Source organism: Capra hircus, assembly GCF_001704415.2.
Source record: "Capra hircus breed San Clemente chromosome X unlocalized genomic scaffold, ASM170441v1, whole genome shotgun sequence".
NCBI classification, from domain to species: Eukaryota; Metazoa; Chordata; class Mammalia; order Artiodactyla; family Bovidae; genus Capra; species Capra hircus.
In genome coordinates this window covers 13,761,695-13,833,783 of record NW_017189517.1, presented here as the reverse complement: position 1 = coordinate 13,833,783, position 72,089 = coordinate 13,761,695, and the positions used below count along the sequence as shown (strand labels likewise).

At 39.1% G+C, this 72,089-nt stretch overlaps 2 protein-coding genes and 2 pseudogenes across 5 annotated transcripts in view; 1 reads left to right on the top strand and 3 right to left on the bottom strand.

Annotated features, from left to right (window-relative positions):
* Window positions 1-198, bottom strand: part of MCTS1 (MCTS1, re-initiation and release factor) — a 9,725-nt gene extending 9,527 nt beyond the window's left edge. Inside the window, exon 1 of one of the 2 annotated variants that reach the window (XM_005700345.3) lies at window positions 1-198. This exon is cut by the window's left edge and continues 171 nt beyond it. The gene's annotated coding sequence lies outside the window, so the exon portion shown is untranslated. The other variant, XM_005700346.3, reaches the window with a different exon arrangement.
* A 12,470-nt stretch (window positions 199-12,668) lies between these two features.
* On the bottom strand, window positions 12,669-12,989 carry LOC102183944 (annotated as a pseudogene).
* Window positions 12,990-15,339: 2,350 nt separating this feature from the next.
* Window positions 15,340-23,629, bottom strand: LOC102183673 (annotated as a pseudogene). Its single transcript, XR_001917593.1, has 2 exons — window positions 23,606-23,629; window positions 15,340-16,230 (listed from the first exon to the last, which is right to left on the bottom strand). The product of XR_001917593.1 is annotated as an insulin-like growth factor-binding protein 3 receptor pseudogene (transcript).
* Window positions 23,630-35,741: 12,112 nt separating this feature from the next.
* On the top strand, window positions 35,742-68,198 carry CUL4B (cullin 4B). 2 transcript variants are annotated; one of them, XM_018044199.1, is made up of 21 exons: window positions 35,742-35,888; window positions 36,641-37,186; window positions 39,173-39,288; window positions 48,826-48,929; window positions 49,569-49,638; window positions 50,372-50,445; window positions 51,248-51,410; window positions 51,692-51,781; window positions 52,022-52,104; window positions 52,722-52,789; window positions 53,969-54,087; window positions 54,692-54,884; window positions 55,861-55,965; window positions 56,438-56,548; window positions 57,009-57,100; window positions 58,204-58,311; window positions 59,246-59,359; window positions 60,077-60,182; window positions 61,132-61,304; window positions 63,618-63,770; window positions 65,817-68,198. In XM_018044199.1, the coding sequence occupies exons 1-21, from the start codon at window positions 35,861-35,863 to the stop codon at window positions 65,910-65,912; spliced, it is 2,712 nt and encodes a 903-aa protein (XP_017899688.1). In that variant the 5' UTR covers window positions 35,742-35,860; the 3' UTR covers window positions 65,913-68,198. The 2 variants fall into 2 exon arrangements, with proteins under 2 accessions (XP_017899688.1, XP_005700401.1); XM_005700344.3 differs by lacking the exon at window positions 35,742-35,888 and having other exon boundaries at window positions 36,465-37,186; window positions 57,009-57,094.
* The last annotated feature ends 3,891 nt before the right edge of the window (window positions 68,199-72,089 follow it).

Sequence of the window (72,089 nt, the reverse complement as noted above, 5' to 3'; positions counted from 1 at the left end):
GGTGTTCAGAGACATTTGACTACTTCCGCTCCTCTAAACACTACGGCGCTTTTGCTGGCCCTTTCTGGGTTACCGATCCCCATCCAGAGCCGGTAGCTGAAAGGGCGGGACTAGAGAAGGAAGACGAGATAGAGCCATCATTCCAGAAGCAGAAAGAGAAGAACGGAGCACACGGGGCAATCAATCAAAGCCGTGGTTAAGGCCGGTGTGTCACTACGGGTTCCTCAAAGGGTCAAGATTCTTCCGAGTTTCATTGCTACCTGCTGTTTACTTTTTAATGGGAAGGGGTTTTGTTCCCTGAGACAACCGAATGGATTGGTGCTTACCGACCAGCTTGAAGCCGGGCAAACCTCTTGACATTATGTTAATGTACTCGTGGCCTTGTCAAATTTAGCAAATAAAAATACAGGATGCCCTGTACAGGACATTTGGATTTCAGATTAACGATGAATACTTTTTTGGGTTGGTGTTTTTTTTGTTTGTTTGGTTTATTTTTGAGGTATAACTATACCTCATCCATACTTAACACACACACACACATACAAATACTTGCTATCTGAATTTAATTTGGCGTCCTGTATTTTAATCTGGCAACCGTGTTCACTGACCACAGTGAGGTGCCCCCAAAGAATTATTCATGAGGTTACTGTCCCCTGCCTCACCTTCATATGAGTTGAGCTATAAACCTAAAGAGGTACCTCCCTTGAATGGTAGAATGGCCTCTAGGCGATCAATACTAGACTAATCTGATTGAAGAGATAACAGATAAACACGTTTTACTTGTAATTTTAAAAAGGAGAGCAAATCAAGGGTTTTGATCAGCAGAAAGCATGCGTGCGTTAGCCGCTCAGCTGTGTCGACTCCGCGACCCCATGGACTGTAGCCCTCCGGGCTTCTCTTCCATGGAATTCTTCAAGCAAGAATACCGGAGTGGGTTGCCATTTTCTTCTCCAAGAGAAAGCATAGAAAAATACAAAACCTGAATAAGCACTACCCAGGCGGTGGGGTAGGGTGCATTGATCTGTAAAATAAATATAGCAGTCTCTTCCAGGAGCAAATACTCTGCTGGGGAGATGGACGCTTGGAGCAATCACAGCAAATGGCATTATGTGTTTGAACTGTACAACTAACAACTCACCTTGCCTTGATTCTATGGTAGCAACAATCTTCTAATTATAGTTTAGCTTCCCATGAAGCTCTGCCCAGAAGGAACTCTGTTTTCAAATCATATCCGCATGGACAACTGTAAATTAATAAATTGTCATTTGGTTTTTACCTCAGTTTCTTGTAAATGTCTTTAGCATTAATCTGCTTTCCCAGCATTAGTCGACTCTCTAACATTGAAAATATTGTTTAGGAACATGCAAAACTGAAGCCCAGACCCCAGCTGTGGTTAGGGCTATACTGCTAAGACTTCTTACAAAGCAGGAGAATATTACTGGCAACTCTCACATCATCCTAGAAGCCTGCCATGGAACAGCTAATACATCATAACAGCCATAAACAGTTATTATTAAGCAGTTTGAGGTGGGAGAAGACAGATATTTTGTATCCAATCTAAACATGGTAACACCATAGTAGTAATAATGCATTCCACTAGTAAATAAATTTTAAGTTGATGAACTCCCAAACTAAAAACTTCCCAGGTGGTGTCAGTGGTAAAGAACCCGCCTGCTAATGCAGATTAGACATAAGAGACACCAGTTACAACCATGGGTAGGGAAGATCCCCTGGAGGAGGGCATGGCAAACCACTCCAGTATACTTGCCTGGAGAATCCCATGGACAGAGAAGCCTGGCGGGCTACAGTCCATGGGGTCACACAGAGTCGGACAGGACTGAAGCGACTTAGCACACAGCACAAACTAGTAACACCTTGATGAATTCCTAATTTCTTGAACTTCTTAATTTCTTTTTTTAATTTTACTTTTTGGCTCCTGCACAGCTGTTCCTGAACCATTGGTGGAACCAACTCTTGAAGTTCAGAGTCTTAACCACTGGACAGCCAGGAACTAATTTTAGACTTATTAAAAAGTATTATGCTGAGTATTTGCAGTGCTAGAAATAATAGCCTATGTTTAATTCTATAAAAATTATACATACTCTAGGGGACTTCCCCTGGTGGTCCAGCTGTTAAGATTCAGCATTTCCACTGCAGGGGGTTGCGGGTCCGATTTCTGGTTAGGGAACTAAGATCCTGCTTGCCGCCAGCAGCAGCCAGAAAGTAAAAAAAGAAAAAGAAATTATACATACTCTAAATTATAACAAATCCCACATGCATGGAATAGACATATAGCTAAATGTGCATACATATTTTAATCCACTTTCATATACTCTGGTAATCACAGAGACCGAATCTGAAGTATTAATGTAACAAATGCCAAGTTAGGTCATTAGTATTAATGAAGGAGGTATTTAGTTCTGTATGCATCCATGAACACCTTTATTCATAACCCACCTACACAGATACATAAGCAGGGTCCACTTTTCACTGCAGTGTGTTTCTGGTTTTGCGTTGTTCAGAGGATCATTGTAAAGTGGCTTCTGTTTTTTCCAAGACTACAATTGGGGGTTTACTCCTGACAGAACTCATCTTCAAAATAAATCACTGCTACTACAAACAGCGTGTCATAAAAGAAGAAATATCTCAAAATAAACCTCTTCAAAAACCGAAACAATGAACTTCATTTATTCACACAATAGTTGTAAAGGACCTTGATGTTTTAGACATATATGCTGTCTCTACTGTATTGATGCAGAAATGTTCTGTGCAGTTTATTTTACAAGAGACCTCAATGTATATGCAGCAAAGGACACAGAAAACCCAACTCTAGCATACATTTTACTAAAACAAGTAACCTAGCTATAATAAGCTTTAAACATTGCATGATTGTATTTGCCGTCTTAGAATTTTGAAAGAATTTTGTAGGGTCATCTTGACATGAGGCTCAAAAATGCTGCCCAAGGAAGCTTACAGCAAGGCCTCCTTTTCTTCTTCATCAACTTCCTCAAGCAACAAGCAAGGCACCAAAACCCTTCAGTGAGTGCAAATTGCTCAGTCGTGTCCGACTCTTTGCGACCTCATGGTCTATACAGTCCATGAAATTTTCCAGGCCAGAATACTGGAGTGAGTGGCCTATCCCTTCTCCATGGGATCTTCCCAACCCAGGGATCAAACCAGGTCTCCAGCATTGCAGGCGGATTCTTTACCAGCTGAGCCACCAGGAAACCCTTCACAGTGTCCAGTAAAAAACGATTTCTTTAGGAGGTGGGCCATAGCTTTGAACACTGGGGGAGGTGCTTTCAATGCAAGAAAGAATTGGGCCACTTCCAGACCCCTACTGGATCTCTCATCTCAGAATCTGGAGCCTGTGAAGTCTTCCCTTAAGGTCACTTTTCCCACAAACTGCCCCTCAGCCTTATACTTTAGAGCCCCCTGCAGCCTGGCTTTATATCCTCCACAAGATCAAGACATACCTAAGAATCACACCACTACCCCCACCTATCAATCACTCTGCAGACCACAAGTGAGAAAATACACTGGCCCAGCCACTGCCTGGATCTTTCCATATGGAACAATATAAGGAGCACCAACAAAACAGCCTCTCCTACCTCCAGTCCCAAATACAGTTAAATCTGGGGAGAGCTGAAAGACCTCTGTTTATCAGAACTGTCAGAACTAATCATCTTGCCAAATTTATGGTAAGCCAAATCCACTGTGCCTCACTCACATCCCTTATCTCTTTTGTCATTGTCCAAGGGGCTTCCCTGATAGCTCAGTTGGTAAAGAATCCACCTGCACTGCAGGAGATTCCAGTTTGATTCCTGGGTTGGGAAGATCCGCTGGAGAAGGGAAAGGCTACCCACTCCAGTATTCTAGCCTGGAAAATTCCATGGACTGTGTATAATCCATGGGTTTGCAAAGAGGCGGACACGACTGAGCAACTTTCACTTTCACTTTCACTTTCAATATGTAAGCACCCAGTTCAGTCTATTTGCTATGTGATCTTGGGTAAGTCACTGAAACTCTTGTGCCTCTCTTCTCAGCTGCAAAATAAAGGCTCTACTTTCTGAGGCTGTTATGAGGATTAAATGAGAGAATCCATGCAAAGCGTTGTAAAATTATTTGCGTTGTTGTTATTCTGCTTCTCTAACTTCATTCCTACATTCCTGTGATTCTCCTCCTGCCACCTGAACTCTCATTTCTACCTTAACTTCCAGGTGCTTCTGACGCCTCCCTGGAACACCATCCCAAGATTAACAAACTCTCCTACCCATCCTCCAACTCATCCCTAAGTGTCCACTGATATTCCTGGCTTTCCCCTGAGGTTGGAAATTCCTTTTCAGCCCTTTCCAGTTAAAGTGATTCACATCAAGACACTACATGTATTGGGGAGTCAGGAGGTGACCTGGCATCCTCTTCCAGCCACATTACAACTTCCAGACACCCTCAGGCAAAACACACAACACAACCCTGATTCTCCTTCCTCTAAGCTTCAGACCATCTGGTTACACCTCGACTTCCTTTGTGTTGTCCTCTACTCATGGTTTGTTGAGGGCTTCTCCTGTGCCTCAGCCGTAAAAAATCCGCTTGCAATGCAGGAGATGAAGGTTCAATCCCTGGGTCAGAAGTTCCCCTGGAGGAGGGTGTGGCAGCCCACTCCAATATTTTTACCTGGAGAATCCCCATGGACAGGGTAGCCTGGCAGGCTAGAGTCCATAGGGTCGTAAAAAGTCAGACAGGACTGAAGCAACTGAGCACACACACATGCTCATTCGTTCATTGAAGATCCTGGTTCATTTCATTTTCTACTACTCTTCGTCTCCTTCTCTTAATCTACCCCAATTACACTGACCACCATGCTACTTTCCAACACACCACATCCTAGGGTTTTTGCACTGTTTGCTCACATTAGGTCTTCTCACTGGTTGGTCCTTCTACCTGGAAGCTGTCTGTGTCTGCATTCTTGCTCTGTCGTGTCTGACTCTATGCAACCCTATGAACTGTAGCCCACCCAGTTCCTCATTTCCTCCTCCAGGGGATTATCCCAACCCAGGGATCAAACTTGCATCTCCTGTGTCCCCTGCATGGCAGGCGGATTCTTTACCGCTGAGCCATCTGGTCTACCTGGAAAATTCTGCCTCAGATCGCCATATAATCCTCACTTCCTTCAGACCTTGGCTCAAATGTTAACTTCTCAGTAAATATTTCCCTAATATTTCCATTTAAAAATGTCATCTAATCACCCCCCATCCCTTTCCTTAGTTCAATTTTTCTATAGCATGTCTCACTTTCTAACATACTATAAAATTTATTACATTATTATTTATTATACTTCTCTGCTAAATTGTAAGCTCCATGAAGACAAGGATTTGTCTATTTTTTTGTTCACTGTTATATCCAAGTTCTTGGCACATGGTAGACATTCAATAAATACTCATTGAATGAGCAAATGAAATAACACTCTGGCTACCATGAAATTTCACTCTTCCTCATTATAGCAACAATCTTTGATTCAGTTGCCTCTACTTACCATCTCTAATTCATCTCCTTCTATTCTTTTCTGAGCCTGCTCCAGTCAGGCTTTTGTCACCACTATGCCACTGAAATAGCTCTCATTGATCAAGGTTACCAATGACCTCTATCTTGCCAAAACCACAAATCATTTCCAGTTCTGATTTTGCCCAAACTCTCAGTAGTATTTGAGTTGACTATGATCCGTATTTTGAAACAGTTTGATAACTTAACTTCCTTAACACAACCCTCTACTGATTCTATTTATCCCACAATGGCTCAGTTCAGTCACTCAGTCCTGTCTGACTCTTTGCGACCCAATGAACTGCAGCACACCAGGCCTCCCTGTCCATCACCAACTCCCGGAGTTCACACAAACTCATCTCCATTGAGTTGATGATGCCATCCAGCCATCATCCTCTGTTGTCCCCTTCTCCTCCTGCCTTCAATTTTTCCCAGCATCAGGGTCTTTTCAAATGAGTCAGCTCTTCGAATCAGGTGGCCAAAGTATTGGAGTTTCAGCTTCAGCATCAGTCCTTACAATGAACATTCAGGACTGATTTCCTTTAGGATGGGCTGGTTGGATCTCCTTGCAGTCCAAGGGACTCTCAAGAGTCATCTCCAACACCACAGTTCAAAAGCATCAATTCTTCAGCGCTCAGCTTTCTTTATAGTCCAAATCTCACATCCATACATGACTACTGAAAAAACCATAGCCTTGACAAATGGACCTTTGTTGGCAAAGTAATGTCTCTGCTTTTCAGTATGCTGTCTAGGTTGGTCATAACTTTTCTTCCAAGGTGTAAGCGTCTTTTAATTTCATGGCTGCAATCACCATCTGCAGTGATTTTGGAGCCCAAAAAATAAAGTCTGTCACTGTTTCCACTGTTTCTCTATCTATTTACCATGAAATGATGGGACCAGATACCATGATCTTTGTTTTCTGAATGTTGAGCTTTAAGCCAACTTTTTCACTCTCCTCTTTCACTTTCATCAAGAGGATCACTTTCTGCCTTAAAGGTGGTGTCATCTGCATATCTGAGGTTATTGATATTTCTCCCAGCAATCTTGATTCCAGCTGGTGCTTCTTCCAGCCCAGCGTTTCCCATGATGTACTTGCATAGAAGTTAAATAAACAGGGTGACAGTATGCAGCCTTGACACACTCCTTTTCCTATTTGGAACCAGTCTGTTGTTCCATGTCCAGTTCTAACTGTTGCTTCCTGAGCTGCATATAGGTTTCTCAAGAGGCAGGTCAGGTGGTCTGGTATTCCCATCTCTTGAAGAATTTTCCATAGTTTATTGTGATCCACACAGTCAAAGGCTTTGCCATAGTCAATAAAGCAGAAGTAGATGTTTTTCTGAAACCCTCTTGCTTTTTTGATGATCCAGCAGATGTAGGCAATTTGATCTCTGGTTCCTCTGCCTTTTCTAAAACCAGCTTGAACATCTGGAAGTACATGGTACACGTATTGTTGAAACCTGGCTTGGAGAATTTTGAGCATTACTTTACTAGCGTGTGAGATGGGTGCAGTTGTGCAGTAGTTTGAGCATTCTTTGGCATTGCCTTTTTTAGGGACTGGAATGAAAACTGTCCTTTTCCAGTCCTGTGGCCACTGCTGAGTTTTCCAAATTTGCTGGCATACTGAGTGCAGCACTTCCACAGCATCATCCTTCAGGATTTGAAATAACTCAACTAAAATTTCATCACCTCCACTAGCTTTGTTCATAATGATGCTTCCTAAGGCCCACCTGACTTCACATTCCAGGATGTCTGGCTCTAGGTGAGTGATCACACCATCATGATTATCTGGGTCGTGAAGATCTTTTTTGTATAGTTCTTCTGTGTATTCTTGCCACCTCTTTTTAATATCTTCTGCTTCTGTTAGGTCCAGACCATTTCTGTCCTTTATTTTTCCCATCTTTGCATGAAATGTTCCCTTGGTATCTCTAATTTTCTTGAAGAGATCTCTAGTCTTTCCCATTCTATTATTTTCCTCTATTTCTTTGCACTGATCGCTGAGGAAGGCTTTCTTATCTCTTCTTGCTATTCTTTGGAACTCTGCATTCAAATGGGTAGATCTTTCCTTTTCTCCTTTGCTTTTGCTTCTCTTCTTTTCACAGCTACTTGTAAGGCCTCCCCAGACAGCCATTTTGCTTTTTTGCACATCTTTTTCTTGGGGATGGTCTTGCTCTCTGTCTCCTGTACGATGTCATGAACCTCATTCCATAGTTCATCGGGCACTCTTTCTATCAGATCTAATCCCTTAAATCTATTTCTCACTTCCACTGTATAATCATAAGGGATTTGATTTAGGTCATACCTGAATGGTCTAGCAGTTTTCCCTACTTTCTTCAATTTAAATCTGAATTTGGCAATAAGGAGTTCATGATCTGAGCCACAGTCAGCGCCTGGTCTTGTTTTTGCTGACTGTATAGAGTGTCTCCATCTTTGGCTGCAAAGAATATAATCAGTCTAATTTCGGTGTTGACCATCTGGTGATGTCCATGTGTGGAGTCTTCTCTTGTGTTGTTGGAAGAGGGTGTTTGCTATGACCAGTGTGTTCTCTTGGCAAAACTCGATTAGCCTTTGCCCTGCTTCATTCCATATTCCAAGGCCAAATTTGCCTGTTACTCCAGGTGTTTCTTGACTTCCTACTTTTGCATTCCAGTCCCTTCTAATGAAATGGACATCTTTTGGGGTGTTAATTCTCCTCCTCTCTTCAGCATTTTCTTGTTGGATTGCTCCAGGACTCAGTCCGTGACTCTCTTGTCCATGTTTTTTCCCTTGGTTACACTAAAAGCCAGTTTCATACCTATAAATACCATCTGTATACATTTTATGTCCAATTTTAAATCTCCAATCTGGAAATCTCCTCTAAACTTCAGACTATCCGAAGTTAATATCTCCACTTGAATAACAGACATTGGAAAACAATTCATATCCAAAATAAAATTCTTAATTTCAGCCCCTTCCCCAACATGCAGTCATCCTCATCTCAATAAATGGGAGTTCTATCCGCATATTTTCTTGTGTCAAATATCCATGAAGCCCTCTCTTTCTCACACATCCTTCACTTAGTCCATCACAAAATACTATCTCTATCAAATATTTTTACTTTCAAAATATATCCAAAATCTGATCACTTCTCACGTACCTCCAACAGTATGACTTTAGTCAAAATCACTATCGTCTGTCACCTTGATTATCAAACTTGTCTCTTACTTGTTTTGCCTTTTTGCTTTCATTTCTTATGCCTTCCCCCTTACAATCTATTTTTTACACAGTAAGTAGGATGAACCTTTTAAAACATAAGTCAGATCCTCTGACTCCCTTGCTCAAAACCTCCCATGGCTTCCCATCTCAGGTATAACAAGATCCAAGGTCCTCTTGCCCTGAAGGCCCTACACGGTTCAGTCCCCTCCACCCATCCATCTACTATTACTCTCCGTTTCCCTCCCTCTGCGCCAGCCACAGTGGCTTTTTTGCTACTTCACAAGTATGCCAAGTATGGTTTCTTGCTTCTCAGAGTCTTATTTTTTTTTCATTGGGCCTTGGATGAATATAATTAAATTAATCATAATCTTTGATTGATGTCACATTCTCTTATTAATCCAAGCATATTTACTTTAAGTTAGTTGTTTTTAATAATGTAACAAGCATCCATGAACTTAATAACTAAATCTGACTATATGGCCCCCAATCTCATTCGTCTGCCTCCCCTCAGCCCCTGACAAAGGATCATCATCTTGAATCTTGTGTTCATCATTTTATGGTGCTTTATTTAATACAGTTTTACTTTATACATACATGTTGTTGTTGTTTAGTCGCTGAGTGCTGTCTGACTCTTTGCAACCCCATGGACTGTTGTCTGCAAGGCTCCCCTGTCCATGGGATTCTCCAGACAAGAATACTGGAGTGGGTTGCCATTCCCTTCTTCAGGAGATCTTCCCTGCCCAGGGATCGAACCTGCATCTTCTGCATTTCAGGCGTATTCTTTACCACTGAGCCAGGGAAGCCCACACATATATTCACAGACATATATGAGATATACATATATATATATATATAAAACATACATATATGTTATATATGTGTGTATATGCATACATATGTGGATGAGTCTTTCTTAAAGTATATATATATATACTTTATATATATAAGTATTTATATTTATTTTTATATTATATATATTTATATATATATGTAAACTTTTTGGTGGCATGGTACAGCATGTGGAATCTTAGTTCCCCCACCAGGGACTGAACCCGTGTCCTCTGTGTTGAAAGTGTACAAACTAAACCATTGGACCTCCAGGGAAGCCCCTCTTAAAGTATATTATTTATTATAATTTATTTTAACTTTATAGAAAGGTTATTAGGTTGTATGCTGTAGTACTCTTTCAGAACCTAATTTTTCCTTGTTATTATTTACTTTTCTAAGATTCATCTGTGTATCTTTGCATATTACTATAGTTCATTCATTTTGATTGATGTATAATATTTCATTGTGTGAATAACACTTCAGGGTCTTGTCGCTTTTGCCCTCTGCCTAGAATGACTTTTCTTAGATATCTACTTGTCTCTCTCCCTCCCTTCACTCATGCCATTATTCAAAGGCCACCTCACCCTAACACTATCTAAGAGTGCCCCATTTTACACTCTCTCTTTTACTCTTCTTTACTTTTCCCCATAGTACTATCACCCCTTCCCTGAATATTCTTGCTTTGCCTATCTGTATCCACTTTCCCCCTTTCCACCCTGCTCTGTGCCCTGCAGTAGATTTTAATGATTAAATCTTTATCAATCCTTCATTTTAAATGTACCTCTCTTTTCTGCTGGTACCCTGACTTATAGGACTGCTTGATATTACTCATCTATCTTTTTGTTGATTGTTTCCCCCACTAAATGGTAAACGCCAAGAATCCCTGCTATATTATCAAGGTCTAGATTGGTGCTGAACTCATAATCAGCATGCAATAAATATTTAAGTGAATTGCTCATACACAGAATATCACATTTGAAATGCTTACACACAAAAATTGCCTGCATATATCCCTTTCAAACAAATGCCAATATTTCTTTGAGATACGTACCTAGTAGAATAGTAAAGTTGAGGCTTAAGTGGATATTTAATTTAGTAGATAGCACCAAATTTTCTCTGTTCTCTAATAAAAGGAGCCAGGGCTCCATGGAGAAATGGCTGACTCTAAGACTGGGGCAGGGAAAATATAAAATGAGCTAGGAGCAGGAGCACCATAAATTTTTTTTAATTATATAAAACTGAACAAGCAGATAAACAAAAAAAAAAACCCTGCAATTATAGACGTATGTCAAAGGGATACAGGAACCAACTGAAAGAGCTTTCAATGGCCAAATTTGAAACAATTTGAGTAACAAATTAAATATCATTAGATTATAATTCAAAGTATAGAATAAATATTAACAAATCCATACTGATATTAACAAATGATCAAATAAATAAATAAAAGGAGAGTAGATAAATCTCCTGTACAGAAGAATTCTAAATAATTTATGTAGATACTTTCTCAAGCCAGGGGAGCATAACTGCCCACTCCTTAAGTGTAGGATGTGCATAATAACTTCCTTATAAAGAGTGGAGTTTGGAAAAAGAGAAAAAGAGGAATGTTGCAATAGAAAAACAAGCCAAACACTGCCTCAGCCAGGCACTCAAGGTTCACTTGTCAACGATAAGTCATGTTGAGAACATGTACCCTTGCTGTGATGTATAATTATGGAGAATGCACTAGATAAACAAAAACTGAAGGATATTCTACAAAATATCTGACCAGACTCCTTAGAACTGTCAAGGTCATCAAAAACAAGGAAGGTCTAAGAAATGGTCACAGCCAAGAATAGCCGTAAGTGATATGATCACTGAAGCTAATGTGGATTTCGGTGGGGGTCCTGAAAGAGAAAAGGGGGCATTTTAGTAGAAACTAAGGAAATCTGAAAAAAATATGGACATATAGTTAATAATAGTGTATCAATATTGGCTCATTATTGGATGGCATCACCGACTCAATGGACATGAGTTTGAGCAAACTCCAGGAGATGGTGAAGGACAGGGAAGCCTGGTGTGCTGCAGTCCATGGGGTCGCAAAGTGTCAGACACGACTGAGCAAGTGAACAACAACATTAGTTAATTAGTTGTGATAAATGTACCACAGTAATATTAACAATAGAAAAAACTGGATACAAGGTATATATGAGCTCTCTGTAATATTCTTATGTCTTTTTTGTCAATCTGAAACTGTACCAAAAGAGTTTGTTAAATATTTAGAAAATACCCTATCAGGATGGCTATAATTAAAAATACAAAAAATATCATGTGTTGGCAAGGATATGGAGACACTGGCACCCTCACACATCACTGTGGAAAGACAAAATAGTACCACTTTGGAAAACAATTTAGCTGTTCCACGTAATGTTAATTAGTTAAAGTGTTAGTTCCTTAGTCGTGTCCAACTCTTAATGACCCCATGGACCATAGCCTGCCAGGCTCCTCTGTCCATGGCATTCTCCAAGGAAGAACACTGAAGTGGGTTGCCATTCCCTTCTGCAGGGGATCTTCCCCACCCAGGGATCAAACCTGGGTCTCCTGCACTTAAGGCAAATTCTTTATCATCTGAGCCACCATGGAAGCCCAATGTTAACTATGGAGTTACCAAATGGTCCAGCAATTCCACTCCTAGGCATCTACCCAAGAAATGAAAACATAGCCCGACACAAAAGCTTGTACATGAATGTTCATAGCAACATTATTCATAATAGTTTAAAAGTAGAAACAACCCAAATATCCTTCAGCTGGTGAAATAAACAAATCTGACTTACCCATACAATGGAATATGGTTCAGCCATAGAAAGGAAGAATTCTGAGACATGCTACTACATGGATAAGCTTTGAAAATATTAGGCTAAGTAAGAGAAGCCAATCACAAAAGCCACATATTACATAGCTCCATTATATGAAATGTCCAGAATAGGCAAGTACATAGAGACAGAAAGTAGATCAGTGGTTGCCAGGGTATGGGGAAAGGTGGGAATAGGATGTGTCAGCTAATACATACAGGAGTCTCTTTTTTTCCTGCAGCAAAGAGCTCAGTTTTTTATTAAACATGTTACCAAATAGATTTAGTCAAAAAAGCCAAAGCTCGTGTCATCAACAGACTCTTCAGATTCTTCTTTCTTTGCTTCTACTTTTTTCTCCTCAGCTGGGGCAACAGTGGGGGAGGGGACAAGGCCTCCTGCCACGGCAGGTCCACCAGCCCCCACATTGCAGATGAGGCTTCAGATGTTGACATTGGCCAAAGCCTTTGCAAACAAGCCTGGGCAGAAAGGCTCAACATTTACACCGGCTGCTTTAATGAGGGCATTGATCTTATCCTCCGGGACTGTCACTTCACTGTTGTGCAGGACAAAGGCCAAGCAGATGCAGGTGAGCTCAGAGGCCATGCTGCAGGTGAATGCTAAGCAGGGGCTGCCTGAAATGGTCCTAGTGGCTGGATGAAGTCAGGGCCTCACCTCAACACTGCCTTAGCTTCCTCAGAAGGACCAGTCACTTTAGAGGCAGCTGAGGAAAGGGACAGGATCTCTTTATGGGGTGGTGACCGTGTTCTAAAATTAGAATGTGACAATGGTTGCACAACTCTGTAAATACACTAAAACCATTGAATTGTCTGCTTTAAAAGGGTGAATTTTATGGCCTATAAATTCTATCTGGAGAAAGCTGTTATCTAAGGGACTTGAACCAGAAAAGAATTCTAAAGTGTGTTATTTCAGGGGGCCCTTTTTCTGTTTTTAATTTCTAATGTTGTTGTATTGTGATCAGAGAATGTCATTCCTATGATTTCTGAATTTTTGCAGACTGATAAATGAGTTATTTCTGAAAATATTCTAATGGGTATCTGCAAAAATAAATGCATTCTATATTTGTACAAGGTAATCTCATATATTGTAGAAAATTCTGAAAGAGATGGGAATATCATACCACCTGACCTGCCTCTTGAGAAATCTGTATTCAGGTCAGGAAGCAACAGTTAGAACTGGACATGGAACAACAAACAGACTGGTTCCAAATAGGGAAAGGAGCACGTCAAGGCTGTATACTGTCATCCTGCCTATTTAACTTATATGCAGAGTACATCATGAGAAATGTTGGGCTGGATGAAGCACAGGCTGGAATCAAGATTGCCGGGAGAAATATCAATAACCTCAGATATGCAGATAACACCAGCCTTATGGCAGAAAGTGAAGAAGAACTAAAGAGCCTCTTGATGAAAGTGAAAGAGGAAAGTGAAAAAGTTGGCTTAAAGCTCAACATTCAGAAAATGAAGGTCATGACATCTGATCCCATCACTTCATGGGAAATAGATGGAGAAACAGTGGAAACAGTGTCAGACTTTATTTTTCTGAGCTCCAAAATCACTGCAGATGGTGTTTGCAGCCATGAAATTAAAAGACGCTTGCTCCTTGGAAGGAAAGTTATGACCAACCTAGACAGCATACTGAAAAGCAGAGACATTACTTTGCCAACAAAGGTCCATTTGTCAAGGCTGTGGTTTTTCCAGTGGTCATGTATGGATGTGAGAGTTGGACAGTGAAGAAAGCTGAGCGCCGAAGAATTGATGCTTTTGAACTGTGGTGTTGGAGAAGACTCTTGAGAGTCCCTTGGACTGCAAGGAGATCCAACCAGTCCACCCTAAAGGAAACCAGTCCTGAATATTCATTGGAAGGACTGATGTTGAAGCTGAAACTCCAATACTTTGGCCACCTGATTCGAAGAGCTGACTCATTTGAAAAGACCCTGATGCTGGGAAAGATTGAGAGCAGGAGGAGAAGGGAACGACAGAGGATAAGATGGTTAGATGGCATCACTGACTCAATGGACATAGGCTTGGGTGAACTCCGGGAGTTGGTGATGGACAGGGAGGCCTGGTGTGCTGCAGTTCATGGGGTCGCAAAGAGTCCAACACGACTGAGCGACTGAACTGAACTGAACTAAATCTCATATATATGTATATACATACACTCAACCTTGTTAAGTAGTGGTATGAGCTTCTCTATATCCTTACTTATTCACATGATCTGATGATTTCTTAGAGAAATACCTCACTTCAAATATGTCTGAAAGTCTGCCCAGCTACCCCAGTACTTATGTCTTGTTAAGTTATTCTGAACTATTTCAAACCTTCTCCATGTTTCTCAAACTTTTGCCACCCTTCCCCTAACCATCACATCCTACTTTATATATAAGATACAAAGGAAGATTGGATTGCCTGGTACCAAACATACAACTTACAACTGTCTACCCTCATCCCATTCCATTTAACTTTTTTTTGTTTTCTTACTGTTTCTTTGCTCACCGCTATTTCTATTTCACATCATCCTCTTCTTCAGATTCATTTATTTCATTTTGCTGTAACTGGGCTTCCGTGTTGGCTCAGACAGTAAAGAATCTGCCTTCAGGGCAGGAGACCCAAGTTCAATCCCTGGGTAGGGAAGAGTCCCTGGAGAAGGGAATGGCAACCCACTCCAGTATTCTTGCCAGGAGAATCCCATGGACAGAGGGGCCTGGTGGGCTACAGTCCATGGGGTTGCAAAGTGTCAGACACGACTCAGTAACTAACACTTTCACTTGCTATAATACTTACCTGAGTAATTCATAAAGGTTCTGAATATGCCTACAATGTGTTCTGAATATATCAGAAAATTAGAATCTGCAAATTGGAGCTTTGTTCCTTGTATTACTTCACTCCTCATCCTTCCCCACTCAGGGCCAGTCGTTCTATTTATTTATTTATTTATTGAGCAAAAAAGCCTTTTATTTCCTCCCACATTCCAGCTCTCCACTTTTGGTAACATCTCTTCCAACTCAGAATCAAAGCCCAAGAAGTTGATCCACACCTGAGAGCGAGACAGGAACTAAGCCAGAGCCCTCAGAGCCGGGTTCTAGACCAGTGAGACTCCCGGCATGGATGGAAGCATGCTGCAGTGAGACAGCAGAGGCCACAGAACAGAATCAGGAAGAAGCCCAAAACCAGTAGCCGAGAGCCACGCAGAACCAGCTTCTCCGAGGTGAGCAACTTGATGAACACAAGACCTTCGTGGCTCCAGACACTGACACACTCCTCAGCCATTCTAGGACTCAGGGTGGCATTTCCTGCTCCCTCCTCTGAGCAGGGTATCAGTGGCTGGCTGGAGGGCAGGATTTCTGGAGTAGCACTAAAATACAGGCAGGTTCCTGGGGTCCTTTTTGTGATCACCCTGGCCGTAACAAGGACCAGCTTTCCTGCAAAAGATCCTTTCAATCCCATCTGACTACCCTGGACCTGGGCTTGGAATGTCTGGCTCTTGTTCCTGTCTGGACCATCTCCGAAGTTCAAGGTGGCCAGTAAGCCCATGACATGAGACCCACGCCCCTTCCCTGTGACTGTCCCATTCACGGGGCACAGGGTCAGCTGGCCAAAAGATCTTAATAAGGAGACCCAGTCCTGGGAGATGTCAGGGCTATGCAGTCAGCTCTGTGGGTGAGGAGGAAGCCACCAAGACCCAGGCCAGAAAGGCCAAGGAGCAGCAGGATCAAAGTGGCACAGACCAGAGGTAGGTGGTAGGTCAGGCAGAGATGCAGGTAGTGCCCTGCCTGGCCAATGCCCGTGGAGAACAGAGGGATCTGAGCTTCCGGGAAGAGCCTGCGCTAGCAGCCGGGCCGAGGCCGGCGCCCCTGAGATGTCACACGTGGAGTCTCGAAGGGACAGGGTCTGTGCTCCCACCCGGTCGCCCCACCCGGCCTCCCAGTCATTCTATTTACAGTCATCCCACGGGATCCACAGAGGATTGGTTCCAGGACCGCAGTGGATGCCAATCCTCAGATGCTCAACTCTCACATAAAATGGCATGATATTTGCATATAACCTATGCACATCCTTCCCTGTACTTTATTATTATATTTTGGAGTGTATTTATTTATTTTTATTGAGGTAATGTTGATTTATAATATTAAATAAGCTTCATATGTATATTATATTTCTACTTCTGTATATCCTACAACATGCTCACCACCAAAAATTTAGTTTCCATCCATAACCTTACAGTTGATCCCCATTTCATCCTCCCCACCTTCCTCTGGTAACCACTAGTCTATTTTCTGTGTCTATGTCTTTGTTTTGGTTTGATTTGTTCATTTATATTGTTGCAATGGAATATGCTGCTGCTGCTGCTGCTAAGTTGCTTCAGTTGTGTCTGACTCTGTGCGACCCCAGAGATGGCAGCGTACCAGGCTCTTCTGTCCCTGGGATTCTCCAGGCAAGAACACTGGAGTGGGTTGCCATTTCCTTCTCCAATGCATGAGAGTGAAAAGTGAAAGTGAAGTTGCTCAGTCGTGTCCAACTTCGCGATCCCAAGGACTGCAGCCCACCAGGCTCCTCTGTCCATGGGATTTTCCAGGCAAGAGTACTGGAGTGGGGTGTCATTGCCTTCTCCGTGCAATGGAATATACTCAGCCATAAAAGAGAAATCTTGCCATTTTGCAACAACATGAATGAACCTTGAGGTTTTTATGCTAAGTGGAACAAGTTAAATGAGAGAAAGACAAATACTGTATGATTTGTACTCATGTGCAGAATATATAAAACAAATAAAAGTCAAAACAAAATCAATAAACTTAAAAAACTGAAGGATGGTTGATTTACAGTATTATCTGTTACAGGTATACGATACAGTGATTCATTTTTTTAAAGGTTATATACCATTTAGAGTTATTATTAAAATTCCCATGATACTTTAAATCATCTCTGGGTATACCTAATACATATCAATGCTATGTAAATAGTTGTAAATACAATGTAAATGCTATGTGTATAGTTGCCCTCTCTGCAAATTCATGTTTTGCTTTTTAGAACTTTCTGGATTTTTTTCTATCGAAAGCCTTGGTTCTTCTTTTTATGTTGTAGGCTTTCTGCAACTATTTCTGGTAATCTTTTGTTGTCTGTGCATATTAGTGAATAAGAGACAAATTGATTAGCAAAAATAGGTTGCCTGAGTTCCCTCTGCAGTTGTGTGTCTCTGTCCCCTCTCCTTAGCAGAAGGTCTTTGTATAAGTGGGTTGTGTGTGTTGAACTGTCAGGCTCCCCCTTAAGGTAAGTGCTTCTGCCGGAGTCAGAAAGGGCCATTCTCCTTACTCCCTGCAAATTGCCAAAACAGTTTTACTCTGGCAGTGGAGAACTTTAGTGTATTTCTCTCCTGTCCAAAGTTGCTTCTCTCTTTTTGTTTTTCCATATATTTTGTGGAAGTCCAGATTACATCAAGGTCTGCTGTTTCGTTTCGTTTTGTTTTTTTTTCCTAGGATGCTGTATTCACACTAGCAAATTTTTGGAAGCAAATAGCTCACTTTCTTTAGTGTGAAATTTTAGGCTTTAACCTTGGAATGGGTTGGGGAAGGGGGTGTAGGACTGATCACAAGGGGGCCCAACTGATCCTTCTTTCCTGAATTCAATTCTTTAATTGACAGGAGAGCCTCTCCTCCTCTTTGCATTTATTCATTCTAAAATTTTATTTTCTCTGGATTTAATCCAGTAATTTTCCCTTGCAGGTTTTGAACTGGACTCCTCCTTCTCTTTTATCATTATGATCATATTCAATTTCTACCCTCAAGGGATCTTCACAGTTTCTGAACTGCTGATGGTACAGTTTGCTTTAATTATACCAGTCTTGGTCCTTTTGCTATTCTGATGTTTTAAGAGATTTGGAGAAGAGAGGATGGAGACAAAGCTACAAGCACTTAGGCCACCATCTTGATCTAATTTGAACAAAGTCATTTTCTTCTGTCAATTTGACTGCGGCAATGATAGTGGCTCACTCTGAGAGACAAGGGGAGAAGGACTCTTCCAGTTCTGGCTTCTGATTAGTCAAGATTTCTAATAAGGGTGCATTAAGATTGAGAAATCCAGTTATCTGCATGTCAGTGCTTCTGAGAACACCAAGGTGACAAATAGCAGGCATGATCTCAGAGCAGAAAAACTGTACACAAAAAAAGTGCCCCCGTTCAGTGAGCTGATTAGAAAACGGCACTCCTTTGGGTTGTTGTTGTTTAGTCTATAAGTCATGGCTGACTCTTTGTGACACCATGGACTATAGACTGCCAGGCTCCTCATTTGATTTTCCAGGCAAGGACACTAGATTGGGTTGCCATTTCCTTCTTCAGGGAATCTTCCCACCCACAGGATGCAGAGCAAGAGGGGACAATACCTTAAGGGTATGAGGTGTCTTTCACAGGTTTCAGAAATGTTCTGAAACTGACTAGTGATGGTTACATGTATCTGGAATTCGCTAAAATCATTGAATTTTATACCTTGAAGGTGTAAATTGTATGGTATGTGCATGTGTGCTCAGCTGCATCTGACTCTTTTGTGACCTCATAGGCTGTAGCCCACGAAGCTCCTCTGTCCATGGAATTCTCCAGGCAAGAATACTGAAGTGGGTTGCCATTTCCTCCTCCAGGGGATCTTCCCACCCCAAGGATAGAAATCAAGTCTTTTATGTTTCCTGCATTAGCAGGAGGGTTCTTTACCATTAGCATCACCTGGGAAACCCTTTAAACACATAGAAAAGTGTAAAGAATTTCACAATGAACACCAATATACTCCCCAGGTAGATTGTACAATTAACATTCTATTATTATATTCCAATAGCTTTATTTTATTCTAACAGTACTGGAATAGAAATAGGAAAAAGAAGTATCCCATTCACAATAGTGGAAAAGGTATGTGTGAAACATCAACCAGCAAGACAAATAGTCAGTTCAGTTCAGTTCAGTTCAGTCGCTCAGTCGTGTCCAACTCTTTGCGACCCCATGAATCGCAGCACGCCAGGCCTCCCTCTCCATCACCAACTCCCAGAGTTCACTCAGACTCGCGTCCATCGAGTCAGCGATGCCATCCAGCCATCTCATCCTCTGTCGTCCCCTTCTCCTCCTGCCCCCAATCTCTCCCAGCATCAGAGTCTTTTCCATTGAGTCAACTCTTCGCATGAGGTGGCCAAAGTACTGGAGTTTCAGCTTTACCATCATTCCTTCCAAAGAAATCCCAGGGCTGATCTCCTTCAGAATGGACTGGTTGTATCTCCTTGCAGTCCAAGGGACTCTCAAGAGTCTTCTCCAACACCACAGTTCAAACACATCAATTCTTCAGTACTCAGCTTTCTTCACAGTCCAACTCTCACATCCATACATGACCACAGGAAAAAACCATAGCCTTGACTAGACAGACCTTTGTTGGCAAAGTAATGTCTCTGCTTTTGAATATGCGATCTAGGTTGGTCATAACATTTCTTCCAAGGAGTAAGTGTCTTTTAATTTCATGGCTGAAGTCACGATCTCCAGTGATTTTGGAGCCCCCCAAAATTAAGTCTGACACTGTTTCCCCATCTATTTCCCATGAAGTGATGGGACCAAATACCATGATCTTCGTTTTCTGAATGTTGAGCTTTAAGCCAACTTTTTCACTCTCCTCTTTCACTTCATCAAGAAGCTTTTTAGTTCCTCTTCACTTTCTGCCATAAGGGTGATGTCATCTGCATATCTGAGGTTATTGATGTTTCTCCCGGCAATCTTGATTCCAACTTGTGCTTCTTCCAGCCCAGCATTTCTCATGATGTACTCTGCATATAAGTTAAATAAGCAGGGTGACAATATACAGCATTGAGTACTCCTTTTTCCTATTTGGAACCAGTCTGTTGTTCCATGTCCAGTTCTAACTGTTGCTTCCTCCCCAAATTTAGCTGTCCCTAGACAAAGGATCAGGAAAGGAGCAACCTAGCAAGACAGAACATTTTAGAAATCTGATGTACTCTAGCCAAACGCCACAGAAAACCTGCGCCCACCCCTCAGCCATGCCACCCTGGGCAGGCTATCTCGAGGCTGCCATCTCATTTTTTCCACCCCAGCGCTCAGTGGAGACCACGTGAGGAGCCCCTCCCTCTCCACTGGGATGGTGTGCAAGGAGACCCTGAGGGGAGTCAGAACTTTCCCACTCATTAGTGTTAGTTCAGGAAGTGCACTGGTCTTGAAACGGAACAACTTTGGTTGACCTGCTGATGTCCCATAGGTATTATTATAGGAGTGAATAACTCAGACTTTGGGAAACAAACATATCCATCGACAGTAGATCTTTTGAGTTGTTCCTTTTTTGGCGCTCACTAGGCTGCAAGAGGGGTTTCCTCTGAAGGGATAGGTCAGATTTGTTGTCAATTATCCTTGAAACCCAATAAGTCCACGGGAAATCCAACCGTGGTAGGCAGGACTTAACTCGAAGGTTGGGCACTTGCCGCTTAGCGCGACCTTGTGAGCCCTGAGGTTTTTAGATAGAAGTAGATAAAACAACAAATAACAACCAATCCTGTACATCCCCCTAGGACGGTGAGTGAAGTGGCTCCTTTGAGATTGGGTAACGCGGGGAGGGTTTCATGTCTGAGTTTACTGACATGGACCTACTTTTTCGGCCAAGAGACCCTAAGTGGTGCCACATTTTTAGTCAAGTTTTCAATTATTCTATATGTTGTCCTTTCGTTCGTTACTCTCAAACTTTTAGAAGAGGGAGATTATAGAGTTACACCTTTTATTAACGTGCAGGATGGAGAATTAAAGGCAAAGTATGTGAGAGAGTATCTGTTAGAAAACTGCCTCCCATAGGTGGGTAGCCCTGATGAGGTCACAATAGAATCTTTAGAGACCTGGCTCAAATCACAAGTGAGCTCATAATTTGGAGAGCCCCCAAGATAGTTGCGGGACAGTTGGAGGGGAGCCTAGTCCTATGCATTCAAGCCAGCGGGGGCTCAAGCCATAGGGAAAAACAGGTGTTTTTTTTTCTACCTTCCCGCTCTCACGAAGCCATCATAATTTGAGGTAAGATTTGAAGGGCTAGGTCAGACTTCCAGTTGAAGATGTTTGAACAGATGTGTTTTTTCTCCCCCAAACTAGCTCTCAATGAAAGAAGAGAAACAGGAATAGATCCATAGCCATAGGGAATCACAAGGGAAGGGTATGATTAGTGGGTGGAAATTGTGAGGATTTTCTTGAAGATAGGAAACAAATATGGTAAAATTAGTTGGGAAACCAGTCATTGAATCCATAAGGCCATAGAGATATGGGAGAGGGCAGCTGTAAAACCGAATTTTCTGTTCTTTAACCTAGCTCCCAAATATAGATGATGTCACAGTCACCTGGATCACTGGATGGAAATGACGATGGAGCTGTCCCAGAAGGCAGTAAAAGTGAGGCATTTACTGGTGAGTAAATGAACTTGTAACACTTTAAGTCCAAATAATTGTTAAGAATATGTCTAGGAAGTTTGAGTCAATTACCGAGTTATTCCTGAGAAGATCAAATATAATGAAACCTTTAATAAAAAAATTAATAGCAAGGTGGAAGTTAGTTTCCCCTAGAGGGATCAGCTGGAGAAGGCAATGGCAAGCCACTCCAGTACTCTTGCCTAGAAAATCCCATGGATGGAGGAGCCTGGTAGGCTGCAGTCCATGGGGTCGCACAGAGTCCGACACGACTGAAGCGACTTAGCAGCAGCAGCAGAGGGAGCAGGGGATGGTGATCAAGTGGGCATTTCTGCTTTTACTTTGTTGTGGTTGTTTTAGTGAGAATGAACTCATGTAATTTTACAAAAACTTTACAATAAAGTTGGATCATATTTAGGTTGCTAATGGTGTGCACAATCAGTGGTCATTCTGATGGTGGGTGTGTATCTATAACATTCCTTAACACTAATATAGCTGTCTATCAAAATTTAAATATACCTTCTGCCTGACCCAATTCTATTTCTAATATATCCTCAGAAATACTTCTACACAGGCACAAAGGTCTATGTTACAAGATATTCATTGTTGTAGCAACAATTGGAAGTAACCAAATGTTCCAAAATAGGGGAATGGTTACATAAAATGTAGTGTTTTTATTATGAAATAGTATGCAGCCCTTAAAAAGAATTAGGCAGACCTTCATGTACTGTCATGAAAAGATCTCCAATGTATATTAGGCTTAAAAAGCAAATTGTAGACCTATACATATAGTAATGATACCATTTTAAAAAACACTATAGCTTTCTATTTGTATAAATATATATATATATACATAAATACTGAGGAAAGCTATACACAAAACTTAGTGAACAGACACTTCCACTTTTTATCCTGTGTTCTTCTATACTTTGTATTTACAAAATGTTTGTGTGTCATTTGTATAAATAAACAAAACTGAAAGATAAGCATCAATAGAATAGAAATAGTTCATAGAGCTTCCCAACCACTAATAGCTTAAAAAAAAAAAAAAGGAAAAAGGAAACTCAATCAGTCCAGCAAAAGTAAGGAAAGGGGAAAAAGAAACAATGAAGTGTGATGATTAGAATTTTTTTCTTAAATGACAGGAATATGTACATCCATGAACAGTTGTGCCTTGGTATCCACTGGGGATTGGTTCCACGATCCTGTCTCTGCACCCCCCTCCTTCCCCCACCCCCATTCCCCCATCTCCCCCCCATCTGCCACCCACTACCCCTGGAATCCCCAGATGTTCAAGTCTCTTGTTAAAATTGTGTAAGTCTCATGTAAAATGTTGTAGTATAGTCTGAACTCCACATATGCTAATATGAACTGGCAGATACAGAGGGCTGAATGTACTATGCTGCCCGTAAAAATGGTAAGGTGAATTCTATGAGTACTGACACAAAAAATGTCCATGGTATAATATTAAGTGAAATAAATAGTCACAGAACAATTCACACAGTGTGATCTATTTTTTAAAAAGGCAAAAACGCTGTAAATAGCTAAATATATTGAAAAAGATATTTAATTAGAAAACCGTTAAACTGAAGTTACCTTTGGGGATTGGAAGAAGGTGTCACCTTTTTTTGTAGTCAAAGATTGTTGAGACTTGGACATCTCTAAATGTACAACTGATCGTATTACTCTCTTCCCTGCTTGAAGCCCTTCAGTGGGTTACCCATGACCTAATGGATTGAATCCAAATCCTGGAGCATGATGTACAAAGTTCACCATGATCTGAACCCTACCTGCTTGTCCTCATCTCCTACCATCCTATTGCATGCGAGTTGCACAGCATGTCATGCTTGCATTTGCTTAAATGCACCATGCTTTTCCTCAGACTTCCATGTCTTTGTACACATTGTTGCCTTTTTTAGTTAACCTGTAGGTTTCTAGATGGCACCATCCTGATATGACAAACTAAGTGCAGATTTGTAGAATAACAATTCCAAGTCCCCATCTTGTGGACTATGGAAAGTCTATTCTTCCACAAGGTTGGAGGGCGATTCCTCAAGCTCTGGAGTAATTTTGGGGAATCCATAAGTAATGCATAAATATTCAAAAGATCAGTCCTAGTTGTCATTTGTCACCTTTGCCAGGTATTCATTCTCTAAACTGCTATGCTAGCGTTCAACTGATCATCGCTTGCTGTCTTTATACTTTTTAAAACTTTTTATATATAATTTTAATATATACAAAAGAATATGTGTGACATGTAATTTATGGAGTGTAATAAAACAAACATCCAAGAACCTATCATCAGCTTAAGAACTAGAACACTACCACTGCTTTTTTTTTTTTTTAAACAGGACTTTTTTAAAAATAAATATTTATTTTTGGCTGTGCTGGGTCTTTGTTGCTGAGTCTGGGTTTTCTCTAGTTGCGGAGAACTGGGGCTACTCTCTAGTTGAGGGGCATGGGCTTCTCACCGCAGTGGCTTCTCTTGTTGCAGGGCACAGGCTCTAGAGCCCTCGGGTTTCAGTAGTTGTGGCTTGGGGACTCCAGACCATGCTCAGTAATTGTGGAAATCTCAACCACTAGACAGCCTGGGAAGTTCCTACTAGAACATTACCAATGCTTTTGAATCTACCTAGATTCTCCACCCTCTTGCTTCCCCTAAAGCAATCCCCTATCATGAATTTTGTGTTTATTATTTCCTTTCCATATTTTATTTTTATCACATTATATATATATATCCATGAGTTTTCTTATTTTTGAGCTTTTAAAAAAGTATCAAATTGTATGTATGTGATTTGCTTCTTTTCGTGTAACATTCCTGTGATTTATGGATGTAACTACAAGTTGTTTTTTAACAATGTAGTATTTTCTTGTGTGAATATACCACATTTAGTCACTCTGTTGAAGAATATTCCCTTGCCATTCTTTGAAATCTGTGTCACAGGTGATACAGACTAGGAACAGAAAATCCTTAGCATGTTTTAAATCATTTGGTCCTTTGTGCCACCACTAAACATTCTCCATATGCCTCTTTTTTAGCACGTAGCATATTTAGGAGCAAGGGTCAGCATTTTTTTGTTTTCTGTAAAGGACTAGGTAGGAAATATTTCAGGCTCTGCAGGCCATATGGTCTGTTGCAGCTACTGAACTCTGTAGTTTTAGCATAAAAGCAGCCACAGAAAATATGTAGATGAATGAGTATGGCAGTGTTCCAATAAAACGTTCTTTATAAAGACAGGCAGCTGGCTGAGTTTGGTCCACTGGCCATCATTTCCCAAACCCTGCTCAAGTTCATCTGAATTCCTGACCACTATCGTGGTCATAATGTGTATCTGTATCATCTCATTTCTTTTTCATTATCTTATTTCCCATGCCTCATCACACCCTCATCCTGCCCTTTGTGATTCTGAGCTCCTGTAGCTAATGATGAGGCCAACTTTTAAGTCCAATTCCTAAATGAGTGTGACTCAAACCAAGAATTATTATCAATAGCCAAAGTTGCAACAGCAAGGGTACAGTAGGGTACAGAAGTAAGGTCCAGTACTAAGAAGCCTAGGAATTGCTATATCAGATTTGAGGCTGGGATGCTGCCTTGATTTCTCTCCTGAGCATTCTGGGGTTTCCAGTAGGACTAAAGCTATTCCCTGAAAACTAGTTTCCTTGCAATTTCCTGAATATGCCTTATTCTCTCTCACCTTCAGGATTTAAAGTGAAAGTGAAAGTTGCTCAGTTGTGTCTGACTCTTTGCCATCCCATGGACTATATAGTCCATGGAATTCTTGAGGCCAAAATACGAACGTGGGTAGCCTTTCCCTTCTCCAGGGGATCTTCCCAACCCAGCGATCAAACCCAGGTCTCCCGCATTGCAGGCAGATTCTTTACCAGCTGAGCCATGAGGGAAGCCCAATGTGCTCCCTATTTTCCTTCTTTATGCCCCCTGCTCATTCACACTCCCCTTGCCTGGCTAATTCCCACTTCCCTCTGAGATTTACTTTCTCTGAAAGCTATTCTTAACTCCCCAGCCCAACCCTTTCTCCACCCCACAACACCCTACCTTCCTAAGCTGTGCAGAAGTCTCTCCTCTGTGTTCCTATTCCAGTTCAGTCCCTCAGTCATGTCCAACTCTTTGCGACCCCTTGGACTGCAGCACACCAGGCTTCTGTGTCCATCACCAACTCCTGGAGTTTGCTCAAACTCATGTACATCGAGTTGGTGATGCCATCCAACCATCTCATCCTCTATCGTCCCCCTCTCCTCCTGCCTTCAATCTTTCCCAGAATCAGGGTTTCTTCCAATGAGTCAATTCTTCACATCAGGTGGCCAAAGTATTGGAGCTTCAGCTTCTGCAGCAGTCCTTCCAATGAATAATCCAGATTGATTTCCTTTAGAGTGACTACTTTGATCCCCTTGCTGTCCAAGGGACTCTGAAGAGTCTTCTCCAATACCACAGTTCAAAAGCATCAATTCTTCGGTGCTCAGCTTTCTTTATTGTCCAACTCTCACTTCCATATGTGACTACTGGAAAAACCATAGCTTTGACTAGATGGACCTTTCTCAGCAAAGTAATGTCTCTGCTTTTTAATATGCTATCTAGGTTGGTCATCGCTTTTCTTTCAAGGAGCAAGCGTCTTTTCATTTCATGGCTGCAGTCACCATCTGCAGTGGTTTTGGAGCCCAAGAAAATGAAGTATGTCACTGTTTCTATTGTTGCCCCATCTATTTACCATAAAGTGATGGGACCAGATACCATGATCTTCATTTTTAAAATGTTGAATTTCAAGCCAGCTGTTTCACTCTCCTCTTTCACTTTCATCAAGAAGCCCTTTTGTCCCTCTTCACTTTCTGCCATAGGGTGGTATCATCTGCATATCTGAAGTTATTGATATTTCTCCTGGCAGTCTTGATTCCAGTTTGTGCTTCATCCAGCCCAGTATTTCTCATGATGTACTCTGCATACAAGTTAAATAAGCAAGGTGATAATATACAGCCTTGATGTACTCCTTCCCTAATTTGGAACCAGTCCATTGTTCCATGCCCAGTTCTAACTGTTGCTTCTTGACCTCATACAGATTTCTCAGAAGGCAGGTCATGTGGTCTGGTATTCCCCATCTCTTTAAGAATTTTCCACAGTTTATTGTGATCCATGCAACCAAAGGCTTTAACATAGTCAATAAAGGAGAAATAGATATTTTTCTGGAATTCTCTTGCTTTTTCTCTGATCCAATGGATGTTGGCAATTTGATCTCTGGTTTTTCTGCTTTTTCTAAAACCAGCTTGAACATCTGGAAGTTCTTGGTTCATGTACTGCTGAAGCCTAGATTGGAGAATTCTGAGCATTACCCTGCTAGAGTGTTCGATGAATGCAGTTGTGCAGTAGTCTGAACATTCTTTGACATTGCCTTTCTTTGGGATTGAAATGAAAACTGACGTTTTCCAGTCTTGTGGCCACTGCTGAGTTTTCCTAATTTTGCTGGCATATTGAGTGCAGCACTTTAACAACACCATCTTTTGCTCATCTCACTTTTCACTTTCATGCATTGGAGAAGGAAATGACAACCCACTCCAGTGTTCTTGCCTGGAGAATCCCAGGGACGGGGGAGCCTGGTGGGCTGCTGTCTCTGGGGTCACACAGAGTTGGACACGACTGAAGCGACTTAGCAGCAGCAGCTCAGCTGGAATTCCATCATCTCCACTAGCTTTGTTCCTAGTGATGCTTCCCTAAGGCCCACTTGACTTCACATTCCAGGATGTCTGGCTCTAGGTGAGGGATCACACCATCATGGTTATCTGGGTCATGAAGATCTTTATTGTACAGTTCTTCTGTGTATTCTTGCCACCTCTTCTTAATATCTTCTGCTTCTGTTAGGTCCATATCATTTCTGTCCTTTATTGTGCCCATCTTTGTGTGAAATGTTCCCTTGGTATCTCTAATTTTCTTGAAGAGATCTCTAGTCTTTCCCATTCTATTGTTTCTCTCTATTTCTTTGCATTGATCACTTAGGAAGGCTTTCTTATCTCTTCTTGCTATTCTTTGGAACTCTGCATTCAGATGGATATATCTTTCCTTTTCTCCTTTGCCTTTTGCTTCTCTTCTTTTCTCAGCTATTTGTAAGGTCTCCTCAGACAACCATTTTGCCTTTTTGCATTTCTTTTTCTTGGGGATGGTTTTGATCACCGCCTCCTGTACAGTGTCACAAACCTCCGTCCATATTTCTTCATGCACTCTATCAGATCTAATCCCTTGAATCTTTGTCACTTCCACTGTGTAATTGTCAGGGACTGTGCTCCTATTACCAGCCTTTATCCACACTGTCCTATAATCATCTTCCTCACCCACTAGGGCAGTTGAGAACTGTTTGAGGGCAAGGGTTGTCTTTGTATACTCAGTGACTGGATTATAACTGGTCCTGAGACAAAGTTTGTTCAGTGTTTGCCTGGATTTGACTAGGAGAAGGAGCTGGATTCAACCTCCAGTGAAGATCACCACTGGCTGAGGGTCCAGCCAGGGGATGGGCTGACTTTCTATAGCCAAATTGCCACTCTCTCCTTGAATGTGCACTGCTTGCTGCTGTGTCCTGTGTACTTGATGATAGCCTGCACTAAATCCAAGGAGCTTGTTCTCCTTTTGGATTTGGCTCACCTCAATAAAGGCATTGTTTCATTATTCCTCATTTTTTTCTCCTAGTGAGTGGGGCTCTGGACATTTTTTTCCTAACTTGTCTATACTTGAAACAATTTTATGGCATATCTCCTTACTAAATTATAAACTATGGGAAGTACTGTATTTGGAGTTAGAGAAAAGCTGGATTTGGTTAAGTCTGTGCTTTTTTGGGCTTCCCTGGTGGTTCAGATGGTAAAGAATCCACCTGCAGTATGGGAGACCTGGGTTGGATCCCTGGGTTGAGAAGATCCGCTGGAGAAGAGAATGGCTCCCACTCCAGTATTCTTGCCTGGAGAATTCCATGGACAGAGGAACCTGGCAGGCTGTAGTCTATGGGGTCACAAAGAGTCACACGTGACTGAGAGACTTAAATGTCAGTATTCAAATGTTTGTGACTTTGGCAAGTCATTTTAACCTCCTTCCACAAGCCTGTTTCTCATCTGTAAAATTCGGATGGCACTTGACCTATCTCACAGTGTGGTTATGAGGATAAAATAAGATTGTGTGTGAAAGTGCTTTGGAAAACTGTAAAATCAACTGCAAATGGAATTTTGTATTAGTTCTGTATTCCCTTCTGACATCTAGCACCATGCCTTGCCCAGAGTAGTTTGCTCAATACATTTTTGTTGAATGACCAAATGAATTGGCAAGAGAGATGATGCTATCTGTGGGAATAAAGGACATTTAATAGAATCAGGGAAAACAGATCATTTGGCAATAGAAGCATCCATATGGTGAGTGATAATTCAGAAGTTGGGCATTTATGGATAGCTCCAAACCCACATTCCCAATGTCTGCTCTTTGTTTTGCTTTTTTTTAAAAGATGAATTTTCTTTTAACATGACTTTGGCAGCTGAGATAAGCTGTTAAATTTGACTTGAAGCTAAAAACGCAGTCCTTTCAAAGCAAGGTTGGCCCCAGGCAATACTGTGAGGTCAGCAAAATGTACTCTCAGAAATCTTTCCTCCCTTGATGGTGACTTTTCCTCCTACCCACACTGCAGGGCCTGGATAAAGTTCTGTTTACTTCCAAGCACTGAAGACTTTTGTATTATCCTTTGTTTCTAAGAAGCATTCACCTAAAAGGGTCAGGAACTAAGTCTCTCTGGTTAATTTGCATTTGAAAGAAGGATTCCTAGACATGGACTATTTTTATCAAAAGGAATAAATAAATAGTTGTGAAATTTCAGGCATTAAATACAAAGGGTTATCAGCCTCATTCAGATCACTGTGGTACTTATTTCACCTACTGCTGTGGTCTCAATCCTGGAGTTATTTAGAATCACCCAGAGAACTTCTTAAAAATACTGATAATTGAGATTTAATTCCATTGGACTAGATTTAGTCAGTCCAGTTGCTCAGTTGTGTCTGACTCTTTGCGACCCCATGGATTGCAGCACACCAGTTCTCCCTGTCCATCACCAGTTCCCAGAACTTGCTCAAACTCATGTCCATCGAGTCAGCAAAGCCAACCAACCATCTCATTGTCTGTGGTCCCCTTCTCCTCCTGCCTTCAATCTTTCCCAGCATCAGGGTCTTTTCAAATGAGTCAGCTCTTCGCATCAGGTGGCCAAAGTATTGGAGCTTCAGCTTCAACATCGGTCCTTCCAATGAAATTTCAGGATTGATTTCCTTTAGGATTGACTGGTTGGATCTCCTTGCAGTCCAAGGGACTCTGAAGAGTCTTCTCCAACACCACAGTTCAAAAGCATCAATTCTTCCCCACTCAGCTTTCTTTATGGTCCAACTCTCACATCCAAACATGAAAAGTGAAAGTGAAAGTCACTCAGTTGTGTCTGACTTTTTGCAACCCCATGGACTACACAGTCCATGGAATTCTCCAGGCCAGAATACTGGACTGGGTAGCCTTTCCTTTCTCCAGGGGATCTTCCCAACCCAGGGATCGAACCCAGGTCTCCCGCATTGCAGGAAGATTCTTTACCAGCTGAGCCACCACATGACTACTGGAAAAATCATAGCTTTGACTAGACGGACCTTTGTCGGCAAAGGAATGTCTCTGCTTTTTAATATGCTGTCTAGGTTGGTCATCGCTTTTCTTCCAAGGAGCAAGATTCTTTTCATTTCTTGGCTGCAGTCACCATCTGCAGTGATTTTGGAGCCCAAGAAAATAAAGTATGTCACTGTTTCCATTTTTACCTCATCTATTTGCCATGAAGTGATGGGATCGGATGCCATGATCTTCGTTTTTTGAATGTTGAATTTCAAGCCAGCTGTTTCACTCTCCTCTTTCACTTTCATCAAGAGGCCCTTTAGTCCCTCTTTGTTTTCTACCATAAGGGTGGTGTCATCTACATATCTGAGGTTATTGATATTTCTCCTGGCAGTCTTGATTCCAGCTTGTGCTTCATCCAGCCTGGCATTTCGCATGATGTACACTGCATATAATTTAAATAAGCAAGGTGACAATATACAGCCTCGATGTACTCCTTTCCTAATTTGAAACCAGTCTGTTGTTCCATGTCCAGTTCTAACTGTTGCTTCTTGACCTCATACAGATTTGTCAAGAGGCAGGTCAGGTGGTCTGGTATGCCCATCTCTTTTAAGAATTTTCCACAGTTTGTTGTGACCCACACAGTCAAAAGCTTTAACATGGTCAATAAAGCAGATGTTTTTCTGGAATTCTCTTGCTTTTTCAATGATCCAATGGATGTTGGCAATTTGATCTCTGGTTCCTCTGCCTTTTCTAAATCCAGCTTGAACATCTGGAAGTTCTTGGTTCACACACTGTTGAAGCCTGGCTTGGAGAATTTTGAGCATTGCTTTGCTAGCATGTGAGATAAATGTAATTGTGCAGTAGTTTGAACATTCTTTGGCATTGCCTTTCTTGGGGATTTGAATGAAAACTGACCTTTTCCAGTCCTGTGGCCACTGCTGAGTTTTCCAAATTTGCTGGCATATTGAGTACAGCACTTTCACAGCATCATCTTATAGGATTTTCAATAGCTCAGCTGGAGTTCCATCAACTCTACTAACGTTGTTCATAGTGATGCTTCCTAAGGACTAGGTTCAGACCTGGGCATAGGTGTTTTTGGGGAACCTCTTATTTAAACCTAAATTGGCCCTGCTTTTGAGAGAAGGAAAAGCTGAATGCCATTGGAAGATTAAACCTTAAAGTAGGATGGAGGTAGAAAGACTCAACTCCATAATAAGCAAGTGCCTGGTAGCACCAAAGGAAGTAGTCTGTGACTGATTTGTCCCCCACTCCCAAACCCCCAGGGGAAACTGCCTGGCCCTGTTAGTCCTTAAATCTACTTTCCAGATGGTTCACAGGTAGGACAGTGCATACAATTTCTGAAACAAGGGGATAAATAATCTAATGGTTGCTATACCCAAGTCAGTAAATCTTCAGTTGATAACTTTAGAAATGATATAACATAGAAACGATCTCGTTTTTAAAAATGAGATGTGTCATTTATTTACATTTTACTGAACATCATAGATTCAGCATTTGTAATTAAGTTCCTTGCTTTATAAAGCAATTCCAGGATGGGCAAAGGGTGAATACACAGTGTATAGTTGGAGCATCATTGCTTAAGCTTTGGCCTCCTCAGTCATCCCCCAGCAGTCCCTTGTTGCTGATAGCATAACAAAGCCCTTATTATGATAAAATTTTTACTATGTCACCATTGCTTGGTTTGACGCATCTGTATTTCTCTCCTTCAAAGATCGTCCTTCAGAAAAATGGATAAAGAACATGCACCACCTTTTCCCCAGAAGTTGTCTTTTCTGGACACATTCTTAAACAAGGCTTGCTGCAGAAACATGTTTCTGAGCAAGCACTGTCTGCTGTTTTTAAGGAAAATCCCACCCATGAATAACAAGGCTTCAAAGAGTGACTATTCACTGACAAGCCCCTCCTCAGAGATGTCTAGAGAAGAACCCAAACCAAGCACCCTGGGGAATCCCTATGATCAAAAAAGGAAAACTGCTTACACTCTGCCTTTTTAGAGAGATGCCTACAGAAAAAGAGGGATGGACATTAGATAGTTCTGTCTTTATTTGAATCTCTTCCTTTATGCATATATTTACCTTTATAAATAGCTACAGATTTATTTATTTACTTGATTAAAAGAAGGCCGGTAATAATTATACTTCATCTGGCGGTATTAAGTTTAATTAATGTTTCTAAGGTATGAGTTGAACTCACAAGTTGAAAGATTCTGTGTACGGAATATGTGTACAGTGCCCAATTGGGTTTAATCTGATAATGCCATAAATGTATGGTGTCTACATTGCTCAACTTTATTATTGTGGTTTCATTAACCATGAAAAACGTATTTTACTGTTGAGAATGTCTTTAATATTTGTTGACAAACATTTCGGTAGACACCCAGGTGGCGCTAGAGGTAAAGAATCCACCTGCCAATGCAGGCGACACAGGAGACAAGGGTTTGAGCCCTGGGTCGGGAAGATCCCCTGGAGGAGGAAATGGCAACCCACTCCAGTATTCTTGCTTGGGAAGTCCCATGGACAGAGGAGCCTGGTGGGCTACAGTCCATTGGAGTCACAAAGAGTTGGACACGACTGAACATGCACGCATGATTGTATGTTTTGGTTAGCCCCAATTAGTTGATTCTTGACATCAAAGATATTTTACAAAGCAACGTGGGTTTTTCTTCCTTTTAAATTGGTCCAAAGTTCCAAAAAGACACAAAGTTCTAGTCGTCATACATTACATAGTAATATCTAAGTTGGTTTGTGCCACAAAATGTAAATGTTAAATTTTTTAAATCACATAAATTACATATCCATACTAAGATGTGCTAAATATGTAAGAATCGACCTGGACAAAATAAAGGTTGTAAAATGTCAAAAGGAAGATTTTTATTAATCAAAAAGAAAAAATATTTTCCTCTAAATCTCACTTAAGGATATTTCATGGAAAACTTAACTAGTAGGTTAGCTACGGGGTCATTCAAAGTGAGCCTAGAGCTCAAGAGCCAAGTATCTGTGCTTTTAGAGCTAACATGTAACACGGAAGACTGAAGGGCTTAGATAACCACGTCAGATTGGGAGCTATTATTACAACCACATAGTTGAATATTAACAGGACTCGGCTATCCTGTATGCTAGCATAAAAGTTTATCTTTGTATGGCACTAAGATTTGTAATTTTTTAAATAGCTAGCACTTCTATACATCCTTCTAAGGAATATAATTACATGAATTGGAACATGGCCTACTTTTTTTTTTTTTTGGTCTTGAAAGGTCCCTGGTTAAACTGCAAATCCTCCTAGAAACGGTACCACTTTTGAGCTATTATCAGTTGGCCCATCCATATAACCTTCTAAGGAATATAACTACATAAATGAGAATGACCTTTATCATTTAGTCCTGAAAATTGGCCAGTTAATCTTCCCTGATGAAGACATGGTGTTATTTTATTCTCATTCAATGAAATATTCAACTCAATAAGTATTTACTCTGCATTTACAGTTGTTCAGCACCATGTGAAATGTGAGACACAATAAGGGAGGGTTTAATATTTTGGGACACCTTCCCTGGCCTTAAGAGCTTACATGTCTCATATTGGGCAGGAAGAACAACATGGCACATGCAAAACAAATAGGAGCCCAATCTTTCCACTTTGAGGCCTCTTATCTCTCTTCTCTGTGGCCCTGGGCCCTAAGTTCCATTAGAGCCTTGCTTTCAGCCTGTTGTCATCAAACCGCGCACAGCTGGATAGCGGCCCAAGGTGGTACCTTTTCTAGGAGGATTTGCTTTTTAATGAAGGACTTTTTAAGACAATAAAAAGTGGAACTGTGTAAACAAAATTAGAAACTGACTTATTCTTAGGATTCTGATTTGTCTGTCTCAAACTATACAATACAAACTGCTTTTATTCCCTCACAATCCCGTTACTACCCTGCTTTTAAAAGCCCAGTTTGGTCTCCATACTGTCTACTTTGGCCTGCAGGGTAGACTCCAAAATTTTTTACTTCACCTGCCAGGCATCCTTGAGCCTCATCTTTCTTACTTCCAACCAGACATACTATTTTCCAGCCTCACTGCATTTTTCTTATTTCCATAAAGAGGCCAGGTCGTTTCACAGCTCCCTGCTTTGCCCCTGTTTCCACTGCCCAGGGTGCCTTTCAGTCCTCTCCCCTCGTCTTTTTGGCAGCTCCCTCTTTGAGACCCAACATAAACTTCAATTCCTCTGTGAAGCTCAAACTATTCTAGACTTCTCTCAAATGTCTTTCACCTGTTCCCACGGAACTTTGTACGTTGGTTATAGTACTGTTATAGAAACTTAATTTTGAAACTCTTCTCCCACTGCTTCTCAGTGACAGGACCTGGTATTGTGTCTGGCATACGAAGTGTTTTGGTACATGCTCCTTGAATGTTTCTGTGGTTAGGAAGAGCAACAGGTTGGGAAATTTAGTTTTGTTTGCCAGGTTCTCCTACCTCCCCTTCCCCAATACCCTCGGGTTAAAGAAAAACTCCCAACAAGGGATTTACGTGGCTTATTGTTGTTAATATAACCAAATTTAAAGGTTTGTTTTTAGGATTAATGTTTTAAAATTTGGGCTTGTGTACTATATTGGTACAAAACATTGACTTTTACCGATATTGCTCTCTTAAAATGTCTGGAGAAATAACATGAACCAGGATTTCGTAAAAAGAAGTGGCTTTGTTTAGTCTGTAAATTACCGACCGGGTTAACGGCTGATGGGAGTTGGAGCTGGGATTGGCCCTAGGAATTGTGCTAGAGCGACGTGTTAGTTACCTTCCTGTTTCTTGGCCTTAAAATGCACCCTTTTAACTCTAGCCAGCCATCTTAGAGAATGCTTCCGGTAGGGTAGGAAGGTAACAGGATTTGCATGTATATTACTGAGAAAAGTATCAAAACTCAGTATTGAGTCAGCGCTGTCCTTGACATGAAAGAGAAACAATGTATAGCTCAACTGAATGAAACACTTTTATCCTCTTTGTATCTAAGCTCTTTTCCTTTTTCCTGTCCTATCTTAACATCTTGACATCCTCCCTAGCATCAGGCATAATGGCATGACTATGTTTTCCTCCATTTCGAGTTACTCCTCTCGCCTTGCAACCCCTCCTTATTCCTTTATCTCTTTCAAAGTTTCTGTTCTCCGTTCCTTTACTTTTACTCCCTCCCTCCCTCTTATTTTCCCAGCTAGCTCACCCCGCCCCTCACCGTCACCACCTTCCCTCCCCTGCAGACTCCTTCCCGCTCCTGCTCCCGCCACCACCCCTCCCTGCCCGCCTCGCATTCTGGAAGCTCCAATCCGGAGCTCCGAAGGTGTCTCGAAGGCCCGCCCCCTCCTTCCTTTCCCCTTCTCTGCCCCCCCTTCTCCCTCCCCCCCCCAAGTCCTGCAGACCTGGGGGCTTCGGGATCTGGGCGCTATGAAAAGTGTCTGCCCAGTCACTTCCGGTAAGGGCGTTGCGGTGCGAAGCTTCCCGCGGGACCTTTTTAGGAGAGGGTGGGAGTTATCGGTGGGCCGGGGGAGGAGAGTGCTGCCTAGGAAGGGGAACTGGAGAGGGAGGGGTAGGGAGAGCGAGTGCGAGGGCAGAAGCGCGAGCGTCTCCGGCGCCTCAGCGGCCCCTTTCCCACCGCCTCCCCCCACTCCAGCTCCCCCGCCCCCGGGCGCCTGCAGTGTTGCTCTCCACCCCCCCTTTCGCGGACTGACGCCGCTCCTCCCTCGGCGCCGCGTGACCGGAAGTGGCGCCATCTTTAGCCTCCTGTGCTATTGACAATAACAAGCTCCGGTTCTCTCCCCCTCCCCCTTCCCCCCAAGCACTGCATCTCCCCTCCCAGAGAGAGGGAGAAAAGGAGGAGGAGCTGCAGCCTCACAGACTTACTGAGTCGCTCCTGCAGAAAGGGGGGAGAGAGACTGAAAAGCAGGGGAGGGGGACGGCACGGCCGTTTACCTGTCTGCCTCCTCATTCGCTCTCCCCCCTTGTTCTGCTCACTCCTGGTGTCAGCCTATCCTCCTTCCCAAACCCTCCCATTCCCCGGGTGGAGCCCCCCCTTCACTTTCCTTCTCGTCCTCTGTGTTTCTCCTCTCTTTATTCCCTTCCCCCTCTAGCATTGCCACCTTCTCTCCTACACGCACGCAGGCATATAAACGTAGGTTTTTGATGCTCGTCTGCCTGTTGACCCCGCTATTTTCATGTTTCCAACAGGTTTTTCTTCCCCCAATCCCTCAGCTGCTGCTGCTGCTCAAGAGGTCAGATCAGCCACTGATGGTAATACCAGCACCACTCCGCCCACCTCTGCCAAGAAGAGAAAGTTAAACAGCAGCAGCAGCAGTAGCGGCAGTAACAGTAGTAACGAGAGAGAAGACTTTGATTCCACCTCTTCCTCCTCTTCCACTCCTCCTTTACAACCCAGGGATTCGGCATCCCCTTCAACCTCGTCCTTCTCGTGCCTGGGGGTCCCAGTGACTGCTCCCAGCCACGTACCGATACAGAAGAAGCTGCGTTTTGAAGAAAACCTGGAGTTTGTAGGGTTTGATGCGAAGATGGCTGAGGAATCCTCGTCCTCGTCCTCATCTTCACCAACTGCTGCAACATCTCAGCAGCAGCAACTTAAAAATAAGAGTATATTAATCTCTACTGTGGCTTCGGTGCATCATGCAAACGGCCTGGCCAAATCTTCCACCACCGTCTCTAGCTTTGCTAACAGCAAGCCTGGCTCTGCTAAGAAGTTAGTGATCAAGAACTTTAAAGGTAATCAGGGCCAAAATCCATGATCACGTACTCAGGATTTGACACTTGAGTGGTCACGTGCTCTATTTATGCTAATATGTTAAACAGTATAGAGGTGGCCTAATGTTTTATGCATAATCAATGAGGAGGAGGGAGGTCCTTTTTGGGTGGAGGGTTCATTTTCCGGGGGTGGTTAGTATCCTTCTGCTGAAGCGTACACCAGGTATTTCTGTGCAGTATCTTGAGGTCTGTCTCAGCCTGTTGTATCTGATCTGTTATTCTTCATAACATTGACAGTCGGTATGATTGATCCGGATTTTACAGGTGAGAAATTTGTACTCTAAAAATGTTTATTTATTTCAGGTGCATAGTGAATCTTGGCACTGCTGTGATTTTTATTTTTATGCTTCAGTAGGCCATATTATCTAGTCCCTAGAAATTCAGGTAGCAATAGTGATCTTTTGATGTTCCAAGAAGTCTTTTGGTTAGATTTATAATGTTGAATACTACATTCTTGAAACTCATGGAAGCAGTAGTTGGAGAAAAGTATTTATGATCTCTGCATTTCTTTCCAAAGGTAGGGTTTGGAAATGAAAAATATTGTGTATACACAGAAGTAGTAACTCTAGTAGTAAGTCATCTATTTTTTTTAATCACTGAAATGGGTTTTAAAGTAATCTATTGAGTGTGTTTCGGTTTCTCTGCCTGACTTTTTCAACACCTTAACTGGCAACTAATGCTACAATGTTTATTAAGTGGAGAAGTCAAATGAATGAACTAAAGTAATATTGACCAGATCAGTGCCTTGCGACTAAATATTAGTATTGAGAAAATTAGATTCCCCGTGCTTGTATTTTGACCATTAGCGTAGAAATCAGGAATATGCTCTATTTTGTCTCAAGCAAAGGGATGTTGATTTTTTAACCTTTTCTTTTTCCTATCACTCCCAGTCCCACCTCCAGGCTCTCAAGTGTTGTAATCTTGCTGATTTAATAGTAGACCTTTCTGAAGTAAATATGAATTGTAATTGACTAGCTTGTTCACTGTTTTACTTTAAATATATCAATTTAGCAGCCAAGGATTTTTAACGAGATGAGCTATGACCCTAATTGTATTTGTATACTGGTCTCAGAGATTTTGTTTGAGTTTTTGTTTCTCCCCCTCCTAAACTGCAACACATTATTAAGGTATCTAGAAACAATTGCTGGTCAAGGAAGTTTAAATTAAAGCCTGGATTAAGATGTTCCTGTTCATTCTGAAAGTGCTACATAGGTTCTGGAGTTACCAGGATATTTTGATTTTCTTATATTTCATTCTGCTCATAAATGTAGTTTAAATTAAAACATGAATTAAGATGTTTCTCTCCATTTCTGTAGATGGTACATAAATATGGGAGTCAAATAGACCTGAATTAGAATCCCAGTTTTGCCATTGACCATCTGTGGTGACCTTGGGCAAACTTTAGTAAATGAGTCTTCCAGCCTCAGTTTTCCTTAGTTGCAATATAAGGATAATAATACCATCCTTAGGTCTATGGGGTCGCACAGAGTCGGACACGACTGAAGCGACTTAGCAGCAGCAGCAGCAGCAGCAGGACATTTTTAGGAAGATTAAGATGTTTATAAAGTACTTTGTACATAACAGGCACTCAGTATTTTAAATCTCAGGTACAAAATTCATGTTGACTTAGGTTTTACACATGATGGAATAGGATCAGGATTAGTTTTATCTGTCATTTTCAGATTTTTATCTTTTGAAACAATTCAGACAATAGAAAAAACTCTCACCTTCAGTTTTAATAGGTGAGATAAAATGACTTACACAGTGTTCTGGCATTTGAAATTTTATTACTAAGCCTAAATATAATGGTTACTGTAATAATTAGGTATGATAATTATAAACATCACAATTTACACTTGGAGAGCAATAATACTAGTAGTTTATAGATCCTTTTGTTAGTATATCTTGCATGTTATTCTGATTATCAACCTTTTATATATCATCTAGATAAGCCTAAATTACCAGAAAACTACACAGATGAAACATGGCAGAAGCTGAAAGAAGCAGTGGAAGCTATCCAGAATAGTACTTCAATTAAGTACAATTTAGAAGAACTCTATCAGGTATGTCTGGATGTGGATAACCAGATTTGGTTAGTGTAAATTGAGGCGCAGTGCATATGGAGTTTACTTTCCGAAATGGGTGCTTATGTAGATTTTTTGTTCCCTTCTCGTTCCAATTGCTTGATTAATGCATACACTGTTTTATAAACAGACCGTATATTCTGACATCAACTATGGCTACAGTCTGATTGGTATAAATTGGGCTTATCTTGGACCCTTCTAATTAGGATTTACAGTTAGGAGTACCTTGGTATAGTAAGTTTTATCTGTAATAGAAACCTATAGCTTGGATCCCAAAGATAATTTCTGGTGACATTTTCTGTTGTGATACTTCTTGCTAAGTGGTGTTACCTATAGGAAAGGCCTCAAGAAATGCTGTATACTTTATTCTACCTCTTTCCTGTTAGCATGTTTTTGTCATTTATTTTTCTTTTTCTGTTTGTCTTATCTCTTGGCCTACAAGACACACCTTAGCCCCCAAAATGACCAGCAGGTTGTTCATCAACTTGGTCTGAGGTTCAGACTTGTTTCTTTTGTTTAACAAATGGATCTGTCCTTGAAATGTTTAACTTAAAAATACAGTTACTGATTTAGACTTCTGTTACCAAGATACTTTGCCCTACTGTATTTTTGCCACAACCAGTTCAAGAAGTTACTTTCCATTCTGGTGTCAACAGTTTGATATTTTTAAAAACTGCTGCACAGTCCAGTGGCTTGAGTTTTTGTATTGATGAGTATCTTGTAAGAAATTATGTTGGTCCAGTTTATCAAAATTTGTAGTTTTCATCTATTCATTTTAGTTGAAGAAGTAGTATGGTGATGGACAAATAGTGGATCAGGAGTCAAAAGACAAAGGGATCTAGTTTTGGCTGTATTAGCCTGCGATCTTGGGCAAGGTATTAAACCTCTCTCAGCTTCTGTTTCCTCCTCTGTAAACAGGGGGAAGAACTGCTGTATCTATTTCACCAAGTTGCCCATAGGACTCAAATAAGATGTTTGTGAAAAATACCATGAAGCACTATGATAGAAATATAAGTTGATGTTATCACTAGTTATTTCATAAGCCACAGTATGGTTTTTTTACTTACAGTGTGTCAATTGAGATCACCAGTTTCTGTTTATATTTAAATAAAATATATCAGTACATGCCAAACTCAGAATGGTGCCCGCTGCATAGTAATAATGCTGTGTGGTACACAGAAGTGTCAGGTAATAGTAGTAGTACTAAGGTATTACTAAGGATAAGCCCACCTCATTTGGCTGTGTTGGTACATTACACATGTGGATCCTGAGTTGTACAATAATAAATGTAGAATTGCAGTTAGACTTGAAGCGGTTATGTGATCCAGTGTCTTTTCTTCATATAGTGTCTATGATAGCCTACAAAGTAGGGTTATCTCGTTTAAGCATTATAGAAACACTTTGTGAACTAGATAAGGCAGTAGTTATTATCCCCACTCTATGAGGAAATGAAATCTCAAAGGGACTCTATGCACTGGAGAGCATATTGGCAGAGCAGGGGACTTAAACTGAGATGCCCAAATTTTTAGTCCAGTGCACGCACTCCACATGCCTCTGTAGTGCAGTGTTTGAAGCAAATAAATACTCTTACTTTAGGGGGAAAAAACTCTGTCATCAGAGAAGGTAATTTTTGTTCATACATGCATGTATATGGTGTTTCTTTGGATATGCTGGCATACAGCTTTAATTTCAGTAATGTGTTACATATTTCATGTTTATAACATTTAGTTTCTAAGTTTTATTTTTTAATTGGTGGAAAATTGCTTTACAGGGTCAAGTTGGTTTCTGCTGTACAACACAAATCAGTCATAATTATATATCCATATATATATATATATATATATTCTCTCCCTCTTGAGTGTCCCTCCCCTCCCCTCATGCCACCCCCCTGGGTCATCACAGAGGGCCAGACAGGGCTCCCCGTGTTCTGTAGCAGCTTCCCACTATCTGTCTGTTTTACACGTGATAGTGTACATATGTCGGTGCTACTTTCTCAGTTCATCCCTCGCCTTCCCCTGCTGTGTCCACAAGTCCATTCTCTACTAGGTTTCATCGACTACCATTTTTCTAGGTTCTATATAAGTGCCTTAACACACGATGCTTGTTTTTAGCATTGTGATGATTGTAGTTGTTAATGAACTCTATTTACTTTACTTTGAATATTTTTCCGGAGCTTGCGGGTTAAAAACTATTTTTCCTGATAATTTTTTTTTTTTTGGCCATGCAGTGTGGTTTGTGGAATCTTAGTTCCCTGACTAGGGATAAAACCTGCACCCCCTACAGTGGAAGCACGGAGTCTTAACCCCTGGACTGCCAAGGAAGTCCCTTTTCCTGATAAATTGTTTCTGTTAAATCTCTTTATGTTTCAGGAGCTCATAGCTCACATTTTTTGTGTGTTTTTCCTTTCTTATACTTCGGAACTTCTATCTGGTGTTGTTCAGTTGCATTTCTTTAGCCTAAAATCAGTTATAACTTTTCACTGTTAGCATTTTTAATAATACTTTACTACTTCTGCTATAATCAATCTAAAAGCATTTGTTTCTAGCTCTTTTGTTGTTTTCTACCTTAACTTTGTAAATGCTACTTTGGATTGTTTTCAGAAAAGATTATACTGAGATGTTCAAGTTCAAAAAAGAGGATAAAAAAGTTAAACTGTTTCATGCTATCTGGATTTCAGGTGCTTGTTTGATTTTTGAGTGGTTGAAATGTAATTTAAAAGTACTCTCCTAAAATTGAAACAATATAGAAATATGTAACATACCAAACAAAAGTTCTCCAAACTCCTTGTTCCCCACCTCTCTCTCTATCCTTGATGTAAATACTTATTTGGCATATGTCTATGCAGAACTTTTTTCTATGAATGAAAAACCATTTTGCTTTAAAGCATAAGCAGGGAAGTCTTCCCTAGTGTAGATTGCATATACTTCCTCTTAAGTTTTTAATTTCTAGGAAAGACTGAGTATATTTGCAATAAGTAAATGTCATCTTTTAAAAGTGATTCAAAGTGAGACTTATCTTTCCTCCACAACCTTGAAATTCTGTAAGAGTGAGACAGTGGTTCGTGTTGTTTTGGTTTGAATATTTTTGTTTGCTTGTTTATTTTTTAATATTTATTTATTCTTCATTGTGGCATGCAAACTCTTGGCTGTGGCATATAAGGTATAATTCCCTGACCAGGGATTAAATTTGGGCCCTCTGTATTGGAAACACGAAGTCTTAGCCACTGGACCACCAGGGAAGTCTATGCTTCTTTATTTTTGATTGATAGGAGTATGGTTAAATGCACTGACTTTTGAATTGATCAGCCTGCCTTAGATTAGAGATCTGCAACTCATAATAACTTCGGGTCAGTTTCTTCTCTAAGCCTTGGTTTTCTCATTTGCAAAACAGGGAGACTAACACTACCTGTATGGCATGGTTGTAAATAAATACTGCGAAAAAGTACTTAACTACTCAGCCTGCTATATGTCTGTGTCATCGATGATGATAATGATAATAAATAGTATTTGAGTCTTTAAAAAAAAGATATCTTTATTTTGAGATTACATTTTATTATACAGCTCTAAAACCACACATTTTTAAATTCTAAATCCACACTAGGCCAGAACAGCTGGCTGGTAAATAGATTACATTTCAAAGGTGTGTCAGAAAACATCATTAGCCAAACTGAAAAAATAATAGAAAAAGAAAAGAACTGTCTAGGAACAGTGTCCCTCTGCACTTCTCAAGAATGTGTCTTGTTTTTACATGTGGTGTCTTAATAGTTGGAATCTTGGTTTTAGTGTGTGACTTTTTTTACTAAGTAATATTTTAAGTAATGGGATTATTTTCCTCATGTTCTCAGCCTTGTGTGAGTAGCTGTGTAGTGTTTGGGGGTTTTTTGATAATTTTTTAAAATTTACTTTCGGCTGTGCTGGGTCTTCATTGCTGTGCCGGTGTTTCTCTAGTTGGAGCGAGCAGGGGCTTCTCTCTAGTTGCAATGCTCAGGCTTCTCATTAAGGTGGCTTCTCTTGTGGAGGACAGGCTCAATAGTTGTGGCGCATGGGCTTAGTTGCTCCATGGCATGTGGAATATTCCTGAATCAGGGATGGAAGCTGTGTCTCCTGCATTGGCGGGCAAATTCTTTACCACTGAGCCACCAGGGCAGCCCCTGTGTAGTGTTTTTAAATCAGCTGCCTTTTTTGGAGCTGGCTGGTTATTTCTATATGAAAGTGTTACATTTATTCTTAATATAAATGTCTAATTCTTATCTTTGAAAATAAGTTTAGTTCCTACTTCAGATCTGATGAAAATAATTCATTAATAATGGGAACTCTTGTTTGCTTCTTGTGAAATAAATATTAAAAATAGAGCCAATTAGTGATTGTAAATGAATCAGTTAGTGATTTATTAATCAGTGGATGGCCACAATACTAGAAAGAAATAGTGCATCCATCCAAGTATAGTTTATTTCCCATTGTAAAATGGGTTTCTTAAGCAGTCATTGGATATGGGAGACTAGGTAGATTCTTAGCAGAGATGATTATTCTGTGTTGATCACTAGCTATTGTGTTCTGTAAGTTTAACTTGATATTTTTAAGCTTGCTCTGTCACATTACTATTACTCCTGTTTTTACTGAATTGTTAATACTATCCCTGCTATTTATCCCACTACAAATTCTTAGTCCTTGATAATTTGTCTTATTTAAGCTGTTTTTACTGGATGTAAAAAGAAAAATAATTTAGGTTTTATTATTTGGCTTCCTTCCTTCTTGTAATTCTCAGTTTTTGATTTATTTTAATCATTTTAGCCATTTTTACTAAATGTAAAAAGACATAATTTGAGTTTTATTGCTATATCAATTGAAAAGTTTTGTGATGTGTGTTTTCTTTCTCTATTTAAGTATATGGTTTGAAAAATAAGCCCCAGTTCATTAGATCAGTGACCAGAGTTCAGCACCCTGGAGGGAATTGAATCTTTCTTAAGTGTCTCTTGTTGCTGAATCAGAAAATTTTCTAGATTTCCTCCCTTACCATTAATTTTTGCGTTCTTTGTATTTTTTATCCTTGTTTTAATCTTCAGTTTATTATTTCCAGTCGTCTTAACCTCATTTCCCACTCTTCGTCCTAAATGGGAGCTTATGTGCCTTTGCTGTTTCTTAAATCTTGTATTCCATAAAGCATCAAATTTCAGGAACTATAGTTTTGTATTTCATTTACTACACATTTATATTTTCTTTGGAGTTTTGTTTGTTTTTCTTCAGATAAACATGTTTCTGATGCATCCTGAAGGGAAGAGGCTGGGATTTGGAACAATAAAAGTTAAAACCTTATTAAAATGTTCTTATTTTATAGCTGACACCTACAAAAAGGATTTAAGGCAGCATATTTAACCAGTAGTGATTGGGAGCTTAAATAAAAAGATAGTTTTATTTAAGAGTCTTATAGAACTAAATATAAATAGTTACCTGTGCAATGAGGTTATATTAGTAATAATTATACTAGATCAAACTTCCAAGGATTTCCAGAGTGTTTAGTGAAGTGTAAAATAAACCATTTCTAAAATTCCTTTTCAAAGATCTGAAATAAAATAGAGTTTACCTCAAACTCCTAAGTGGTGATTTAACTCTTATTCGTATTTCTACCCCAGCACCTAACAGGATAGAGTTCTTAGTAAACACCCCATTCTTCTTGAGTCAGTGACTGTTTACTATGTGCAAAGCTAGACAAATGCCATGGACATACAGAGATCAGTTAGTCCTTGGCTGCTGAGGTCTTTATATTCTAGTAGGCTCATGAAGTTAGTAGTTCATGACCAGCATTTTTTTTAAAGAAGTAAAATAGAAAATATCAGAGTAGGTCACATATAGTAATGGTAAATGCAGGTTCATGAAGATATTGTTTTGTTTATATAAATTTATTTTATGTGCAATGGATTGTGACAAAAAATGTATTTCTTATTGTGGCTTGTCAAAAACTTTTGGAAGCCACTATTTTAGGCACACATGATTGTTCCAAACAAACCTTGCTTGAAAGTGAGGAAAGTAGAGTATTTAGATCACAGGATGTATGGAAGATTATAAAGCGACATGAGAGTAAATAATGGTAATATTGAACCTTGAATTCCATGCTAGAAAGTATGATGGTGGGAAAGATAGTGTTTTATTGGGGGAGGCAAATACTTAAATTTTTTGAATATTTTATACATTCATCTGGCTCAAAACCCAAAAACTATGAGAGAGCACGTAGTGAAAAGTTTCACTTCCACTCCAACCTCCCTGCCCCAGCAAACAAATGTTATTAGGGGTATCATTCCAGAAATGTTACATGTGTGCAAAAACAGATGTGTGGAGGTTTTCTCAATTTTCTTTTTTATATATACATAATGATAGTAGACCACTATTCAGCACCACACCATGCAGTCCTTTGTATTTTTTATACCTGTTAGGCAATTTCTCCGTAACAGTACCTGAAGAGCTTGATAGAAAAGTTCTCAAAGATGGAAAATTACTGGATCTGGTCTATATGTTAAGCAGTCAAGGCTAAATTAGAGACTGGTAAGGGGTTCTGTTCCATCTTGACCTTCAAAACTCACCTTAGATCCTCCTGCCTTGGCCTTTCCTTCTTTTATTGCTTCTAATAACTTAAGCCTGGTGACAGAGGGATGGTTGAATGGCTTCACCAATGCAATGGACGTGAACTTGGGCAAACTCCAGGAGATGGTGAGGGACAGGGAAGCCTGGTGTGCTGCAGTCCGTGGGGTTGCCAAGAATTGGACACGACTTGGTGAATGAACAACAACAATCTTAAACCGCTTTCTAACTAAGCACGCATGAAGCCATATGCATATAATGAGCGTGCACATGCACTTGGTTGCTCAGTTGTGTCCAAATGGTAACCCACTCCAGTATTCTTGCCTGGAGAATCCCATGGACGGAGAAGCCTGGTGGGCTACAGTCCACAGGGTCGCAGTCAGACATGACTGAGCGACTTCACTTTCACTTTCATTTTTCATGGACTGTAGCCTGCCAGGCTCCTCTGTCCATTGAGTTCTTCAGGCAGGAGTACTGGAGCAGGTTGCCACTTCCTACTCCAGGGCATCTTCCCAACTCAGGGATCGAACCTGCATCTCTTGAATCTCCTGCATTGGCAGGTGGATTCTCTACCATTGCTCCACCTGGGCCCAATTCTCTTTTTCTCACTATTCCCATAAGCTCTTTATCCGCATCCCTCTGGGTCTTTGGAACTCCACCTCTTTACTGCTGCTCAGCAAGCCTTTCCTGACTTTTCCCTGCCATAAAGATTGAGTTAGAGACCTCACCTCTATGTTTATCCCCATCATAGCATCTAATAGTGTGTTGTAATTACATATTTTCTGACCAGTTTTCACTTTACGCTGTAAGCCTCTTCTGTGTGTAGGACACATTGCTAGTTATAAGTACATTAGTTTTTTGAATATTTATTATATTCACCTGGTTTAGAGCCCCAGAAGTATTAAAGAACATACAGGTACATGAGCCCATGGTCTGGTCTCTTTCTGTCATTAAGGAGAGTTGGAGGCCAGGATATACACATTAAAAGATACAGTGTTGATTCAGTGACAGGTCAGTATGGTATGATTGTTGGTAGTGCCATACGAGTCATTGGTAGCTGAGACAGTTAAGGAAAGTTTATTGGAAGAAGTGGAACCTAGCTGAGTAGTAAGGGAATGTGGTATCCTGTATGAGAAGATAAACAGGTGGGATGAGAACTAACGTATGGAAGAAAGTATCACAGCAGAAGGGAATGGTAGAAGTAGGACTTGGAAAAGTACTTGAAGTGGGAAATGTGAAGAAAATGCACTACAAAGACAATTTAAGCAGGGAAACAAGAAATGCTGAGAAAATCAATCATTCAAAAGGAACACCAAGATACAATGAGAAGACTACTAAAGGAGGAAGAGAGTCCATAGGGGATCATTGTGAACCAGTCAGGCACATGAAATAAACACACTCTTAGACATTTGTGGCCTGACCCAAGGCCCCATTGTAAGTGGTGGCCAGCAGGAACTTAGCTTCCTTATTCCTCGTTAGCTGCTGGATCTAAGTGGTCTGCTATTTGCTGGTAAGGTGTAGCACCTTTCCTCCTTTAGTATAAGTGGTTTCATTTAAGCTTTCTTTTCATTTATGAGTTTATTTGCTGGACCTGCATGCTGGGAATATGACTTCCAACTACATATTTATAAAATTCCAATCCAACCAACAGGACTTGGATGGTCCGTTAGAGTCAATTTTAATGGAATTTTTGCCTTCTGTTGTGGTGAGAAATCCTCAAGTGTTACACTTAAGTCATTACTAGTTGGAATTGTAGATTATTTCAGAGTTCTACCATGCCTGTTGTATTAAATTTGAAAGTCTTTTCAGGAAAAAAGACACAGATGTGTATAACGGACTTTTGGACTCAGAGGGAGAGGGAGAGGGTGGGATGATTTGGGAGAATGGGAATTCTAACATGTATGCTGTCATGTAAGAATTGAATCGCCAGTCCATGTCTGACGTAGGGTGCAGCTTGCTTGGGGCAGGTGCATGGGGATGACCCAGAGAGATGTTGTGGGGAGGGAGGTGGGAGGGGGGTTCATGTTTGGGAACGCATGTAAGAATTAAAGATTTTAAAATTTAAAAAAAAATAAAAAATTAAAAAATAAAAATAAAAATAAAATAAATTTGAAGTCTTTTGATACACCTAAGAAGAAACTCAGTGAAATCTCAGTTTTGTCCTTTTGGGATTTGACTATAAAAGACCAATCCAACAATTAGAAGAAATAAAAATTCAGTATTTCTTTAGTAATTAATGTTTATTCCATTGTGCAAAATTTAAAACGTCTTTATTTAAATATTCTTAAGCTGCAGTGTTGGAGATAAATCCTTGTATAATTATTTCATTCTTATAACACTGCTTGCAACAAATTCTGGATTGCTCTGTTCAGGAAAACCAAAGAAAGTATAAATAAATTTAAATTCAGTGGTAGTTGGACTGCCCAGTGAAAGTGAAAGTCACTCAGTTGTGTCCAACTCCTTGCAACCCCATGGACTATACAGTCCATGGAATTCTCTAGGCCAGAATACTGGAGTAGGTAGCCTTTCTCTTCTCCCCAAACTATCTAATAAACAGTTGGTAAAATTATTTTTCAAACTCAAAATGAAATTCTGCTTAGAAAAACAATTAACATTTTTATGAATAACACAGAATTTATATGTAGCAGTTGTTATAAATTCAGTGTCTTTACAAGTGGAGAATTTGGCTTTATTCCCCCCATACTTAAACTGTACTGCCAGAATAAACAGATTTGGGGAGGGGTGGTATACTACACTGGTTATGAAAAAAGTTCACTAATTGCATTGATATTTGGTTGTTTTACCTTGTGTTTTAAATGGATGACATCCTTTTTAATAAGTTAACATGGTAGAAATAAATAATAGGAATTAGATGTAAATAATCAAGAAATATATATACAGAGATACATTCACTCCTTAAGAAAGTATGTGTTTAATTTTGCAGGCTGTGGAAAATCTCTGTTCTTACAAGATTTCTGCAAACTTGTACAAACAGCTGAGACAGATTTGTGAAGATCACATCAAAGCACAGATTCATCAGTTCAGAGAATATCCTTTTAAAAACAAAAAACCTTGTATTTTCATCTTTTCCTCCCTCTGTCCCTCACTTTTTAAACCAGCTTAAAATGGAATGCCTATGTTTTGTAGATTTGTTGGGTTTTGTTCATCTTGCCTCTAGGGAAACGAAGTAAAATTTCACTTTTTACCTCTAATTAGGGTCCAAATCTACATTGTACCACTAACGTAAATAAAATTTCTTTATGTCTTTACCCTTATTGTCCTCACAAATTTCCATTTGAGGAAAGATAATCAGGAAATAATGAACTGAAAACACAATGCTCAATTACATCTAAGACTTGCTTTTTGTTGTTTTGTTTTGACCTTGTGGCATGTGGGTTCTTAGTTCCCAACCATAGATGGATCAAACTCATGGCCCCTGGAGTGAAAGCACAGTCTTAACCACTGGATCACCGGGGGAGTCCCTAAGACTTGTTTTTAAAGGTTTTTTTCTTTCTTAGTGGACTCTAACATGTTTTTACAGTTTAAGAAGTAGCATTTTGTTCTATAAGTACTATTTAGTTTCATTTAATATGTAGGGCTTTCCATATTTAAGACAAATGTGCTCTTAAACATTGCATGTATTACTTGTCCTAAGCATTTTTAAAATATCCTTAACGTGTATCTCACAGACTCTTTGGATAGTGTTCTTTTTCTGAAGAAGATTGATAGATGTTGGCAGAACCATTGTAGGCAGATGGTAAGGTGGCAAAAAGTATTACATTTCAGTTAAATATTGTAGTTAAAATAAGTTTCTTCAAATACAAGAATATTAGTTTTAAAAGTTTTGCAATAGGGGGACTTAAAACTAATTTTGGTTGAGTTTTCTACTTTAAAATGGCAAGTTATGGGTAAACCAGTATTTTAGAATGACTTATACCTTAGAATCATTTTTATTTTTGTAGCACTATAAATGTTACATTTTGTCAATCTTAATGGCTATCCCACCTGTTATTTGGTTACCTAGCAAAGTGCCTACTGGTCCTGCACTTTAGCTTATTCACATCACAACCTTTCCTTTTTCCCAATCTGGTATTATATTAAACCTTATATTCTGCAAGTTAAAAATCTTAAAATCCATCCCACACACCCGAAATCCCACGTGTACAATTTTAAGAGTTTCACCCTGAGAACCGTTGCTGAGGAAAAATTATATGCCCCTTGATTCTGTTTTGATTTTTAGTTAATTTTCAAGTTGCAAAGAGGTCATAGACCATTTTAAGTGTCTTTTTTTTCCTAGAAACTACAGCAAGAGTTAAGATTTATTAATAGTTTAATTTAAAATGGTATGGGCATATTCTCAGATGTGTTAATCTGTATGTTTGATCCTAGTAGTCTAGTATATATACAAGTAAACCGTGCAGTCTTCTTTTATAAAATATATCAGCTTCACAACATATAAAAAATTGTTTGATTCTTTTTTTCATTGACAGATCATGATCAGGAGCATCTTTTTGTTTCTGGATAGGACTTATGTTCTTCAGAATTCAATGCTACCATCCATTTGGTAAGGATGCAAGAAAAAAAATTATGAAAAGATATGTTAACAAATCATAGTTAAATCTTAATTACACTAATAGAAGAGAGTAATACAGGGAATATTCTCCTAAAAACTCACATTTAGCTTCTAGACTTGTATTTATAGCAGTTTTACCTTCTTATTTATGTCTTCTCTGCTAATATTCATAGCTAACATTCCCTGAGTATATAAAAATTTATGAAGAAGTTTTTTTGTTAGCCAAAAGGATTGAAGTTTGCTCTGGACTGTCTGAATATGCATCATTTTGTTGCTGATCAAGAGTTCACTCATTATCTTTTAACATTATTAGGGAAAATTCCATGTATACACAAAAATAGAAGAGTATAATGAGCTCTTGCCCGCACCATGTGCCTAGCATTTACCTACAGCAATTATCAGCGTTCACTGATTTTTGAGTACTGAAGGCAGATGACAAATGAGCAATTAAGCCTTCATTACAAGTACAGTGAAGACCATTTTATAGCTTTGAACTAATTTTGTCTCTTGATTTGACCAAGGAAGAAATCCACCAAAGGAAATAAATCAATAAAACTTAGTTATGGAGGAAGATGGGAATTTAGCTTCAGTTCTCATTAAAGACAATGAGTTTCCTATATGCTTTAATCTAATAATATTATTTAAAATTAAATATGTGGATTTTATACTTCTACAGTTGTTGCTTCAAAGCCTGGAACCCTAATTAACATGTGGCGAGAAGTTAAGCAAGCTTCTCCAGAAGTGGTATCGTTTTAAATTAATTTAGATTTTGTGTATTTTTTTTTTATTTTAGGGACATGGGACTGGAATTATTTAGGGCTCATATTATAAGTGATCAGAAAGTCCAGAATAAGACAATTGATGGCATTCTTCTTTTGATTGAGAGGGAGAGGAATGGTGAAGCAATTGATAGAAGTTTACTCCGAAGCCTTCTAAGCATGCTCTCTGATTTGCAAGTAAGTTAACTACTTCACTTACTATAGAACTGATTGCTGTACCTAGTCTGATGTTTAAAAAACAAACACAGAATTTCCTGGCGGTCCAGTCGTTAGAACTCCATGCTCTCACTGCTGAGGGGCCTGGGTCCAATCCCTATTCAGGGAACCAAGATCCCACAAACCCCATGGTGCGGCCAAAAAAACTTTAAAACAGCCAGACTCATAATGCTGTTCACACAGAGGCATTCATAAACATTTATTGAATAATTGAGCTTCTTTACTTTGTTACCCTATCCCAGATTTATCAGGATTCTTTTGAACAACGATTTTTGGAAGAAACTAACCGACTGTACGCAGCTGAAGGCCAAAAATTAATGCAGGAAAGAGAGGTATTTAAAAGTGATGATGAATAAATCCACTGTGTCTCATAATAGACCCTACTTTTATAGAACGTAAGCTGCCCTTTCATTTATCTTCCAAAAGTAATGCTGCTATAATTTTACATGTGATTTTACATATGATTCAACCTTGTCACATTTGACAGGGCTACTCCCAGGATCTTTTGGACTTGACATTTACTAAATGATTTATGGGGAGGAAAACAATATATAAAAAACTTATCTTTGTAGGTTCCTGAATACCTTCATCATGTTAATAAACGTCTAGAAGAAGAAGCAGACAGACTTATTACTTACTTAGATCAGACCACCCAGTAAGTATTACACGCTCAGCCTAATAGCCTTAATCTGTGCTGTGGAATCACTTAAGGCACTTTGGGCATCCCAAATGTTAGTAAGTATTTTAAGGTAAAACTTAAGACTTTAACAGTTGTTTTCATAATGCAAACTTCAGGTTGTTCTTTTCCCTACTTAATTTTTTTAGTCAAGGATTTGATTATTGGTTGTCCATATGTGTTTAGCATGTAATTAAAAAATAGTATTAAAAGCTAATGTGATCTTTGACATCTTCAGGCTGATTAAAATTCAGCAAGTGTTCATAGGAGAAAGTATTTCTCTGCTTTCCTAAATATTACCAGCCAAGGAATTCCTATAAGCAGATAAATACTTCCTAGTAAAAGCAGAGAAGTTTAGGAAAAGCCAGCCATGGCAAGACCATGGAAATATTTATTTTGTGATATACCAAAATTTCGAAATACACAATGTTTTCCTTCTAGGCATAAAGTAGAGTAACTGAGCACAATAAATTTATACAGAAGAGTAGGAATACTGAAATTAACAAAGTGATCTAGTTACTTTTTTTATCCCCCAAGAGAGACTAAATTTTCAACAGAATCAAATGTCTAATTCTAAACTTTTTTTTTCCTTATAGGAAGTCATTAATTGCTACTGTGGAAAAACAACTTCTAGGAGAACACTTAACAGCAATTCTTCAGAAAGGTAATAAGAGATTACTTTTAAAATAGTAGCAAACAAGTAGAAACATTTTTAAAGCTTGCCTTTTTAAAGGTTTGATAGATTACTGCATTCCTGAGGTAGGACACAATGCTTTGCCCCCGTTCATCACAGTAAACTTTCAGGAGGTGCCTCTTTCCTTAACTTTAAAGATACAAGAAGTGAGATGAGAGGAGTCTTAACCAACTCCAGTAAAGAAACAGTAGGAATTTGGGGATTCTTAATTTTTAAGGAAAATTAAATAAGGAATAATAATAAGGAAATAGTAAATATTAAGTATTTAATATTAAAGTATATAAATATTAAGTATATTAAATAATAAGGAAATGCATTCCTTTTTGCACTGAAGTATTTTGTTTCTAGCATATAAAACCAAGCATGTCTATTAATCCTAAGTGATATATGCGTATACCCTGAATTTTACTTTAACAGTGTTACAAGTAGGCAAAAGTCTTACCTTTCCAGCCATCTTTTGTATAAAATATCTTAGAACTTTAATGCAGTTAATACTTTTATTTCATTCTGAAAATCAAATACTTTAGGATTCATTTAAACAGCCTATTGATGCATTATTTTTATATACCACAGGCCTTATCCAATACTCTGAAATATAACTGTGTATAGTAATACAAATATAATATGGCTATTGCACATATGAGGTATTTGTAACATGCATTTAAAAGTGAAGTGAAAGTCACTCAGTCATGTCTTACCCTTTGTGACCCCATGGACTATACAGTCCATGGAATTCTCCAGGCCAGAATACTGGAGTGGGTAGCCTTTCCCTTCTCCAGGGGATCTTCCCAACCCAGGGATCAAACCTGGATTTCCTGCATTGCAGGCGGATTCTTTACCATCTGAGCCACAAGGGAAGCCCAAGAATACCATATTTACACAGACCAATTTTTATAAGTTGGTTTATACATGTGATCTACTATGTTAAATGGTACAGACCTTTTGTTTTTATATAAGTTCCCTATATTTAGTTTTCACTTGGAAAGGTAATTATCTCTTTGAGTTTAATTCAAAGCACATTTCTATATTAAAATTCACAGACTAGTCATAGTTCAAACCAGTATCAGAATAATTTTAACTTCTTTTTCATTAAAATACCTGACATTTTTGTTCACTTTTTTTTAAAATACCAAATGTTTCAAAAATCAGGTTTAAATAACCTCCTTGATGAAAACCGAATTCAAGATTTATCTCTCCTGTATCAGCTCTTCAGTAGAGTTCGAGGTGGCGTTCAGGTTCTCTTACAACAATGGATTGAATACATTAAGGTATTAACATTAACCATTTTTTTTCCTCTCATGGCTTATAATCTGTACACTTAGAGTACATACGAATAAGTGTTTTCTTATTTATTAGATCCTTTTGTTTTTCAAGTAATGGGAGTTTTGAGAGCGGTCAACTTGAGAATGATAGCCATGTGGCAAATTAACAATAAAACAGTTCTCTTCTTGATGTCTGATGTGATTTCTAGCTCCAATAATTATAGTAGTGAATGTGGGAAAAGGAATAGGACTTTTTAAGGATCCAAATTTCTTTCCTTTGATCTTACACTGAAGGCATATTGCCATTTAAAAAAATTCAAGCTGACTTTAAAAGTAGGAAAAAAAAACCCTAGAAACTTCTACAATAAGACCCCATTATGATATTTTATACCCAGTGGCTATTCCTTACCTTGTGATTATAGATGAGTGGCATCAGTCTGGATGTTTTATCACTTTATCTTCTTTTCTTGATTTTAGAACCTGCTTTATTTTATTTAATTTTTTGAAATTTTAAAGTATGTGGGTATGTGTATACTTAAAATATGATTTGGGGGATTGTTTTCATTGCAGAGAATTAAATTCTAGTAAAAATTCATTTCTGTTTTTTTAGGCGTTTGGTAGCACTATTGTAATTAATCCTGAAAAGGATAAAACCATGGTTCAAGAATTGCTGGATTTTAAAGATAAGGTTGACCATATAATTGATATCTGTTTCCTGAAGAATGAAAAGTTTATCAATGCTATGAAAGAAGCATTTGAAACATTCATTAACAAAAGACCAAACAAGCCTGCTGAACTTATAGGTATTTTTCCACTCCCTTTTCCCATTTAATGTTCTTCTTTCATAAGGCTTTGTATATTAACATCTTTGTGCCATGTCTTTCAATAACAGTCTAATTTATTTCTAGTTGCTTAGTTGGTGGTTTCTAAGAAGCCGGATGCAAGGAGTAGTCCTTCATGCTAAAGAATATCTCAAAGCCCACATTATCAAACATGGTTTTTCTTTGTAAGACAGTACATTGGACCCTGTTTACTTTTTATATATAAAAAGCTTGATAGCTGTTTTACAAGCCTAGAGCAATTTAGAGGTGGGACAGGGTACTTTTTCTAGAGGCCCACACACAGGAAAGGCTAGCACAAAATTGCAGTTGCCAGTGAGAAAGAATGTTCAAGATGAAAATAAACCTAGGAATCTGGGCCAATTTAGAGTAAAGAGTGTGGTGTACTGCAGTTCTCAGTTTTCCCCACCTGGGTCAGAGGAGGAGGTACCTGAGAAGATCCTTCACTAAAAGGATGAAATTTTGTTGGTTTACTATTTACCCTTAAAATTTTTGCAATTTTTGCCTCCTACTCTGTAATGTATCTGATTTGTTTCAATAGAAAAGTAGTATTTCATATTGCCTACCATCAGTGTAAAATGAACATTCCAGAAGATATTCCAAAGTCACTGTCTTTCAGTGACTTTGACTCCTGCACAAGGCTGTAAACACCTCCACCACCATCCCCCACCAGAGTTTCTTTATCCCATCAGTATGATAGAAAGTACATTAGGTCTGGAGCCAGAAGACTTGGGTTTGAGTTGAAGCTCTTGTATTTTTTAACTCTGTGACGCTGAACAAGTCGCTTGATCTCCCTGACTTTGGAAACTTTTTAAAAATGCATGTGTACATGTAAAACATTGAAATACTCAGTATATCATACTCCTGTTTGGTATTTATAGTGACCAGTACCTCATGGGTACTGATGATCACTGAACAACAAACTTTTCCCCCATTTTAGCGAAGTATGTGGATTCAAAGCTTCGTGCAGGGAACAAAGAAGCTACCGATGAAGAACTTGAAAAAATGTTGGATAAGATTATGATTATATTTAGATTTATATATGGTACGTATTTTTGTTTTAATATTATTCTTTTAAAACAAAGCACTCAACAGAGAAACTGGCGAGTAAAATCAACCTGTAAGGTATATTTACTTGGGGATTAAATACTTAAAATTCTATTAAATTCTTTGCATTTAATTTATTGGGGTACTTGAGGAATGTTGCTGAATTGCCACTATTAAGAGTCTTGAATTTTGCTACTTATTTTAATCTCAGGAGTATTGATGCGAAAATTACTAGTCAACTAAAGCTTTTCTAAGGAAAAGTAAATTCAGTCTTAATTCTTTACAGCAAAGAAGTTTTGAAATGTCTGGCACAAAAATCTACCTCTAATGTTTCTTGCATTTAGAAAACTTGGATAAAATGTGTACATTTAAATGACTTGGGTTAATGGTGTGATTTATTAAGCACTTTGAGTCAACTGTGTCAAAACCTTATATTGGAATATAAGAGTTGTGTTTTATGATTTATATAGGTAAGGATGTTTTTGAGGCCTTCTATAAGAAAGATTTAGCCAAGCGCCTTTTAGTTGGGAAAAGTGCATCTGTAGATGCTGAAAAATCAATGCTGTCCAAACTTAAACATGGTATGTTTGTCATTCTTCTGATCCTTTTCTTCTTTAATTTCTGAGAGAAAATATTAGCTTAATTTCTACTCTTTCAGTCAGTTGCCTCTTTCGTCAGTCATTGTAAGTTCATATGATTAAAAACATAAATTGAGTAAGCTCATGAGGTTTCCAACCTATTTACATATGCAGAGCTGTCGTGATTTTTTTAAAAAATAAAACATTGTTCTTGTTTTTAATCATTTGTATAAAATTTCCCATTTATCTTGTGCCTAAAAAGTAGATAAAGTTACTACAGGATTAAGATTTGACTCTGATTTAGTGGGGCATACACTTTGGGGTAAGGCTTTTTTTTATTCTTATGAATACTTACAGACCATATTTCATCCTAAAGTAAGTTTTACATTTCATGTTTTCAATTCTAAATTTCTTTGTTTTTAACCACTTTAAAATATTGTAAATGTACAAACATCTTTACTAGAATGTGGAGCTGCTTTCACCAGCAAACTTGAAGGAATGTTTAAAGACATGGAACTTTCTAAAGACATCATGATTCAGTTCAAACAGGTAAAAGTGAGTTAAACTCTTAATTCCTCCAACTTAAATGTATTTAGTAATCTTCTTACTTTGGTTTGTACTGAAGAGGATAAGTAGAAACTTGTATTTGTTATAAATACTTCATAGCAACTTAGATGATAGTCACAGTAGAAGAAAATAATCACCAATGAAATGTAAGTATATTTGATCTACTTCAAAATTTATTCTCAATATACTCCCGAAATAACACAAAAATAGAGATGAAATGTATTGAGCAGAAGAAGTCAGAACAGGAAAGGCTGTAGCTAGTGAAAGCAGGGCTTCTAGCATCTAATCACTGGTGGTTGCATGTTCAGAGCTAGTGATGGAGATGGAAGAGGTGATAGAGTGTTTGTATAAGGCCTTTGGGGACCTTGGGAATGAAACGCTAGATCTATATATTGTGCAGATGTTGGTAGAAGCTAGTTCTGAAACATTTACGATTATAGGTAATAGTGATAGCAAGACAGATTTTCCTCTCCTAGGGTTTTAACAGTGATTTCTTTACCACTATGTTATGATGAGAGATGAGAGTGGAAGGCTCAAGAGAAAGATCAGGGTTAGTAGGATCATGGGTCCTCTGTAGTAGCTACAGAATAGGGTTTACCTGCTTTGCCCTCTCCCCTTCTTCTTCCTCCGCCATTTCAGGTCACTCCCTGCAAACACACAGTGGAACAAGTGAAAAACCAGACACTTGGGCTGGCTGGTGGGCTGAGGAATGGGGGGTTGCTGCCAGGGTTTCCAAACCATGTAGGGGTCTCCAAAAATGGATACTGCAGGTGGTATGGGGAAAAGAATGGAGAAGAAATCCTATAACAGCCCAGTCATATGTGAGAAATTATTTAAGTTGTTAATGCCTCTGAAGGAGTCACTTGATCCTTGTGTACATAGTAGCAAAATGTTACCTGGTGTACTTCTCTGGCACTTTTAATATAGGCTTCATTTATAGTCCTTTTAATAGTTTTGCCTTTTATTTTAAAGATGGTCAGTATTCACATGTAGTTTTATAGTGAGGAACTTCTTGAATGGGTCATTTTTATGGCATGAAATGTATGCATTTTTATTTTTTAAGATCTCAGTGTGTGTTGATCTTATTGTAGTATATGCAGAACCAGAATGTACCTGGGAATATTGAATTAACTGTGAATATCCTGACAATGGGTTACTGGCCAACATATGTGCCTATGGAAGTTCATTTACCACCAGAGGTAAGAGTTACTGTTTTAAAAGTTTGTGTAAACACACCCACACCAAATGTCAAGTGTTTTTAATGTTTTATTCTTTTATTTATATTACTCTTGTACTTAGTATCATTAGAGCATAGCTTAAGATGCCAATTCCTGAGTTTGGAGCCAATGTCCTTGACTCTTCTTTCAGATCCCCAGATTGTATTAGTACCTGTCACTGCCCAACTCTCAAAAATTCTTGATGGTATATTACCTGGGCTGGAGGGTGGGATAGCTGAGTGATGGATACTTGAGTAAATCCGTCCTAACTCCTGGGGAAATGTCTTAACCCAAGACTGAAGCTTAGGAAAGGGGTTCAGGCTAGAGAGATAGATACTGAGTCCTTCATGAAGATGATCATAAAAGGCCAGGGAACAGATCTCCCTCATTAAGAGAGAAAATGTGGAAACAAGAGGAACAGGCCTAAGGCAGAACTTTGAAAAAGGCTCACAATTGGTAGGTGGTAGGAAGAGGAACCTATGAAGGAAACTAATGAAGAAACACTAGTGAGATAAAGGAACCAGCATGGTACAGAGGCACAAAAAGCATTGGAGATGAATGTTTCAGAAGAGGGGATGGGACTTCCCTGGTGGTCCAGTGGCTAAGACTCCCAGCTCCCAATGCAGGGGGCCCAGGTTCGATCCCTGGTCAGGGACTATATCCCATAAACTGCAACTAAGTTTATAAATAAATTTTTTTTTAAAAGGAGAGGATGATAAAATATTGCAGACAGATCAGAGACGGTAAATCTGATTAATACTATTAAATTTGGTGGTTATTACCTTACATCAAAGTGATCAGTGGCCCTATTGGATATAGTCTTTAAAACTTCCACACATTTTTACACATGTAAATATAAAAAAGTAGTGAATGTGATACTGGATACAGAGCTTAAATAAAGCATTATTTATTGTAGATGGTAAAACTTCAGGAGATTTTCAAGACATTTTACCTTGGCAAACATAGTGGCAGGAAACTTCAATGGCAATCAACTCTAGGACACTGCGTACTAAAGGCAGAGTTTAAAGAGGTAAGTGGATATTCCCCCAACTTAGTTTTCATCTTCATCTTTGATACTGAGATCATCCCTCTTAACTTGAAGGTTTTTAAGGTGTTTTATAACTTTGTCTTACATATGTGCATGACATGGTGATAGCTTGTCACAGCTCTGTGTATATGAATGCGGTCTTTTCCACACTTGATTGGGCTCTGCTGCAAAACAAAACCAGTAACTTTTCTCCCACATCCTTTCCCCACCTGTGGATGCAAAATTCAAGCTGCCACTTTTGACAGGAAACTTCTTTTTTTGTTGCTGGGAGCTAGAGAAGAGAGTGGGTGTTAAGGGGAACAGTTCTCATATCTAATTTCAAAAAATCCTACAGCTTTTCATGACTAATCTGAATCAGACAAATTGAAAATGCATTGAAATAGTGATTTCTTACTGCTGTAATAAATATGTGTAATGACACATAAAGCTGAGTTATTAATTTTCATTATTTTGTTGTTCTGTTTTAATTATAAGGCTTACAAAAGACCTGTAGAAAGGTCACTCAATCCTTCTTCCCTATTTTAGGCAGGATCACACCTAAACCCTCCGTTGAACATACTGGCTTTTCTGGATAATGTTAATCTGTTTTTTAAATCCACTAATTGAAAAATGCTCTTCCAGTAAGAGATTAGTTACTTGATTAATCTTCATGTGGTTTTTAAAAAAAGTGATGGCTAAACACTGTTGTTTCTCCAACAGGGTAAAAAAGAACTCCAGGTCTCTCTTTTTCAAACACTGGTGCTGCTAATGTTTAATGAGGGAGAGGAGTTCAGCTTAGAAGAGATCAAGCAGGCTACTGGAATAGGTTTGTAGCAAGCATTATTTGGTGTCCACTATGTGCAACCCACTTGATTAAGTGGTCTGGGGGACCCTAAAGAAATAATCCCTCTCCTCAGCACTTAGAACCATGGGGAAAGGGGGAAATGACACTTAAAATAATTTCACAACCAGTGAGTACCAATCTGTGGTTTTGACAGAGTGTGTTAGTTCATTGAAGCAAGAGATGACTGTGGACTGGCACAGTGGGGAGCGCCTTCATGAAGGAAGTAGGGTTTGAGCTGGGCCTTCAAATTTTAGTTATGTTGCAGGAGGAAATACCATGAGAAAAGGTATGGAGAAAGGAATGAGCACACCTTGGGCAGGAGTCATTTGGGCAGCTTGCCGAGAATCAGTAGATAGTAGGGCAGCTTGGAAGTTGAAGAGATTCCAGGCCAGAAGCTCGTGGGGTAATTCAGGCGAAAAGTGATAAAGAGCTTAGACTACAATGAGGCCAATGAGGAGAGAGACAAGGCCTCTGTAAGGAAGCAACTACTGGATACATGGAGGATGAAGGAGAGGAAAGAGTTAAAAGATGATTCCAGGATTTCTCACCAGAGGAGGTTGGTGGCTTCATGACTAACAGTTGGAAAGAAGATGAAGTTTTATGGGGAAGATGATGACTAAAATATTGGACATACTGAAATTGATGAGCATAAAAGAGCCAGGTGGAGGTAGCCTTTAAATGTGGGACTAGGGAAAAGTGGGATGTCATTTCTGAAGGTGTGATGGTGATCCACATGGAGTGATAATTGAAGCCTTTAGAGGATGACCAGGAAAAAAGCGATTGGATAGGATAAAGAGGATGTTGTTCATGAACCTTCAGGAAAGGAAACAATTGTAATGGATGGGTAGGGTAGAAGCTAGACTGAGGTTGAATATAGCTGTCCATGTTGATGTGCTAGTAACAGATAGCTAAACCACTCTTTCTTCTTCAGAGGATGGAGAGTTAAGGAGAACATTGCAGTCATTGGCCTGTGGCAAAGCCAGAGTTCTGGCGAAAAATCCAAAGGGTAAAGATATCGAAGATGGTGACAAGTTCATTTGTAATGATGATTTCAAGCACAAACTTTTCAGGATAAAGATCAATCAAATTCAGATGAAAGAAACGGTACTTTTTTTTGCATTCTCCTCATCCTTATGTACTGGAATTATATGTGTTCATAGTAAAGATTTATAGAGAAGATTTTAGCCTAGAATACCACCATCAGCATTAATATTATCTGGGCCTGTATCTAGCTCAGTGTATTTCAGTATTTGATTCTGCAGGGTTTTGCAGGGGGTAGGGGAGAAGGCAATGGCATCCCACTCCAGTGTTCTTGCCTGGAGAGTCCCAGGGATGGCAGAGCCTGGTGGGCTGCCATCTATGGGGTCGCACAGAGTCAGACACGACTGAAGCAACTTGGCGGCAGCAGCAGCAGGGGGTAGGGTATACACAGTTGGGCCTAATACTCAACATAGTTTTATATACTGCTTTTTGTGTATTTTAGGTCTTTATTTTTCCATGCTACTAAACATCTTGATAAAATGGGAGATGGCCACACAATATTCTTTTATGCAGCTGTAATAATTTATTCAGCCAATGTCTATTGTTGGGCAGTTAAATTTATAACTTGTTAGTATTATAAATAAAACAGCAAGGTACATCTCTGTACCTAAATCTTAATCTTTCTGATCTTTCCTTATAAATGTATCACGGAAGTAGATCTTTTGGGTTAAAAAGTGTGGACATTTTAAGAGTCTTAATACATTAATTTACACTAATAGCATGAGTGCCTGTCTCACTGTGCCCTCGCCAGCACTAAAGATATTTTCTTTTTCTTTCTCTGCCAGCTTCCTTGGTGAAAATGGAATGATTTAGTTAGTACTTTTTTGATCAACAGTAAATATTTCGTTTTTGTCATTTGAGTTTGTAAGAGACTTTTATAAAGGAAACCAGCAACTGCCGCATTTGCTGAAACCAGTTGGTTTCAGTCCCAACAAGGTTTAATGTAGTACTTGAGAAAAAGTTTTAATATGGGGTAGAGGTCAATGTGGGCTTCCCTGATAGCTCAGTTGGTAAAGAATCTGCCTGCAATGCAGGATACCCTGGTTCAATTCCTGGGTCGGGAAGATCTGCTGGAGAAGGGATAGGCTATCCACTCCAGTATTCTTGGGCTTCCCTTGTGGCTCAGCTGGTAAAGAATCCACCTGCAATGCGGGAGACCTGGGTCCGATCCCTGGGTTGGGAAGATCCCCTAGAGAAGGGAAAGGCTACCCACTCTAGTATTCTGGCCTGGAGAATTCCATGGACTGTATAGTCCATGGGGTCACAAAGAGTCGGACATGACTGAGCGACCTTCACTTTCATTTTCAGAGGTCCATGTTAAGCTTCCCAGGTGGCACTAGTGATAAAGAACCCACCTGCCAATGCCAGAGACATGAGAGACACAGGTTAATCACTGGGTCAGAAAGATCCCCTAGAGGAGGGCATGGCAACCCACTCCAGTGTTCTTGCCTGGAGAATCCCATGGACAGAGGAGCCTAGTAGGCTGTAGTCCATAGGGTCGCAAAGAGTCAGACATGACTGAAGTGATTTAGCATAGCACAGAGGTCAGTGTTGCAGACAAGTTCCTGTCTTGTTAACATTCACATCAAAGGTGTGATGTTCCCTTAAATTACCATGTCATTTTAAAACATGTATGCTGTATCAGAAAGAAGCTGACTACAAATTGCCCAAACTAGGGACTTCCCTGACAGTCCAGTGGTTAAGACTCTGTGCTTCCACTTCAAGGGTCATAGATTCGATCCCTGGTCGGGCAGTTTAGATCCTACAAACTGCACAGTGTGGCAAAAAATAAAAAAGCCCAAACTACTCTTAATTTAAGTACTAAAGAGGAACATGCTAGCTGTAACATTAAAATTGGTTAACTGGCTTTTTAAACTGTGCATTTCTGATTTATGTATTACAAAATAAAAATAAATTTTAAAGTTTGACTCTAAAAAAAAAGAAGTTTGACTCTAATTAGCTTAGCTGGGTGGTACCATATTTTGTTTGAGTCAGATGTCAGTGTCAGTCACTTTTACAGATAAGCTAATGTTATACAGAAATCTGGTCAGCAACTGCTTGTAACACATTAAGATTTTGAGAACAGAGTAAAAGGAAATGATACATTCTTCATCAGCTGTCTCTCTAGAAAAACCAAGATGGTATTTTTCTATTAACTAAAATTGGCATTACTTCATTGATACAGGACACTAGGACAAACAGGAATTATGTTTGTAGGGTATATTTTTTTGTCATTGTCTGTATTTGTGAGGTTTCTTTTGATAATTCAGCATATTTAAAGTGTTAATTGTGTCACGGCCCTAAAATGTACAGTTTTTGTAAGTATTTAGGTTTCACTTCAGGTACAGTTTCTAAGTTTAAAACTCTTTTTATTAGGTTGAAGAGCAAGCTAGTACCACAGAAAGAGTATTTCAAGATAGACAATATCAAATTGATGCTGCAATTGTTCGAATTATGAAGATGAGAAAGACACTTAGCCACAATCTCCTTGTTTCAGAAGTGTACAACCAGTTGAAATTTCCAGTCAAGGTAGGTGCTTCAGTATTTTGTTACTGAGCTGCTTATATATAAAAATTATATTGTTTTATATGTATGTATACATTAGGTTTTTAAGATACAAATCTTAAAAACATTGACTAAAACCTCAAGACCATTTACAGGGACAAAAGTTTTCATTTCTCATGCTCATATATATGATTTTTGAAAAAAAAAAACCTTTGTTGGCATATGTGGGCAGCTATGACAAAAGGGGAAAACAATTTATAAAAGCTCTTATACCTGAAACTTGAAATTTTCAAGTTTATTCACTTTAATATTTTTTTAGCTTCTTTGTTACTTAAAAAATTTTTTTCTCCTAAGAATACCTTGCTATTTGACAGATTTGGTTATTTTAATTAAGTCTTCTGTTTAGTTAGCTTGTGTAAGGGCCATTAAAAACCATACAGGCAATTATATTCCAATTTAATAAAACTCTATAATGTCATCATTAGGCATCTTTTTGTAAACTTTAGTGATAGTTCTGGCAAACTAAAATTAGTCATCACATGGCTATGTTTCAGTATAAATCCCCAGTAATAAAGCACTTTAGACAATGTGGTAGCGTACTGGACTGTATCTCATGTTTTCGAAGGTTCCCAGACTCTTGTGATGATAAATACTTGTTAGACTTTGGATAGACTCTTGGCTGTTTCACCTTTTGAGCTTGTTTTCCTCTTTTGTAAAATGGAGATGATAATAGTACTTACCTCATAGGATTATTGTGAAGCTTAAATGAGATGATACTTGTAAAAACTTAGCACTGGGCCTGACACATAAATGCTTGTTAGCTGACGATACTGTCTCCTCATGACCACGCTCTCACCCTCATCCTATGCCTTAACAATCATTTCACCTCCAGCCAGAGAGCTCACTGATACTAGCTAGCTAAGGAAGTTTTTAGGACCACTATAATAAATATGCTGATATTTTTGGTCTTTCGCCATAATTAAGAGCAAGTCATTTTGATTTTCAAACCTTGGAATTCACACTTCACTGAAATTTTGACTGCCCAATCAAACTACTTTCCCTCTAACTTTCTTGATCAAGTAGGCATTTTATACAATCTAAAAAGCTATTAGCAAGCAAGATTATATTCTCTTTAAGGCTAGATACAAAAGACAGTGGACTTTTGTTGCCCAACAGCTAAGAATGCAATTGAAAACAAGCTATAAGCTTTCTTAATTGATTTCTCAACAAGGAGAATTTAAAAATTAAAATCATTTTGGGCAAGTAACAGTTAAATCTTACATTAAACCTGAAATACAGAGATCTGAAATATGAAATGATAACTTCACTTATCAAGCCATTTGTTGTAGTAGTCTTATAAATAGTGATTTCCATAGTATATCTGTAATTTATAAAAATGCAACCTGACTTTGAATTTGAGTAAACTCTCAGAGAGAGTGGAGGACAGAGGAGCCTGGTGTGCTACAGTCCATTAGGTCTCAAAGAATTGAGCACAACTTGGCTACTCAACAACAACAGGAACAAAGCCTGGCTTTGAGAACCAGCTTTTTTCCAAATTTAGGATCTGGTTATCTTCTCAAACTATCTTAGCAAAACTAATAGCATTCTGTTTCCTTAAACTATAACATGTTCTTCGTGTGAAGTTATGATGGTCTTTTGTATTTGCGCAGAGAATAGCTGGTTCTTAGCAGATCTCTTTAAAATAGAGAATGTACTATATAACAATAGGACAAGATATGACAGTATATGTATAGTAGAAAAACATTTTTAACCTGATTTATTTTCATCATGCTTTCCTCTTTAAAATTAAGGAGAAGGGAGGAGGGAGGGGGGTTCAGGATGGGGAACACGTGTACACCCGTGGTGGATTCATGTTGATGTATGGCAAAACCAATACAATATTGTAAAGTAATTAGCCTCCAATTAAAATAAATAAATTTAAGTTTAAAAAAATAAAATTAAGGAGATTTGAAGGCTGTTGTTTTCTTTTTCTTTTAAATTGAGTATTGGTAAAGGGGCTTGCGCCAGTGGGTTATGAACTATGCACTGATAATTTACCTTCTCTTACAGCCTGCTGATCTTAAGAAGAGAATAGAATCTCTAATTGACCGAGACTACATGGAAAGAGACAAAGAAAATCCAAACCAGTACAATTACATTGCGTAAAATGTTGTTGGCCTTGAAGCAGTTGCTGTCATACACAATAGCCAGTGGCTAAACTAACCTGTTGTTGTTTGAATTCTTTTATACTACCAATGACCAAATGAAACAGTGTAATGGGAATAGTTGAGTGACTTTTCAGTGGTTAACATGCCCATTTAAAGAGTAATACTTACCTTTAAAAAGAATGTTGTTGAACTCTTTGCATGTTATTTAGTATGATGTGCAGAAAACTCTTTAAGAAAGTACCCGGTTTTCATGATTCCTATTTGGAACTGGGGAAGAGGTCCTTATGGCTATTAAAGAAGGAGGAGGGGGTTCTTATACACCATTTAATTATGAAGCAAAAGGTTTATTTGCTTAAAATGTCATTTAAAGATACTTAAACTGCATGCAAACTTTATTTACTGTACAGAGTTCTGGATGTATTTATCAAATAGAAAAACCACCCTGGACTTGATTGTTCACCTGTTTTGTGATTTCCCTTGAAGAGAAAAATATGTTGTCATAGCTCTTGATATTTTACTAAGTAATGTTCTGTTACACTGAAAGGGATGTTTTTAAAATTTTTATTTGAAAATAAGTTTTCAAGTAGAGGGACAGTTGCTTACATATTGTCTTGTATACACACATCCTAAAATGTTCCATTTATGAGATGTGTGTATATGGTTCAGCCCTGAGTTTACTGTGCTGATTAACAGGTACTTATAAAAATAGCTGAAATAGAAAATTGCTGATCAGTTGTGCTAGAAGAACATGGTAGGAGAGAAAAACCCAACTATTTCTTCGTATTAAAAATGAATATAATATGAACATTGCAAAAGAGACCAAACCCACATTTTGTAACTTTTTACAAGAGCAAAAATTCACAAACTAGTTTTCAACTTCCTTTAGACTTCAAAATTGTTTGGATAGTTTTGTCTTTGACTTGGACCAATTGTAGATTGTTACAGGCTTCCTGGGATTTAGCATTCCAATTTTCTCTACCAAAGTTTTTTTTGGAAGCACCTCAACTCTCCTTTGGAGAAGGCACTGGCAACCCACTCCAGTACTCTTGCCTGGGAAATCCCATGGATGGAGGAGCCTGGTAGGCTGCAGTCCATGGGGTCGCTAGGAGTCAGACACGACTGAAGCAACTTAGCAGCAGCAGCAACTCTCCTTTTTGTTGGCATATTAGTCTTTCCTGTTATCCTTATTTTAACTTCCTTAAAGCCCTAGATAGAACTAGATCCTCATTTTCCCCACACACCCCCTCATTGGGATTTCAAATTCTGTATTATGCTGATCTTATTCTTTGCAAAGTTGCTTGAAGGTAAAGAGTTCTCATAGCCACTGGACACCTGCTTTTCAGAGGAATGTCCTAGGATTGTTCATACATAGAAAACAGCAAAAGTATTGTTTTTTTCAAATTGATAATGTGAGTAAAAGCTTCTCTTTACCATCAGTGGTTTTTTGGTTTTGTATTTGGGGTTTTGTTTTGCTTCCTTGTTTGTTTTTCCTTGAAGTTTTGAAGGGAATTGATCTTGGAAGAGAAGCAGAAATTTTGTTTTGGTTTAGAAAAATCAGAACTGCTATTATGCTTTTTGCAGCAGTTTATTTCCTTGACTATTTGAAGCTATTGGGAAGAATACCTAGGTCCTAACCCTCAGCTGAGAAGACTTTCAGCTCTTGTGTTTGCTCTTGATTGATTTATTGAGTTCTCAAGGACCTGTGACCATATTTTTTTAAGCTGCCTGTTTTCTAATTGCATCAATTTACACACTGTTGTCTAATAATATGTGGTATTTAGAATGCCGCCTTAATTATTTTGAGCAGCCATTGCCTGTATTTTCTTAGCACCTCGTTGGTTTTCTTACATGAACTCATCTGACAGGGAAATGCAGCTTTTTTGTTTGCCCTCTCTGCATACTGGACCGTCTAATTCAGTGTTCTAACTAATCCCTGATGGTCTCTGAGCTACTGTTCTACCAGACTCAGTAGTTATGTGCTTCAGGAATTTTTCGGTAGAATTGGTCCTATTAGAATACTCTTGGTGTCACCTTTGTTATCTTAAAAGCTGGTCCCTTCGCTGAGGCTCTTAATGTTTTGAAAATCTGATGCTATTTCAGCTGAAAAAAATAGGTAAGACTGTTTTAAAAATTGAGGGAAGCCATTTAAGAAATGGAAAAGTAATCGCAAACAACATTGGGTAGTTGTGACTTTCAGTTCTGTATCAGTTGAATTTTTGTGCTCTTTTCCCTGTGTACGTGGTGGTTCTATTTTTCTCCAATAAAACTTTTTATTTAAAAAAAATTTCTGGAGCAGATCTTTAAAATTCAGATATTGTAAGAATGTTATAAAACCACAGAACTTAAAATCTTCTTCCTAATGATTAATGAATTCATAGTTGTCAGTGTTATTTTTAAAATTTCTCTTTATTTTTGTGGTGGTTTGATGATAATGCTATAGGAGTGTAGAGGGGAAGGGATGGTAATGGGTGATTTCTAGGAATCCTCAAGGTGAGTATGTATTCTTAACTGTCCTATTTTAGAAAAATCAAGCACAAGTATGACCATTGTTTCATCCAAATCTTTAAGTCAGATAGTTTATAAAGTCAATATGAAACTAGTCTAGATTAAACTTGAGAAGTTATTTGTTGTTTTTGTCACTAAGTTGTGTTTGACTCTTTTACAACCCCATGAAGTGACTATAGTCTACCGTGTTTCTCTGTCCATGGAATTTTCCAGGCAGGAATATTGGAATGAGTTGCTACTTCCTTCTTCAGGGATCTTCCTGACCCAGGGATTGAACCCAACCATATCTCCTACATTGTTAGGCCGGTTCTTACCATTCAGCCACTGAGGAAGCCCCAAAGTTGAGAAAGAAAGTGAAGTTGCTCAGTCGTGTCCAACTCTTTGTGACCCCATAGGACTGTAGCCCACCAGGCTCCTCTGTCCGTGGGATTTTCCAGGCAAGAATACTGGAGTGGGGTGCCATTTCCTTCTCGGAGATCTTCCCAACCCAAGGATCGAACCCAGGTCTCCCGCATTCTAGGCAGACACTTTACCATCTGAGCCACCAGGGAAGTCCTCAAAGTTGAGGATTGGTGTTTGTAAATATTTACTAGAATTCACCAATGGAGCTATCTGGTCCTGGGCTTGCTTTTATGGGGAATTTTTGATTATTTATTCAATCTCTCCACTTAACAGTTGTTTTTTTCTGATTTTCTATTTCTTCTTGAGTTGGTTTTAGTATTTTGTTGTAAAATAACTACTCTGACTTTTGTCTAGTATTTGCTTGGTATAGCTCTTCATTGCTTAACAGCCTTTCTTTATATTCTCATATTTTGGTGAGGCTCTTCATGTTAGATGAATTTTCTCATTTTTTCCCGTAATCTGACAAATTTTTGTCCTTTTTTTACATAATATACGTTAACATTTTTTTTTTACTTAAATATAGTTGACAATTTCTGTCCTTTAACTGGAAAAGTATATCTATTTGCATTTGTTTCTAACATCTTACTGATTGCTCTCTATCCTAATTTTCTTTGCTTTTTCTCCTTTCTCAGCTTTTAAAAAAAATACATATATTGAGTTCTGTTTGTTTACTTTCTTATTCCATTTTCCCCACTACTTATTTGGAAATTATATATTCTATTTCTTTTCTTTTACTGATTACCTTCAATATCTTAGTATGTGTGCTTAAAATCTAAAATGAATGTCTAAATTTTCCTCCCAATTAATATAAAGATGTTAGAAAACTTTAATACTGATCACCTCTTCCCCAACTTACACAGTATTATTGTCCAGTGCTTTAGTTTTGTCCTCTTTTTAAAAAATGAATACCGCAAATTAAAGCATTAGTCTCAAACACCACCTTCTCTGGGAAGCTTACCATAGCCATTGTATTTAAAATTTCAACTTGCCCACCAGCCATACCACACATTACCAATTCCACACTCACCCTACTTTTTTGCCTTTTTCACATATCATTTGTCACCTTTTACATGCTGTGCAGTTTACTTGTTAATGATACTCATGGCATATTGTCTGTTGAGAATAGAGTTTAAGCTCTATTAGGGTAGAGACCTTTGTTTTGTTCAAACGCTTAGGGAAGTCTCTAGCCATGGTACGTGCATTAGTTCCCTGTGGCTGCTGTAACAAATTACCACAGATGTCATGGCTTAAAACAACAGAAATCAATTCTCTCACAGTTCTAGCGGCCAAAAGTTGGAAATCAGCTTTACTGGGCTGAAGTCAAGGTGTTAGCAGGGCCACACTCCCTCTGGAGCTACATTCCTTGACTCATGTCCCTTTCTTCACTTTAAAAGCTGGTTCCATAGCATCTTTTCTCCGACTCTGCTTCTATCACCTGACTGACTGCTGTGTGTAATTTCTCTTTATGTGTGTGAGTCGCTCAGTCGTGCCCAACTCTGACCCCATGGACTGCAGCCCACCAGGCTCCTCTGTCCATTAGATTGTCCAGGCCAAGGATACTGGAGTGGGTTGCCATTTCTTTTTCCAGGGAATCTTCCCAACCCAGAGATTGAATCCAGGTCTCTTGCACTGCAGGCAGATTCTTTACCAACTGAGCTACAAGGGAAGCCTTTGGCATTTTGGATCCATCCAGATAATCCCAAAATAACTTCTCAAAATCCTTAAATCACATCTGTAAAAGCCCCTTTTCCAAATAAGGTGTGGCATTTTACATGTTCCAGGGATTAAGACCTAATATCTTTCAGTTCAGTTCAGTCGCTCAGTCATGTCCGACTCTGCAACCCCATGAACCGCAGCACACCAGGCCTCCCTGTCCATCACCAACTCCTGGAGTTGACTCAGACTCGCGTCCATCGAGTCAGTGATGCCATGCAGCCATCTCATCTTCGGTTGTCCCCTTCTCCTCCTGCCCCCAATCCCTCCCAGCGTCAGAGTCTTTTCCAATGAGTCAACTCTTCGCATGAGGTGGCCAAAGTACTGGAGTTTCAGCTTTAGCATCATTCCTTCCAAAGAAATCCCAGGTCTGATCTTCAGAATGGACTGGCTGGATCTCCTTGCAGTCCAAAGGACTCTCAAGAGTCTTCTCCAACACCCCAGTTCAAAAGCATCAATTCTTCGGCGCTCAGCCTTCTTCACAGTCCAACTCACATCCATACATGACTACTGGAAAAACCATAGCCTTGACTAGACAGACCTTAGTCGGCAAAGTAATGTTTCTGCTTTTGAATATGCTGTATTATTCAGTTTACTATAGCAGGTGATACATAATACATGCTAAATAAATGAACAATTTATTTTATACCAAGTATAGATTATATACTTGTCAGATTTTTCCTTCACCATCCTGGCATCTCAGAGCTTCTTTCTCAGTTAATTTTCTTTCCTTCTTGAAATACATCTTTTATAAATGTATTGGGTTGTAGGTATATTGTGTAAATTTGTTTTTTTCTTGACCAAGAACATTTTTTTTTTCAACTCTGTTTTGAAATGTTATTTTTCAAGCCACACAATTCTTGGTTGCCTGTTATTTTTTCTCAGCACTTGGAAGATACCATCATACTGCCTTCCAGGTTCCATTATTGTGATAAAGAATCTGCCCGTTACCCTCATTTTTTTCCTTTACAGATGATCATGACTTATCAGTCTGATTACAGTTTAGATTGCCTCTTTGCAGCAGATGTTGTGCAGTTTCAGTATGGAGAACTGTGGATTTGCTTTTATTTATCCTTGGCATATAATAGTGCTTCATTTGCATGTGAATTCATGTCTTAAATTAGTTCTGAAAAAATCTCAACCATTATTTTGTTTTTCAACTATTGCCTCCTCCATTCTTTCTCCTTTCTCCCCCTGAACTTAAGTCAGACATACAAAGCTTATTTTATTTACCATGTCTCTCTCTCTCTCGTATTTTCAAACCGTAAGGCTGCATTCTTGGTAATTTCTTTAGAACTGTTTTCCAATAAACTAATTCTGTCTTCAGTGCCCAATCTTCTGTTTAATTCATCTACTGAACTTTTAAACAGTTTGCATTTTTTTAATTTCTAAAAATCCTGTTTGCTGCTTTTATAAATCTACCTGATCATTTCGATAGTCTGCTGTTGATGGCTCATTTTTGTGGTTCTTTCAATTAAATATTTTTTTTTACATTAGCAACTTTGTTTTCTGTATCAGGTAATTCCAATATCTAAAGCACTTGAGGGATATGTAC

Coding starts and splice junctions, on each gene's coding strand:
- CUL4B (XM_018044199.1), top strand. CDS start 35,861: ATGAAAAGTGTCTGCCCAGTCACTTCCG. Junction 52,105..52,721: donor TACTTAGATCAGACCACCCA/GTAAGTATTACA, acceptor TTTTCCTTATAG/GAAGTCATTAATTGCTACTG. Junction 55,966..56,437: donor TATATTTAGATTTATATATG/GTACGTATTTTT, acceptor TGATTTATATAG/GTAAGGATGTTTTTGAGGCC.